This window comes from the organism of the source record quoted next, unplaced genomic scaffold (genome assembly GCF_019419815.1).
Source record: "Pyrus x bretschneideri cultivar Hongxiangsu unplaced genomic scaffold, Pyrus_bretschneideri_v1 Contig5, whole genome shotgun sequence".
Lineage (NCBI taxonomy): Eukaryota > Viridiplantae > Streptophyta > Magnoliopsida > Rosales > Rosaceae > Pyrus > Pyrus x bretschneideri.
In genome coordinates this window covers 9,336,205-9,406,054 of record NW_025999787.1, presented here as the reverse complement: position 1 = coordinate 9,406,054, position 69,850 = coordinate 9,336,205, and the positions used below count along the sequence as shown (strand labels likewise).

Below are 69,850 nucleotides of genomic sequence, written 5' to 3'. Positions count from 1 at the left end.
AAAAAAAGGACAAAGAATGCGAAATTAGGAAATAAATATTTCATATACTTACGGTATGAAATATGGACAAGGATCCCCAATGTCTGAAAAAAGCAGGCGGCACGAAACAACGTCGTTCGTCTGCATCAGCGCGGTGTTGTGGTGTCTGCCTGGCGTATGCATTGCTGCGGTCACTGTTCTGAAAATTTCCTTCTAGACCTATTTTGGTCGGTTGATCACTGTTTCGATTAATTTATGATAAAATTATATATATTTTAAGCATAAACATACATTTATTTACATGAAATACAGTAAATTTAATTAAATCCGTCTAGTTCTCTTAGACACCCGTTAGAATCCGACCAACCATTTAGACGCTAAACCCCAGCTCACTGCCGAACTAGCACCTAACATCTTTTAAAACGCAACATCATGTGCTTCCTCCTTGACAAGCTGATCGTTTCCGTGGCGGCCTTGCGCTTGCATGGCGTCGCGTCGCTTTCCGGCAGACCTGTGTTGTTGTGTACTCGTGTGGCCCACCAACTGAAAACTCCCAAAAAATCAATTTAACGTTAATTTTCACTATTAGTCCTCGTACTTTAGTTATATTTTTATCTGCTCCTATAGTTTTTCTTACATTTTCATCCTTACGATTTTATTATGAACAGTGACGTTGTTCGAATTCTTCAAACATGAATGTAGCTAAAGCTAGGCCTAAAGGGGACACCCGCTCTACAACGAAGTTCATTTTTCAATCATTTCATGCACGTGCGACATTTTTTTTCAATCCAACCTAAAAATATTTAGCTCCATCCTATCGCCTAATTGAATTTTTCAAGCGAGAAGTATCTATAATTTTTTGAGAGAATCGACAATAAATTGATAATGAAAAAGGATTACAACTGTAATAAAAAAATAAAAAATAAAAAACTTGATTCTGATTATAGAGAATTAGGCGAGCAAAAAATACACATCAAGATCCGACATGCAATTGCACAAACCACCTACCCCTTCTTCTTGCTCAAGAGTCAGAGCAATTGGATGGAGAGGTTCCCATAAGTAAATGGAAACAAAACGAAACTCTAGGGGTACAAATGTTAAGTACAGAAAATACATGAATGAAATTGAAAATATTACAAGGACCATTCGTGCAATTTAACTTAATAATAAAATAACAAAAAATAAAAATTTAAGAAAGAAACAAAAGGGGGGGGGAGAGAGAGAGAGAGAGAGAGAGAGAGAGAGAGAGAGAGAGAGAGAGAGAGGAGGATTTTTGCCGCTTTTGCGTTTGGGTTTTGTGGAGGTGGGGGGTTTAAAAAGGTTTTTCCTCACACCACCAAAAGAAATGAAACTGTTCGTTCCTCTCCAATTCTCCGACCACCACTCTGCTAATCCCTCCCTCAACGGCGCCGTTTGGGCGTTTCCTTCCTCTTCTCTCCATTATTTTCTTCTCCTCCCCCAATTTGGCCTCCATTGATCAATTTCATGGCCCGCCTCCTCTGTTCGGCGCGGCCGAACGACGGCGTTTTCCGCGAGGATCGACCCCGCCCTTCGCCGCCCTCGCCGTCATTGCCGACCTCCAACCCCGATCCCTCCTCCAGAGCCCCTGAGTCTTGGGCCGGAGCCGAGCAGGCGACCCAGGAGATAGTCTCAAAGATTCAGCCTACTCTGGCGGCCCACCAGACGAGGACGGAGGTCATTCAATTTGTGCAGAACCTCATCACATGTAACGTCAGGTGTCAGGTAATTACAATTCAGCCGAATTGCGTTTCTTTCGATTTCAGTTTTCCATCTGGGTTAGTGTTGGTTTTGTGTAATTCTTGTGCAATTTGGTGGTAATGGCGATATGGTTTAGCTGGTAATGTCCAAATTTGTCTAGACTTGCAGTGCCACTGCCCACCTGTAAGCAAATGTTACTTGTGATGTGATTGATCGTAGCTTTTCAACGTAATGACTTCAATAAATGGAATGGAATTTTTGTTTGGAGCTGAAAAAATGGATACTTTACGCGTTAATTGAGTTTTGTTTGGATCCTAATTACTTTTAGAGGCATATTTTCGTGTTCGATTTCTGTTTGGCAATGAAATGTTGGGACTTGGTGAAATTTGTGAAGCAATATTGTTTTCTAGTTCTTTTTTTTTTTTTTTTTTTTTTGAGAAACCGGTGATGTTACTAATGATGTTTCCGAGTTTCTTCATTTCATTGACTTGCTAATAAGTTACGTCTGCAATTTTTGTGTGTTGTTTATCTCACAGGTTTTTCCTTATGGGTCAGTTCCATTGAAAACGTATCTGCCTGATGGAGATATTGATATGACGGCATTTGGCAGTGCAAATATTGATAAAGTCTTTGCAACTGATGTCTATGCAATTATGAAGGGAGAGGAGAACAACGAAGCTTCTCCGTTTCATGTGAAAGATGTACATTACATTGATGCAGAGGTTCTTCTCACCATGATGCCTTTTTTTTTCCTGGGAACCTTCAGTTTTTTGAAAACCTTTCCAATTCCATATAGTATTAGAGTTGAAGTCTCTGGTATTTTTCTTTTGTTTGCATCAACTTACAATACTTTTTTGTTCCATACATTGTCTAGAACTGATTATGTTGGTTCAGAGTTCTATTGTGGTATATTGCCCCCCTTTATATATACAACACAGCTGTTTTTATAGCTCTTCTATTCGCTAGATTAAAGTCGTTGGACTTTACCTTATTAATAGGAAAGGTTTCTGATATTCATGCTTGGATATTATGGAACTCAACATTTGCATGGATTTTGTTGAGTGCTTTTACTTTCCTGTGTTTTAACATCAATGCTTCAGGCTCATTGATGACGCTCCTAGGTTGATGAAGATATCATAATTTTCTTCATTATACATTTTCAATTTCCATTTACGAGGATACATCATCTCAAATTTGGAGGTTTTCGTTGCAGGTTAAGCTTGTGAAGTGCATTATACAAAATATAGTTGTAGATATATCCTCCAATCAGTTAGGAGGATTTAGTACTCTGCACTTTCTTGAACAGGTATGATCACTTCAAATTTTGATTAGCTACGGTTGGTATTGCATAACTGAATCAGATTGCTCCATGCTATTTTAATTTACCTACTATATCACTGGCATGAAAGTTCACTCCTGAGTATTATTTCTCATGTCGCTTCGTGTGCAGGTTGATAATTATATTGGCAAAAATCACCTCTTCAAGCGGAGTATTATTCTGATTAAAGCCTGGTGCTACTATGAGAGTCGTATTCTTGGGGCCCATCATGGTTTGATTTCAACATATGCTTTGGAAATATTAATCCTATATGTTTTCCATTTTTTCCATTCATCACTGGATGGCCCTCTGGCAGTGAGTACTCCCAAGTCAATTTTGAGTCCTTATTTCAAAAATATATATATAAGTTTAAGAACTTAATTACTTTTCATTTCTATAGGTCCTTTATAGATTTTTGGATTACTTCAGCAAATTTGACTGGGAGAACTATTGTATAAGTTTAAACGGACCAGTATGCAAATCATCCTTGCCTGATATAGTGGGTAAGAGATATTATTGTGTGCTTTTGATGTTGGGTGGCTTATTTGTGTTATCGTGCTCTCTCTCTCTCTCTCTCTCTCTCTCTGTGACTCACTCACTTAAACTGCAGCTAAGGCACCCGAAAGCGGGAGAGTTGATCTACTGCTGAGTGAAGAATTTATTAGAAATTGTGTGGAAATGTTCTCTGTTCCAGCAAAGGGGTATGAGACAAACTTGCGAGCTTTTTCCCTGAAGCATCTTAATATAATAGATCCACTAAAGCAGGACAACAACCTTGGGCGAAGTGTCAGCAGAAGTATGCATTCTCTCTCTCTCTCTCTCTCTCTCTCTCTCTCTCTCTCTCGCTCTCATGCTGTTGTGGAGTTTTATCATAGTATGATTGATGGGTTTTCCACAGGTAACTTCTATCGAATATGCAGTGCTTTTAAACATGGAGCTCGCAAGCTTGGTTGGATTCTTTCATTACCAGGGGAATGCATAGCAGATGAGCTGCCCAAGTTTTTTGTAAATACTTTGGATAGACATGGAAGCAATGGTCAGACTAATGTGCACAATAATGCCTTGTCTGGAAGTTCTGAATCTTTGAACGTTTTGTTGGAGCTTGGTGGAGATTTCGACAGTCATGGAATGAACCTGCAATATGGCCCCTTTTTCCCTGGATCTGCTCCATTACCTCCTTTATTTCCCAGTCTTCCCTTGTCACCTCAGCTATGGAAAGAGAACCGATGGGGAGGTATGTCTGAAGCCCTTCATTTCCATCAGAATGCTAATTCTCAAACTAACGTACATGGTGTTGACTGGGGAGCACATGCGTACCATGCAAATGATTCCACTTTCTCCGTTGCTGCTTTCAGAGGAGAGAAAAGGAAACCCCGAGGGACTGGAACGTACATCCCAAATCCGGTAGTGGCAATTTTGTTTTCTATATAATCATTTTTTCAGACTGCATTCTGTAATTTTATATTCATGAGCTTTATATTTTTGGGTTTATTTTTCTATAGAGTCATTCTCAGCAGAGGACTAGTCCTGGTTTTCATAATCTCATGGTTATCTTATTACAGTCTTTTCAGAATTACCGTCCCTTAAAGGATAGGTTGCCTGGAAGGGGAAGGAAACAGGCACCAGGAACTTGTTTTCCATTTCAGAGACACGCCTTTGGTTATGGCTTCACTGTAGCTCCTCAACAGTCAGTCTCACCTAGAGAATGATGCTGAGAGCTCTCAGAAGCGGAGTACGTAGTTTTAAGTCATGGAAACTCCAACATTAGATTACCATTAACCTCACATGCCTTTTTGGGAGCCTTTTCATGACAACAGTTTCTCCAACTTGCAAGCGAAACTCGACTCTAGATCCTCATCCCTTCAGTTAAGGGAGGGAGGCACCCGTGCCAGAATTGAATCATCAAGCAGAGTTGTTTGGAGCCGATGAGGAGAGGTAGTTTGATTTGGTAATTTGAAGTAGTCCTGCACAATAGCTTTCTTCAAAAGCTAAAGTTCTCTTGTTGATGTCCACCACTCACCCCTCGAGTGCCATTGAAGGAAGGATTATGCATCGGAGAATGAAGACGCTTATGACGGTAGGTGCTAATACACTAGACCGAGCTTCCGGGAAGGCTTGTTGCTCTCAGCCTCGATATCCTTGGGGACCTCTGTTGTTGGTAGTTTCGATGTAGAATGCACATGTTGTACATGCTGGTTCCTTTTCTTTTCCGTTTCATATCTATGCGCACATTTGTGCGCCTTCATTGGGTTGGGTGGATGTTGTATATACGGGGCAAAGTTTGCCCCTCGGCTTGTCATTCCCTCCCAAATTTTCTGGTTCTAAACACACTACTGAGAAACCTTTGTCAGGTATTTCGGCTAGAACTGGTTAGCATACACATGATGAGATATATAAATGTAACCAGGAAAGTTTTGGTTATGTTTAGGATTTTTTTCGGTCGAATGTTACTATGAATTGATGAAAGTTTATTTTGGTCAAGTTCATTTGTTTTAAGTGAAGTCGTGACAGTTGTAGGTCTGAGTTTAATCAAGTTGCTTAGAACAATGTGTTTTTTTCCTCTCAGTAATCGAGTTTGAACACCCTCTAGAATTTAGGTTTTATATTAATTTAAAATATTTGTACTAAAAAAATGAATCAGCTACAAAGGTTTCTGTGTAGGAACCTTGTGCTTGACGCAAGATGAATAAAATGGTAGCATGTAAGGGCTCGTTTGGTGCCTCGATTCAATTGGATTATAAGGTTGAGGTGAATGTTTTTTCATTTTTAGGGAGGATTTGAAATGGTTAGACATGAAGGAAACTCTCTTCAAATCCTGCTGATTGTTTGCTCCTAAATCTACGTTTTTGTGAGAATTTAATAAATAATTCTTGTACTTTCATGTTGAACAAAGTTTATTCATTTCTTCCTTCAACACGTCTTGAGTATCCAATCCAATCTAATCCCACCAAATCAGCCCTAAAATGATAAATCCACCAACTTTATCCCTTGAGGTTCACCTGTTTCAGTTAGTACTTGAGGGTTAAGTAAGAACATGCAAACCGAACTCATCATCAAGGCACCAGTGGTCTAGTGGTAGAATAGTACCCTGCCACGGTACAGACCCGGGTTCGATTCCCGGCTGGTGCATCCCTTTTTTCCTTTTTTTGTCTTTTTCAGAAAGAGAACCTAATGAAAGGAAAGTTTTGTCCACTCCAGAATCCACATTTCCAACCACACAGTCTCCTGACGACGTGGCAATCGACTTTTGGGAAGAAACAAATTAAGTCGTACATGGTTGGCACAATCAAGTAGGAAGAAGAGGGAATATGATCTTCTTCGGATACTCAATCAAACATGGAATTAGAAATTATATTTAAAATTTTAATTTAAAATTAAATATAAATACGAAAATTAATTATACAATATATAATGAACGAACACGATTAATTAAATTTAGAAATTTCACAACGAGCATCCGAAGAATATCCTTGTCCGAAAAAGAGCATCTAAGTTGCTTTGTCTCTCACATTATTTATTCTTAATTATTATACAAAGACTATGAACTTGAACCGTATATTATTATTATTGTATTCTATATAAAATTGGCTGAATTCATTTGATCTGTCCATTTCATCCTTCCTCCTTCCTTCAACATCACAATAAACCTTTCAACGGCCTCCGCGGATATCATCCACCACTAAACAAAATGTGGGCGGCTTAACACCCTACATTTACACATTACAATTCAATAAGACAAACAATCACATTTCTGAATTGTGTGCGTACAAGCAGATTACTTAACTCACGAGGAGATCATAGTCAGGGCCGGCCTTGAGATTTCAGGGGCCCTATTTGAAAGTGAATCGGAGGTCCTAAAAAGTACTAAAGATTTTTTTTATTCTTCAAAAAAATATTTTAGTTTTCAATTGAGCTTCTATAAATTTCATGTTATTGTGTGAAATTTTTATATTATTTTGTGGAAGTTATGCATTTAATAAAAATAAACTGATAAAATGATGGAGATGAGTTTTGAACCATCCAATAATACCACTTGCATTAAGACTCAAGTTTATAATATTCTACACATACTAATATATATAGGTATATGAATGCAAAATTGGAAAATTAGGGGCCTTCCGATTTGAGAACCCTGTGCGGTGGCACCACTTGTACCTCTTCAAGACCGGCCCTGCATAGTACGGGAGAGGTAGATGAACTCTATCAAGAATTTGTTCGTATTGATCTCATATTAGTTATCACGTATGATAAATAATGAATTTCTTTGTCAAGTTTATTTACCTATTGTAAACATGATCGTTTTGCAGGTTGGTATGTGTGTGTGTGTTCTCGTGTAAGTGTAAAACTCGTACGAAAATCTATGCAGGCGACATTGACACCCAAGTCTTCCAACAGTATTAGAGCCACAGTTTGTCTTAGCAAATTACTCAAGTAACAGATAAACACCAAGGAAAAAGAACAATTCTGGATCTCTTTCTCCTAATTCATCAAATTAGAGGATCTGTGTTATTGAAATTTGATCCAACGGCTACAAACAGAAGCTCACTTTTAAAGTTATAATAACTTCAACCGTTTGATTAAATTTAAATGACATGGATTCTCTGATTTGATGGATTAGGAGGAAGGAATCCGGAGATGATCCTTTTCCAAACACCAAAGGCAAGCATAAAACTTGTCTTATTGTACCTGTTCATCTTCATCCTAATTTTTGTTAGGGGTGTGCTATCCATACACTTTTTTTTACTTCACACACACCCTTTATTAATTTATGTCCGTTGATCTTCTTCATTTCATCTAATTCGACGGCCCAAAATTAGAAGGATGTGTGAAAATTAAAAAGGAGTGTGTGGATATCACACCCCTTTTTGTTGTTGTTTACACATGTAAGAATTTAGAGTAATGTTATTCTTAGCATAATTTTATATCATATTTCTTTACCATTTTAGGTGGTAGATGAGTTGGAGAATCTATATCATTTAATTTCAATCTTTTTAAATGATGATTGTGATATACAAGAAGTCTCCTTCTTCCACCTAAGATTATTTAAGTGTTTTAATTAATAAAAAGATTGAAATTAAATAATATAGCTTGTTCAACTCATCTGACACCTATGATGATAAAGAAATGTGATAAAAATAGCATTACTCAATAATTTAAGCCAAATTAATCAACAGGCACAGTTGTCTAGTCATACTTTAACTATAATTACCTGCACTAGTGTGCATATATATGGGGTGCCATACATATTTTTAATAAAGTATTTCAATGATATGAGTCGTTTATTTTTCAAATATTTTCTTAAAGATCATGTGTATTAAAAATTACTCAAATATAGGTTTTTTTTCCTTAGGAATCATGTCTATTAAAAATCATTCAAATATGAAATTATATAACAGTTGGCTGAATGATTTGGATTGCTTTGTAGAACCGTATTTGTTCATTTTCTTCATTATTTAAAACAATCATTGAGTTTGACTATTTTCGTATTCGCTGTGCATGAACTTATAAATGTAATACTCCATTATCTATATAATAGAAAGCGATAGCTCCAATTTGGGGTCACGCATGCTGACAAAGTTTTTGGGGTCACGCAGTTGACAAAAAGATTAGGACAAAATTGTCCCTCAACCAAAAACATTCAAAAGCAGCCCAAAATAATATATCAAATAATATAGGGGTAATTTGGTCATCATAAAATATAATAGAAATATAAGTGAGAAGAGAGAAAAGAAAAAAAAAATGAAAAGAGCTTGAAAACTTTGAGTTTTAATGATAAGGACAAAATAAAGAGTAAAGTGAATAATACCAGGATTAACTTTTTAGTGTAAAAATATGGTTTTTCATTAAAACTCCCTAAAAAAATGAAAGGATAAGTGAAAGTTGATGGTGCCTACGTGAAGGGGAAAGAAAAATATAATAAAAATCTATATAATAGAAAGCGAGAGCCCTAATTTGGGGTCATGCAGTTGACAAAAAATATTAGGACAAAATTGCCCCTCAACCAAAAAAATCCAAAAGCAACCCAATATAATATATCACATAATGTAGGGGTAATTTGGTATTTTGGTCATCATAAAATACAATATAAATATAAGTGAAAAGAGAGACGAATATAAAAAAAAATGAAAGAATAAGTGAAAGTTGATGGTGCCCACGTGAGAGAGAAAGAAAAATATAATAAAAAATAAGGAAAATGATGAATATTGTGTTCAAAACATCTTAAGAGACGCATGGCGGCGATGATAAATTAGTAAAGTTTTTTTTTTTTTTTTAAATTAGTACCTCACAATAGGTTAATAATAATGTGATTCAATCAGTTGTTTATTAAATATGATTTTTTTTATTTATAAAAAATGTCTTTTGCACATGGATAATAATATGATTAAATTAATTGTCAAATGATTGTTTTTTTTTAAACAAACGATATTATCTACACCAAGGGGAAGGAGGTGAGCTTAGTCTCACAATGAGCTAGTAATAATGTGATTTAATCAATTGTTTATTAAATATTATTTTCTCTATTCTTAATGTAAATTCTATAGAAACCAATTTCATTACTTGAATTCAGCTGCTTTAATTGGTTTATAAGGGGTTTCTTTTAGCATGATTTAAAATTATTCATTTACTTCAAATATTTAACTTTCCTTTTGTCAATTTATGCATTCAAATACATTTAAAACTTGTAAGTTGCGCATAGCAAGCCGTGAATTTGGACTAACAACATTATACTTTGTGGTCATGATTTACCCTTATTCATGCGCGTGCATGAAGGCTAGTTAATATAATGCAACTCGTGAATTTGGACTAACAACATTATACTTTGTGGTCATTATTTACCCTTATTTTAATGTATAATTGGATTCGGCTGCACAGACAAAAGCAAATGGTTCCATAATTACATTTCACCATGTTTTATTAATGTTTTTTTCTTCAAATTTTACCCGACAAGACGTGACTTGCTTCATTAGAAATAGAATGAAAAAATGGTAATGGAAAGTTTTTCCATTTAATTATGATAATATTTGTTCTTTGTTAATTTGTACACTACAACCCACAAACAAAGTGTCTTCCCCTTCTCACGTGTCTGAATTAGTCCAAATTCATATTAGGGTTTTCAGATATTTATCCTGTAATTCTTATCAACAAGTTTTTTGTAAATTACTACAAATTACAGAAGATGAGTCGCAAGATGGCATGTGTGCATGCGTGGCCGAAATAGTCAGCCAAATAAGGGTATAAAAATGTTTTGGTGACAAATTTCACAGGTTTCATGCAGCATATATATATATATATATATATATATATATTGAGGTAACTGTGAAGTATGCTGTGAGGAGAAGAATGGGGCCAAATACAAAGAAGAAATATCATTGAGAAAGAGAGGATAAGAATAGAATAAGTGGGGAGTGGAGGGACCCCCATGAAAAATTGAAATGCATGAAAAGATAAGTGCGAGGTTGATAGATTTGTCAACCCAATACTAAATACTTGGAAGAATCATGAGGTGGGCGCCCTCAGTGGATTCCCACAGTTATTTAAGAAATTTATGGTGCATCGAAAATACGAAAATAGGGTTTGGAAAGTCGGATTACGAATTATAGCTCACAGTTTTTATGAAAAATAACATTGTAGTTGCAGATTGTGATCGACCGGTAAGAGAAAATTCCAGTGAGTAAGAAGCATCCTTACCATTTACCAACAACATCAAGTTTGTTTAGCAGTGCTTGGACAAGTGCCTAAACAAAACGTATTTGCCTTAAGGAAAATGCTGGAGAGGGTCGAAGACTTGAGGGGTTATGTTTTTAAATCATATTTTGTAAGTCACATGATGTATCAGTTTATAGTTGAGATCTTTATGATCTATAAAATATGATTCAAGTATACATCATCATTAACTTAACTTTAAGATGAAACAAGGGAAAGCGTTCATATTATTGAGCATATAATGGATGCTAGTCCAGATGTCTGTGGACTTGACTCAACTATCATATGTCACTGGCATATACTAGGACTGGGAGCATATCTTGAAAGAAATTTTAAGTTTAAATCTCACTTATTGCTTTTTTATTATAAGAACAAAAGAATCAAACCCATATCTTTGAATGCATAAAAGAAAGAAAAAAACTCTTAAAAGGGTTTGTGATACACGTCTCTTGCATAGCTCTTACTAGTTATAGGGATTAACTTGGCTCTTCCATGGTGAGGAGTTCTCCTCAAGATGCTTTGTAACAAATTCACAAAATTTCATGTTTATGATCAAAATTGTTCATATTATAAATAACTCAGTAAAGATCATTTCTTAAAAATCAATAAAATATAAGATTGTTTTGTCATCGAACTATATAAAAACAAATAATCATGTACAATAAAAGTATATTTGTCTATCTAATTATTACGGTTGGTTGATTAAATAACTTTATTTTTAATTAATATTTTTATAAATATAATTTTTATAAAATGATTTATAATAATGTTATCATGAGATTCCATGAATTAGTTTAGGAGCCAAACCGTTCCTCCTATTTATTATTGAAATTTTTTTTTTTTTTCTTTAAGTCAATGGGTTCACAGTCAACTATATAATGATGGTCACATTAAACATTACCAAACGGAAGTCCAACCTACAAAATGCAAAAAAAGGCAAATCATTTGATGCAATAAAACAAGAAATTTTTTTTCCTGTTCTATTTTGTTCACATAACACAGCTAGGTACACCAAATGTAAGAATACAAATGGTTGGAAGTTTAAAAAAAAATTTAATCACTTATATTATAATACTTTGTCAACTTAATTATATTTCCGACACACTAAAAAATCTCGCCAATAAAACAATAGTCCTAGGGAGTTGCTGCCGCCACCACCACCAACTCTCACATCTCGTCCTGTACAGTCTACTAATGGTGCAGTATTTGCCTCTCTCCTATATTTACAGCTTTTACCACTTCTCTCCATTCACTTGAAATCTCAATTGCTTTGTCCGCAACAACTACAAAATCCCGCAAAGTTGTACAATTTGATTTCTTCCCTTTCCTACAAATGGTACCAACAATGTGCAGCCGCAGATTCTTCAAGTTTCGTACCCCATCTTCCACTCCACCGCAATCTCTCTGATTCCTTAAAACTTTTGGAAACTTCCCAGACTGCCCCTTTCCAAAACCGCACCAACTATTCCTCCAAAATTCGCCACACAAACACAACTCTTCCTTTCAAAGTTTCAAACTTCCTCTCCATCTGCCCCTAAAATTTGACATCTTCTTAAAAACCCAAATCACGAATGGTTGCCAAAAAGTACGAGTGGGCGTCACGCGCCGTGGTAGTGAGCGTGGACTGTGTGGGTTGGATTATGCTGAGGATTGACTACTCGAGGCTCTTCTGGCTCTTGTTTGGTGTCTTCTCTTATGAAAACCACGAGGGAAAGCCTCGGATTTGATTTCCCAAATTTCCCAGTTTTTATTTTCCACACCCTTTAATTTTCCCACCACACCCTCTTAGATTACATTTAGCTACCCTTTTATTTGTTTCTAGTGATCAACTGCTCTGTCTCTGGTTTGTTCGTCAAACAAAAGAAACAACGTCTGAATTTGTAGTCTTGGGAACTGGGAAGTCATTAGTTGGGATCCTCGAACATGTCGAAGGCAGACAAGGCTGGCTATGTTGAAATGGATCCTACTGCGAGATATGGTCGGGTATGTAATTTGCATGTTACCATTAATTTGTTTTCTGAAACTTTTTTAATATTTTGAACGTTAACCAGTTGCCGGAATCGATTGTTTTGTGGTTCAAAGTGTACACCTTGCTTATATTTTTCATGAATTTAAGATGTTTTAGTTCCTTTTTTTTGTTAAAGTTGGTTACTTTTTGTTTCTTTAAGTTGTTTAATTAGATGGGTTTTGAGAACTATCTGAAAAACCATGGAAATGATCTTAAACTTCGGAATATCAGATTATCAGATATTTGAGTTTGATCAAATTGGTGAGCATGGTTTTCTTGCTCGCCATGAGTAGGTAATCAAAATTATATTGTATGTGTATGTATCTATGGATATATGTATGTATATCTGCGTGCATGTATGTATGTACGTACGTGTCTATGTACTTATAAGTCTTATACACAAGTTAAAAAGAAGAGTGACTCCAAGCCAACAAGCTACACCCTTTGTGAGGGTCGAAAGAACGTCTACCGTATACGCAGTCTTACCTTGCTTTGCAAATCTGTGATCTTTCAGTCACAAGTAGAATAACATTAAGTCTGTGGTTATAGAATTTAGATAGTTTTTAAAGATGGAATAGTTTATTTGGTCAATCTTGTTTATAGGGTGAGTCACTGTCTAATTCATTATTAAGTACTTTAGTTTAAGCAGGAGTAATAGCCATCCGGGTGATCCCGATGACCTTAAAGTCTAACCCATTGTCCATTAGTTTTGATGACAGTTGGTGTTAAGAAATATTGTTAATTTAATACAAGATGCTAATTCTTCTCTCAATAATATTGGTTTTATATTCTGTGAGTTCTTTGGACTTGGATTGATGGTGCTTGTTAGGAGTTGAGAGAATCGGGGATTAAATTTGATTGTTTAATTTGGTGCTTCATTAGTTGAGTAGTAAAACAAAAGCAAAAGGTTTCTGGGCCTATGCAAGCAAGCATCTAGCTGGAAGTTCTGTTTTAAATAAGGAGCCTTGAGGCGCGCCTATATGGCTTTGGAGGCGGGGCAGTGACAAAAACGCCTCTGTCCAGGGGGAATAGTCTTAAACTCGCCTAGACGTGATCGAGGCACGCCTAAGGCGTTCTACTGGGCATTTTCTTTATAAAAAAAAAACTGCCCAAGTTCAAGTTCAGTTGAACTATATGACATATACCCTCCAAGTTCAAGGTCAACTAGACTATATGACATACCCTCTAAGTGCAACTAGACTATACGACATACCCTCCAACTAGACTATATATTAATAATTTTAGGTCCCGTGAGGCGAAGGGCTTTTGCCTAGGCAGGGCTATCCATGCAACGCCTTAGCTTCGGCTACTTTGCCTTTTAAAACATTTGTGCTTGATGCTATATTATCTCTGAAGGGACAACCTTGTAATACTATTAGAATGAGAGCTTCAAATCCGATTATGCCCCGATGAGTACTCTTTAACTAAAAGTCAGTTCCTGACTCCTGAGCATTTGTTGTTACCTGATATTGGTGGACATTGGATTAAAATCAGCAGAAAAATGTAAGACCAGGATTATGCATTCAACAGCAATTAACCGTATGTTTATAATTTCGCGCGTTGAGTCAATTAATTTGTTCGGGTTTTATGTATGGAAATGATCTTTTCGATTGCTTTTTGAAGTGATGAGAGCATTTTCTTTGTGTTGAATAGTTTGAAGAAGTTCTTGGCAAAGGAGCAATGAAAACAGTGTACAAGGCAATTGATGAGCTGCTTGGGATGGAGGTGGCATGGAATCAGGTAAAGCTTAATGAAGTTCTTCGCTCACCAGAGGATTTGCAGCGGCTCTACTCAGAGGTTCACCTCCTTGGCACCCTCAACCATGACTCCATTATTCGGTTCTACACCTCTTGGATCGACATTGAGCACAAAACTTTTAACTTCATTACTGAAATGTTCACATCGGGGACGCTAAGACAGTAATCTCCTTTCCAACTTTAGTTGCTAACTCTAGTTCCTCAATTTGCATATCTTTTGAACTACCCAAATGGAGAAAATGCAACAACGGACCCTCATTGTAGCCTCTGCTCTTGAAAGTCGTCTCTTCATTAAATTTATGTTAATGAGAAGGACAACTGATCAAGAGATTTTGAACCGTTATCCTTGATACTAATTCTTAAGCATGAAACAGGATTCCTATTCAATGCATTTCGCTAAATGTATTGATAAACTACTCTATCCTTCATATTGCAGGTATAGGAAGAAATATAATCAGGTAGACATCCGAGCCATAAAGAACTGGGCCCGCCAGATCCTTCGGGGTCTTGTACATCTACATGGACATGATCCTCCAGTGATCCATAGAGATCTTAAGTGTGACAACATCTTTGTTAATGGGCACCTTGGGCAAGTCAAAATTGGTGATTTAGGGCTTGCAGCAATTCTCCGTGGTTCCCAATCTGCTCACAGTGTTATAGGTACTCGTTTATCTCCATTATTAGCTCAAAAATGCTGGCACTTATTTCCGCTAGAAGATAATTTGTCTCTCGATACTTTCAGGCACTCCGGAGTTCATGGCACCAGAACTATATGAGGAAGATTACAACGAACTAGTCGATGTCTACTCATTTGGCATGTGTGTTTTAGAGATGCTTACATCTGAATACCCATATAGTGAGTGTGTCAACCCTGCACAAATCTACAAGAAAGTGACAGCGGTAAGGTGAAGTTTCAAAGTCAAGATTAATAGGTGTTAGCGAACAGAACCTTACCTGTTTCTACTGTATTTCTTCAGGGGAAGCTTCCAGGAGCATTCTACCGGATTGAAGACTTGGAAGCACAGAGATTCGTAGGGAAATGCTTGGTAAATGCATCAAAGAGATCATCGGCTAAAGAATTAATGCTTGATCCATTTCTCGAGTGTGGCAAAGATGAATCATTGCCTTTGGGAAAGCTTGGACTCCCGAAGCCATTTTTAAATGACAAAGAAATGGAGAAGCTGCAATTGAGCGATTATCCTACCAGGACTGACATGACAATCACGGGGAAGCTAAATTCTGAAGATGATACCATTTTTCTTAAAGTTCAGATTGCTGATAAAGACGGTACTATTTAACAACCTCTGGCTCTTGTTGTAGTTAAAGTGAACTCAAGAGATTCAAATGGTGAACGTTTCTTCAACTTTTTCTCATGCAGGTTCTCTTAGGAACATATATTTTCCTTTTGATAGATTGAATGATACACCATTTGATGTTGCAACGGAAATGGTCAAGGAATTGGAGATCACTGATTGGGAACCATTTGAAATTGCTAATATGATTGAAGGGGAGATATCTGCTCTGGCACCAGATTGGAAACCTGAAGCCTACCACACATTTAATTATCAAGATGATGACGACGATGGACCTCACCACCCTTCTCACTCTTATTCCTCATCATCCCACTCATCATTATCAGGCTTGATCAGTTCTCATGGGATTAACAGAATGAAAAATGCCTGCGATTGGTTCCAAGGTATGGCTCATAGAACTAAGTTATTTTTGGCCCCTTACTGCTTGAACTAAAAGCCCAAGGTGAATATGGCCGTCTTTTCTATACGCTAGTCTTTCCTGGAAGGCCATTGCCTATGAATGCTCTTTTGTTTTTCCATTCCTTTTTTTATAGTCCATTAGGGATCAATGGGGCTAGTTGTACCCCTGTTCCATTTCTTATACCACATCCTTGGTGAAGAATGGACTCCATCCCAAGTCCCTATAGATATGTCAAGAAACTTTACGGACCTGACGAGAACATAAAATCACATGATAATATCTTGACTATCATCTCGGATTCCTAGGTAACGCCTTTAGGGATGCATTTACTGCTAAAATTACTGACATAGGGATTAAGCTAAGCCTCATCTTAAGATTTTGAGTCTTACATTTTAATTGCAAATGGTTGCCGTTGCAGATGATTTGCTTGATGAGACCAGCTCACAAAGCTCTTCGCACTCAGGAACATATTCCAACTTAAGTTTCATTTCTGGCAATGAGCACGGCACTAAGATGATCCCCACAGGAGGAGACAAACATCCCATATCAAAATGTCACAAATCAACAAGGTTTTGTCCCGAAGAAACCAGCAATGCTGGGCAGTCCATAGCGAAAAAATACGTTGGGAGATGCAAAGCTTTACTAGCATCTGGTTCGAAAGATGAAAGGATCATGGACAGCCGTAAATTGATGAGGAATAGGTCACTAGTAGACATAAGAAGCCAACTACTGCACCGGTCTGTGGTTGAAGAGGTGAATAGGAGGCGCTTGTTTAAGACGGTGGGAGATGTTAAAACTATTGGGTTTCAAGCGCCTTGTGATGTTTCAAAGAAGTTGTAGAAGCCATTAGCTGCTGTTTGTTTTGTTATACAAGAACCACAAGCAATGAGAAATTAAAGGAGGCACAAACTTGATAAAAAACTAAAAACTCACGTCACTAGATTAATTTCTAGTTTTCAACATCATTGCAAAAAGCAAGAAGCACTTATCTCAAATTGTATAAGAATAGTTTGCATATGGTATTTGTTTGTTTTTCTAGTGCTTCTAGTTTTCCTATCCAAGAAATTAGAATGTAAATTCAAAGGTAAGGCCAATCAAAGTTTGAACTTGTGTTATTTAAAAGGAATTTTGCCGGGTAAATTACACCAGTTACTTTGTACATTTCTTATCAGCAGTAAAAGTAAGAGAGGAGTTTATTTCGCAATCTGGAGATGCAAGAAATGACAGTTTACTGCCTTGATTTCCTCCCGATATGGTGGGGGAATAGTTGGGAAGCTACAAGCAAGGACTGCTTTGTACTAATGAAGTTGTCGACCACTTCAAGAACCAAGTGACATGTTGTAAAATTTCTGTGCAAACTGATTAGTATTGTAATTATGCTTCCATAATATTTTCTATAAATAAATGGCTAGTTTGTTAAGGTGTTGATGCCCTTTTCATTTAGTTCTTGCCATAAAATAAAATTTATTTAGTTTAGTCCAGACAATTGATAATCTTAATGAGAAACACTTACGATCAAACTACAGAAATATAAGTTCCTCACCTATAGTTGGATAACAGTTGGGTCTAGATCAGGTCTTCTTTCTTCCAAATGAACTTCTAGGTGCGGTACCTATGAAATGGAGTTTTGAGGGATTTATGTAATATGAATGCCATCATGATGGTGACACAAACCAATTATGTACTGGCACGTGAAAAAGTTAAAACCCATGTTATGCACTACGTTCACAATTAGTAATTCGATGTAAGTAAGTTCTCTCGTTTGGAAGGAATTCAGTCCTACCCTTTGCAGCTAGGAGGCAGCAAGTGCCAAATATGCAGGTGAAGTGAGAATCCCATGTCCATATGCATGAGGATGCTTGTCTTCACTTGTAGGTATGAGTAGTCCCTGCCTGGTTATCTAATTCATGGTAACACAGACTGATGTGTTTTAGGTATGGGTTGTTTCTTGTTTGGAAATTGCTTGTATCTATAATGTGGAATTATTGAAGATGGGTTAATAAGGTAGCTCCTTTAGGAAAGTTCCTTGATGGATGTGTTTTGCTGATTTTGTATATGTGAAGGCTGTAGACTTCTTGCTAAATGCGAAATCCAAACAGTCCTTTAGCCGGGAATCCTGGGTTTTGCACATTTTTTTTGTAGGTTATTATTATTATTAAAGGAGTGAAAATGTTCGAAACTATTATAATAATTTAGATAAATGAAAGTTTCAAAGTTGGGATGCATGAATAAAAATCCAACATCTCATTTATTAGGATATTAGACCACATATTTGTAGGTTTGGTGATGAATAAGAGTCTGATCATGTTAGTTCTAACTCCCGAGTCCTACTATACATCACTGCATAATATATACACGCACATTGTCTTTTAAGTGGTTTCCGTCGATCCATTAAATCCATTTGAATTCTTAAGCATATATCTATCCTTTGAATTCATCAACGTATGTCATACATTGTACTCTGAATTTTTTTTCTAATTAACTCCATGTCTTCACCAAATCGCACTTTAAAAAATTGTAATGATGGTCACATGTAAAAGAAAGCCATGCCCTTCTAATTAATTACATTCCAAAATTATTTGATTAAGATCTTCTTCATGAAACTATAATTAGGGACCCAATTTGGAGTTGATAATGAGTTGTGGTGATGAGAGGTATGGAAGAAAAATCACTGATGCTTAATAATTAGAGGTAGCATGCTGTAATTGTTTGTTAAATGGTCATGTACTTACTGCCCCATATCATGTTTTAAGTGAATCCTATAAAATGAACTCTTAAAATACGAGAAAGAAAATTTTAACCAAGGCTTTTTCTTCAACAAGTTATTAGGTGAGAGAAATTTGAACTTAGAACATCTTCTAGATTTCTAGCATTAAAAAAAGGTGATCCCAAGTTAATAAGATTTCTTGCTTTGCGAGAGTTTGGAGGAAGGGGGAACGTTTATTGTACGCAGCCTTATTTTTGTTTTGCAAAAAAATTGTTTTCACTACTCAAACCCATAACATTTTAGTTTATCTTTACCAGAACTTCTACTGGTATGATTTATTCCCGGAGAAGATTATGACTGACCTTTAATTAGATTTCTTTCCTGAATTTTCTATGTGGTCCTAATTGGATTTATTTTCCTCAAACTGGTACTTCTTTGTTTGTTGATCCTCTTGCATGTTATGATGTGTCCAAATTCGATATCTTGTCATGTAAGGTTTGCTTGTCATATTGCACCTTCGCAATTGGTAAAAATACCTACTCTCTCTCTCTCTCTCTCTCTCTCTCTCTCTCTCTCTCGGTACATACCACTGAGCAGTAAAAAATCCCAAAGTTAAATCTTGTATATAACTATTTAACAAATTTCTGCAACTGTACGTTAAATTTCACATTAAGCTCTTACAGTTTGACGTAGCATTGTAACCAGACTTGGAAGATAAAGAGAGAATTAATATTTGACCAAGTCATTTTCTCGCCCCTAGCAATTAGGGTCTTTCGTAGAGAAAGTTTTAACCTAATAACTTCATATGTGGGTCGACTAGTTTGCCTGAAATGGCTCTTTAGGTTATGCTAGGTTAATAATTTGATATCATTTCAATATAACCAGAGAAGTATCAAGTCGACATGTGGTACCATGCCAAGTATTTTCTATAGATAAAACCAAGTGTGAGTTTATCTTTTTTCCTATTTGGTTTGTACCTACTATGTAGTGTACATGCACAATGCATGCCTTCAAAGGAAATTCACTTTTATAAATATATAACTTTTTTCTCAAAAAAAAAAAAAAAAAAAATCAGTTAAAGCGAAAAACCTCCCAAATAACCAGTATCTTTACATTAGAACAAAGGAGCAGGTGTAGCCTGTGAAGAAAGGGTCTGATCCCGAATAAACATGTTAGGAAGGGATACTCCTATATTAGTTACAACATCAGTCACAAAGTTTGTTTTCCGATAAATATGCTTCCAAGTCACACAATGAAACGAAAATACCAACCAACAAAATATATATACTTTTACTTTTTATCTATGAAGCTCTTTATTTCCAAGAGACTGAATGGTGAAACATTGGTGGTCCTATATTACCAAAAACTGATGATACCCTATAAAATTAACCTATTATCTGCTATGAAACGATGGCAATTGTTATATTTTGGGCAGAGTCTATGGTCCTCGATCTCCTGTCATCAAGAAAACAGCACAGTAGCCCCAAATCTACGGAAATTAGGTTGAATTTATATCAACCCTACAATATATGTATATGCAGCTTAATTGTGTGTCAAAATGTACAAGTCAAATATACAAGCTCTTTTAAGTCTCGCTTTAACATTTATTCTTATGGAGAGGAGATGCTTCTAAACCCAGAAGACAGAAAAATTTCTTTGAGACTTCTCTATCACGTGACAAGTTAATTGAGTGATAGGTATTGTTCGGTTAATTGCTGTTATTTTTTAATTGTAATATATTAGGTTATCTACGTTATTTTTTTTATAATTACCTATTAGACATAAGAACTGTCAATATGTTCCTTATGTATTTTTATTCCTTGCTATGGCTCTAGGTTATTTTCTCTATATAAGCTATGTAATTTAAGGTTTAGGGGACTTTTCTTAATATTAATACTAAATATTGCTCTTCGAGCGGCAAGAGTTATTGCATTTTATCTGTTTTTCGGGTGTTTGTTCAATGTACGGTTGTTGATGTGTGCGCTTCCTGACCCGCATTAGATTTAAAATAATGATACATGTTACTCGTTACATGGCAAGAGAGTCCATGCAGAAGCTTTATTCACCATCAGCAAAATTACTAAATACAATTTCTTTAATGTTTCACAAATACAGTTTCATGGCAATCACATTGTTTAATGTTTCAGCAAAGTTTTCTCATCTGACTCCTGCACTTTTGTACAGTGTCGTTCCTTTGGATTACACTAATACAACTGATGATCTGATACCGGCTACTTGAGCTTGTTTCCAGAAACAAAACCTGGGGGAACAACAATCTTTTCTCAAAATTATCCAGACAAGAACCAAGCCAAAACTCTCAAACAGGAATATGTGCTTACCCTTCTGACATGGTAAGGCCCATTCTTTTGTACCCCCGTGCTATTTTTCATGACGTTCACATTCAGCTTTTACGATATGTAAAAAAACTGTACTTAAATTTAAACAATTAGTAGTCTAGTGTTGCAATATTCTGGTAAAAAAAGTCAAATACACACAAATCAAACTAGTAATAAATTTTTTATTTTTGGTCAAGCAACTAATTTCATTGAAGATAAAACATACTAATACAAATTGATACTAGTTCGAAGACAATCCACAACACAGTACAATTGCATCCCATTACAAAAATAAAGGAAACAAGCTCCAAAAATGAGCTCAAAATAAAGCCTAAACTGAAAACCTTAGATCTGAAAACAAAAATCAACCGCTTCCGCCAAAATAGCCGCACCACAATTGCCAAGCCGCCGCTGCCGCTGGTTGGAAGAACCAACGAATTAAACGAATGAATGGAAAATGAGGGTGGGCAAGCTACCTGTACAAAAAGTGCCCCCATATTCCTACAAAATAGTGCGAGATGCACTTTAGAAGCCATTGAAATCCAAAGCACGCCTCCAATTGAAGTCCATGAGGAAAAACTTGAGGAGCTAGATAGCCGAACCAAGGGTAGAAGCTTGCGGCTAGGAATACCAAATTGGAAAGGAAAAAACATGAAACTCATATCTACTACAAGATTGCCAAACTTGAGACAAAGCTCGAAGAAATTGAGACAAAGCTTAAGGAAAGTGAGAGAGAAGGTCAAAGAAAAACAACCAGAAAACAAGGGCCAAAGAAAAAGAAAAGAAGATGGGGTTTAGGGAAGAAAGAGAAGGGAAAAATAAGGAGGAGATGAGGTTGCTACGGACCCCACCCAAGAGGAAAGGCCGGCGGCTGAAGGTGGGGTTTGGGAGAGAGGAGCGGCGCATCAGGGTTTGAGAGAGAAGATTAATTAACAATTTTTTTAAATTTAAATCCACTTTATGGTGTTAAAAATTTGTTACTAGTTCATTTTTTGTTTTTTATTTTTTGCATATTAGTCTCTTTATTGTCTATTAGTGGACACTATACAAACGATAAAAGAAAACTAAATTGTGGTTTAGATAGAGCTTAAATCATGATTAGCTAGCTGCCGGTTCAAATTTTTTGTTAAATATTTCCTGGCTCAAAATCAGTGAATCCAGTTCCTTCAACAAACAATACATGCAGCTTTATTGTGGTATAAAGTTATATTCTTAGAAACCCAGAAGTCAGAAAGTAGTCATCTTAAGATTATATACATGCATTGGCATTTAACAATTAATCTAAGAAAGTTATAAATAAAATAAAATAAAATAAAGTTACATTTTGATGTGAGCCATGTCAAACCAGATTTGCTCAAAGGCCTTGACAATGAGATCATGATATTCATTTGAGTTGAGTGAGAGATAGCAAGCAAGAAGGTCTTCCAAATCCTTAGCTGCCCTGATGTTGTTCTCCACAATCATCTCCATCATTGACTCCCTGAAGTCTCTCTGTGGATCAACTGAGGTCTTGACAACTGCAAAACTCTCCGAAAGGCGCCTGTTCTTCGACTTCAAGCACGACGATGGTGATGATGACACACTCTTTCTACCACATGGCTGAATTTTCTTCTTGCTTCCAAGTCTTGGAGAGTTGCCTCTAAGTCTTATGCCTGTTGAACTGAGAGAAGCCTTTCGAACCGAATTTGGGGTAACCTTCCTTTGGTTACCCTTTTGAGTCCTAATGCTTTCCTCCTTGACAATTTTGACAGTGAGAGACCTTTGTCCTTGTATTTTCTTCGCTTTTGAGGAACATCTCTTGAATTTGGCTCCCTCATCAAATTTCACTGGCTTTGTCAAAATTGGAGGAAGCTCTAACTCTGAGATCATATCAAAATCAAACCCATCAAGCTTCTGATCATGGATTTTTCTCGTACAGCCTTCATTTTTCATGTTAGCAAATTTCGGGTCACATTCAAATTCTGATGGGATTAATTCATGATAGTCAGGCTCACTAGAACTCTCACTAGAAGAGCCAAAGTAATCTGGAGACTGAATAGTTCTGTGGCTTTCATCATCAGTCCAAACCGAATTAACCGCAGCATGACAGTTGCAATTTGATGAGGATTTTGAGACAGATTTGTTAGGAGAAGGCTTGTAAACTGCTTTTCTTTTGGATGTTCTGGTGGATAGTCTTCTGGGGTTTTCAGGAAAATGTGTGTCTGAGGCTTTGGGGTGGATTGGGGAATTATAATACCTGTTTTCTCTGTTGGGTTGCGTGGACAAGTAGTAGGAGTATCTTCTTGTTTGAGAAATGTGGGATTTTTGGGTTGGTGGAAATTTATTTGAGGTTGGTTTTTGTTGCTTGGTGGAGTGATGGTGGTGGTGAGAGGTGTTGTGGTTTTTGGTTCTGGTACTTCTCATGTCTTTGAGCTTGTAAAACCAGGCATTTGGGATCATGTCTGAAAATCTGAACTTGTAGTTCCCCATCAAAGAATGAAACAGGTAGCTCCTCACTCTCCTCTCTCTCACTGACTCACTTGGTTGTGTGAGTGTGTGTATGGCTCTCACTCTTATGAGTTGGGGGTTTTGAGTAAGGAGCACAAGTGAAGATGGAAAAATAGTTAAAAGAGCTGAACGTTTTGGTCTATAGAAGGTTGTAATTGGGGTCCAGTACTATAAAAAGTTTAGTAAGAAAGCTACAGGTAGCAAGTAATGAATATTAAAACAGGGTCCAGTACTATAAAAATTTTAGTAAGAAAGCAACAGGGGGCAAGTAATGAATATTAAAACAGGAAAAAAAAAACTTTCATGCAATGAGTTCTACGTCTTCCTGTTTTAATCACGAGATGGGAAATGAAAAAAGAGTATACAACAAGTTGAAGGTAAGTTTTAGCCCTAATTAACTAGGGTTAATTTGTTTGTTTGTATTACTTGGCATATCCAATTAGTTCACTGTTTGTGCATGGTGATTTCTTGCAAACACCAAGCGAACTATTCCAAATTTTTACCTCATCTTCTGCAGACTGAAGCATTGATCTCCATTAAATATACCAAATTACCCTTTTACTAAAAATTAAAAATTTCTCTCCATTTTCTTTTTTATTTAAAAAGAGACTAGCTGGTGGGTTCGTCACATAAATTCATCCTTTTAGGGGTTGAAAAGTTTCGATCCCCAAAGACATTTCAACCTCCTCTTAGCCACGATCGTGTAATTTACTAGAGCTAAAAATCGAACTCAAAGACGTGTTTACAAACCTATAATTCGATCTTTTTTTTTTCTTTTGCTTTTTTATTGGATGTTGTTTCTGTTCTCTTGTTTCCAACTTCATAAACCAAACACAAACTAACTGATATTAAAAAGATGATATTTTTAAATTTTAATAATTACAAGTGACCTTTTGAATAATAACGAAAACCAAGTAATTTTTTTTTGGTACATGTAAACCAAGTATTAAAAAGAACCAAAACTATGTATTAAAGTTGTTTTAAAGTAATAATATTTGTGATTATGTTGTACAAACTTAATGTGACATCCCACATCGCCCAGAGGACTGATCCTTAAATATATATTCCCATCTTTACCTAGCACGAGGCCTTTTGGAAGCTCACTGGCTTCGGGTTCCGTAGGAACTCCGAAGTTAAGCGAGAAGAGGGCTAGAGCAATCCCATGATGGGTGACCCACTGGGAAGTTGCTCGTGAGTTTCCAAAAACAAAACCGTGAGGGAATGGTAAGCCCAAAGCGGACAATATCGTGCTATGGTGGTGGAGTGGGCCCGGGAAGTGGTTCCGCCCCGGGCCGGGATGTGACAATTTGGTATCAGAGCCTAACCCTGGCCGCGTGTGTGCCGACGAGGACGTCGGGCCCCTAAGGGGGGTGGATTGTGACATCCCACATCGCCCAGAGGACTGATCCTTAAATATATATTCTCATCTCTACCTAGCACGAGGCCTTTTGGAAGCTCACTGGCTTCGGGTTCCGTAGGAACTCCGAAGTTAAGCGAGAAGAGGGCTAGAGCAATCCCATGATGGGTGACCCACTGGGAAGTTGCTCGTGAGTTTCCAAAAACAAAACCGTGAGGGAATGGTAAGCCCAAAGCGGACAATATCGTGCTATGGTGGTGGAGTGGGCCCGGGAAGTGGTTCCGCCCCGGGCCGGGACGTGACACTTAAGCTCGAAGGATTCCCAATTTCTATATTATTTATACATGGAATATATGGTACGATATTGTTTTACTCTTTATCATAAACAATGAAGAATATCAGAGCTTGATTTATTTGATGCTTTCTGGCTCCTGTATACATATATACCCCAAATGCGTTGTTGTCCCCTTCTTTTAAATTTTCTAATTTTTTTTTTTTCTAAAAGAAAATACCAACGGGTGGCTTTGCCACCGTAATTCATCTTTTTAGGAATTAGGAAGACTTACTAAGGCAAAAGTCATCCTTCCTCTACTTATCAATATATAATTTACCAGTGTCAGAAATCAAACTCAACATAACGTGTAAAATATGGATTAGGAATCAAATGAATTTTATCTTATCTGGATCTTACTTCTTTTGTTTGCATAAAGCAGCCAACACTAATGATGATTTCACTAACAGCGAAGACCCATTTGTCTACCAAGTGCTGCGTATCTCCCATAATTCCATGCTTTACAAATGATGATATTCCATGCCTTTTCCATGTGCTTAATCTCCACAAGGCCCACCTGCTCTTAAGGCCAAGGCTGGAAAACCTCTGTTTACTAGTTATGGCATAAATGTTTTCACTGTCAGAAAATTTTAAAAAAAAAAATTATATGATACTGAAATATCGTAACTAAGTTATGTACATAATGTAAAATAATAAAACATGTATAGATACGCTACGAGTTTATAGGCAATACCGTATTTTGTTAATTGTTATTGTATTAATTCTCTTTTAACTTGTTAGAGGCAATACAAATTTGGAGAGCGAAGCAACGAGAAATGGCTTGGAGGGTGACTTATATAATTAAAACCATACAATTAAAAACTTGATTGGGTGTATGTAAGAACTTGGAAGAATGTTATGTTCAATTGCTCATGTGCCATGAATTATTTTGTGACAATTTATTCAGGAGTTTACAATAGCCTAACAATACGAATTTGTGCACGCATACTGGCGGTTGACCAAGTTCAATGCATAGTTAAGTCATATGAGCGTTAAAATTTCTTCTGCGCGGTTTAAGCTAATGCTTCAACCCCTTCTTTACTACTACAACACACTAGGGACTGCAAGGTGATCAACTTGTAATTGAGGAAAGATCTAAAAAATAGACGGTTCGAATCGTTGAAATACATTATCAAGTGAGTCCCATAAAAAGGTATATGTCAAAAATTGTGTATAAAAATCGATGTCACAAATCTGAAATCGACTCCTATAGTTACGTTAAAGAAAAGGCCTGTAGTTCCATTAAAGAAAAGGCCTAAGAATTAAGACGATATCGACTCCTACGTGTGAAGAGTAAATGCGCTGAAAATGATATGTGCGTATTGGGCAATTGATGGTGACAAAGAAATAGGAACAAAGAGACTTTGTGACAAGTGACATTAACTAAAGACAGAGATAAGACACCAAGTGCCAACAGACAAATAAACATTATGAATTATAATCCCCAAAATGGGAAAAGTTAGTTTTCCTTCAAGTCAAGTCTTCTCATTCAAAAATTATTCAGAATTACTTTCTACATTGAATATGGTTACACCAAATGAGACTATAAGAAGAAGAAGTCATTCCTACTTGCTTAACATATGTACTAACGACTGATGTACATAAACAAGTTATCAAAAACACAAATATAAAGGTTCACACACTCTTATTGAACAGTACAATGAATTTATGAAGAGAAATTACTCCTTACATGTCAAACATCGAAGTAAATAGATCTGATGGTTGACGTCTAACCAGCACGAATACACATAAAATGAGTTCATTTCGGAGCTTTTTTTTTTTTTTTTAATTTTTCCACAGAGACCAAGAAAAAAAGAAAACAACGGGACCAGGATGACGAACCGTCCCAAATTTTGGAGAATGAGAATCCAGATCTCTTCATCGTAAATCTGCATTCATCATAAATCTGTGAAGATCTCGAGAATGAGAATCCAGATCTCTTCATTCCAAATTTTGTGAGGATCTCAAGGATCCGTTCATCGTAAATCTACATTCAGAAATCATTTTAAAATTTGACACAAACAATACCTGATGAAAACTGACCGTGCAATATACGATGAACGGATATGATTCACAGATTCCCAAAATCCTCACAAAGAAAATCCGAAGATAATCTTGTTGGGGAGAACGAGACACCTCCCAACAAACCTTTCTACTGTTTCTTTTCTTTTTCCATTATCTATTTGGTTTGTTACTGTTACATAGGCCTGTAAAATAGGTCAGATATAGCCCATCTCAATTAAATTAACAGTTCTGAAATGTCCAAATTTACCTGACCATTATTTCAGCCCATTGGGCTAGACTGGACCATGGTAACACTGGGCCTCTAGCACTGGCACCCCATTCTTGTTAGCCAGAATATTTTTTTGTGTGTGTTTAGTTTTTCAAAGTTTTGACATTTTACAAGAAATTCAATCATCTTATCTTTATATCTTGAACCCAGAATTCTATGAACTGAGATCCAAATGCATATCAGAGGATAGACGTTTTGATGTTCAACCAATTGGTCTCAAGTTATCGCCAAAGTAAACTTGTTTAGGTTAACTCTTTGTTCATGATATTTTGGTAGCAACTTTTTGTTATCCAAAATTTGCGCATGTATTATGCTGAAAATTTGTTGTCAATATTTGTATAGATAATGAATGATATTATTACTTTTACATTTCCTTTGGTTGAAACTTTGGTATGATTTTTGTGATTTAATTTCCACTTTGTGCAGTTGAATCATTGTAAATGGTCTCCAAGTTGTTTGCTCAAATTTTTGTGTGGATATTGATACGTAAATAAAATTTCAATTGTTTGATTCAAAATTTGAAAAATCATGCAAAATAAGATATTATAAAATTGAACTCAATAAGTTTGGCAAAAGCAAACCAAATTCATGTAAGCCCAAACTCATTCGAACTCAACTCAAATCCAAATTGTGAATATTAGGCTAGAATTGGATTGACTATCTAGCCTGTCAAACCTGCCCAAATTGCACCCTTACTTAAAATATCCATTCGAAAGCTTTCCAATCAATTAAAAAATATATATCTATGTTTCATATCCTCGTATACACCTCACTGGAGATGCTAAATTTTTCATGGCATCCCACTTACTTTGACTCCAATACATGAACCCCATTAATCCACCCATCTCTACGTAATACTCTCTCTCTCCCTCTCTCTCTCTCTCACCAACCGTTGTTGCAACATAAAAACTCTTAAAAGCAATAAGAAGTAGCAAAGTCACCATCCTGCACTATCCCTAGCTTCAATCACACTCTGTTTATCGCAATCATTAGATATGAAGTTGAAAGCATCAGTTGCCTTGAGATCCAAGCTAATCAAGCCATGCAAAAATTTCTTACAAGTCTTCAGATTCAAGCTCAAAAAACCCTTCTTTATAAGAGCTCTTCATCTCCGTCGATCACCTTACACCCAAGTTAAACCGGATAAAAAGGGTCCGGAGAAGAAGAGTCGGTTAACTTCGTTCCTATCGACTTTCTATTCACCCAGGAAGCCAAAAAGAATGGACAGACTAGCAGCGCTCAAGAGCTTCACAGAAAAAGGGGGTGACGGGAATGGAATAACGCATTGTCCGTCACCTGCCACACGGGCTTATTTGAAGGCTATGAGAGGAAGGGCGACGACTTCGGGTCACGATGAGGTGCAAGATGCGTGCAGGAGTTTTGAGAACTATTTGGTGGAGATGATCATTGAGGAAGGGCAAGTGTGGGACTCGATGGATGTGGAAGAGCTTCTGTATTGCTGGAAGAACCTCAAGTGCCCTGTTTTCGTTGATTTGGTTGGGAGATTTTATGGAGAGCTCTGCAAGGACTTGTTTTCCACTACAAGTGATGGAAGTTCATAGTGTGATTTTGCAAAATTAAAATTCTTTGATATAAATGCCAATTCATAAATCTATTTTTGTAACATGAGAGAAGGAAATGGAAATTGGATCTTGACATGCGTACTTTAAAACAATCGTCGCTAATGACATATTTATTTGGAACGAGAGAAATTATGAATCGAGGAACTAGGAAACACGGAAATGGGATCTTGATTTTCGGGTATTGGATTGCAGATTTCATGGTAGGAGCCACATGCTTTGTGATTCCGTATGAGATAGCAAACAAGTGGAAAGTCATGAATCGAAATAATTCCAGTATACGCGTTAGTAAAACACATGAGAAGTCAGGAACCGGAATAATTCTAAATCCCAATCCAAGCAAACATGCCATAAATGTACTGCAAAAGAATCAAGGAACAAGCACATATCAAAACTCGAAATTTGGAAATTTAAAACTCCATCTACGATTGGAAAACTCTGATAATTTCTGTCGACTAAATTAACTATTAACATTTTCATAACAGAAGTTAGGTTCAGCTGAATTACCCAAAATGGGAAAAGTTAGTTTTCCTTCAAGTCAAGTCTTCTCGATTGAAAAATTATTCAGAATTATAATATGGTTGCACCAAATGAGACTATAAGAAGAAGAAGTCATTCCTACTTGCTTAACATATGTACTAACGACTGATGTACATAAACAAGTTATCAGAAACACAAATATAAAGGTCCGCACACTCTTATTGAACAGTACAATGAATTTATTAAGAGAAATTACTCCTTACATGTCAAACAATAAAGTAAATAGATCTGATGGTTGACGTCTAACCAGCACGAATACACATAAAATGAGTTCATTTCGGAGTATTTTTTTTTAAATTTTTCCACAGAGACCAAGGAAAAAAAAAACATTTGGACCAAGATGACGAACGGTCCCAAATTTTGGAGAATGAGAATCCATATCTCTTCATCATAAATCTGCATTCATCATAAATCTGTGAGGATCTCGAGAATGAGAATCCAGATCTCTTCATCCCAAATTTTGTGAGGATCTCAAGGATCCATTCATCGTAGATCTACATTCAGAAATCATTTTAAATTTTTAATTTAAAATTTGACACAAACAATACCTGATGAAAACTGACCGTACAATATACGATAAACGGACATGATTCATAGATTCCCAAAATCCTCGCAAAAAAAAATCCAAAGATAATCTTGTTGGAGAGAACGAGACACATCCCAACAAACCTTTTTACTGTTTCTTTTCTATTTTTCATTATCAATTCCGTTTGTTACTGTTACATAGGCCTGTAAAATAGGTCAGATATAGCCCATCTCAATTAAATTAACAGTTCTGAAATGTCCAAATTTACCTGACCTTTATTTCAGCCCATTGGGCTAGACTGGACCATGGTAACACTGGGCCTCTAGCACCGGCACCCCATTCTTGTTAGCCAGAATATTTTTTTGTGTTTGTTTAGTTTTTCAAAGTTTTGACATTTTACAAGAAATTCAATCATCTTATCTTTATATCTTGAACCCAGAATTCTATGAACTGAGATCCAAATGCATATCAGAGGATAGACGTTTTGATGGTCAACCAATTGGTCTCAAGTTATCGCCAAAATAAACTTGTTTAGGTTAACACTTAGTTCATGATGTTTTGGTAGTAACTTTTTGTTATACCAAATTCGCGCATGTACTGTGCTGAAAATTTATTGTCAATATTCATATAGATAATGAATGATATTATTACTTTTACATTTCCTTTGGTTGAAACTTTGGTATGCTTCTTGTGATTTAAATTCCACTTTGCGTAGTTGAATCATTGTAAATGGTCTCCAAGTTGTTTGCTCAAATTTTTGTGTGTATATTGATGCATAAATAAAATTTTAACTAATATTGATGTTGTTTGATTCAAAATTTGAAAAAATCATGCAAAATAAGATGTTAAAATTGAACTCGATAAGTTTAGCAAACGCAAACCAAACCCGCATATGCCCGAACTCATTTAAAATTCGAACTCGACTAAACCCGCATGAACTCGAACTCAACTCAAATCCAAATTGTGAATATTAGGTTAGAATTGGAGTGACCATATAACCCGTTGAACCTGACCAAATTGCACCCTTACTTAAAATATCCATTCGAAAGCTTTCCAATCAATTAAGAAAATATATATTTATGTTTCACATCCTCGTATACACCTCACTGGAGTTGCTAATTTTTTCAAAAAACAAGAGGGTTTACTTCCTTTCATAATTTCATGGCATCCCACTTACTTTTGACTCCAAAACGTGAACCCCATTAATCCATCCATCTCTACGTAATACTCTCTCTCTCTCTCTCTCTCTCTCTCTCTCTCACCAACCGTTGTTGCAACGTAAAAACTCTTAAAAGCAATAGGAAGTAGCAAAGTCACCATCCTGCACTATCCCTGGCTTCAATCACACTCTGTTTATAGCAATCATTAGATATGAAGTTGAAAGCATCAGTTGCCTTGAGATCCAAGCTACTCAAACCATGCAGAAATTTCTTGCAAATCTTCAGATTCAAGCTCAAAAAACCCTTCTTTATAAGAGCTCTTCATCTCCGTCGATCTCCTTAAACCCAAGTTAAACCGGATAAAAAGGGTCCGAAGAAGAAGAGTCGGTTAACTTCGTTCCTATCGACTTTCTATTCACCCAGGAAGCCGAAAAGAATGGACAGACTAGCAGCGCTCAAGAGCTTCTCAGAAAAAGGAGGTGACGGGAATGGAATAACGCATTATCTGCCACCCGTCACACCGGCTTATTTGAAAGCTATGAGAGGAAGGGCGGCGACTTCGGGTCACGATGAGGTGCAAGATGCGTGCAGGAGTTTTGAGAACTATTTGGTGGAGATGATCATTGAGGAAGGGCAAGTGGGGGACTTGATGGATGTGGAAGAGCTTCTGTATTGCTGGAAGAACCTCAAGTGCCCCGTTTTCATTGATTTGGTTGGGAGATTTTATGGAGAGCTTTGCAAGGACTTGTTTTCCACTACAAGCGATGGAAGTTCATAGTGTGATTTTGTAAAATTAAAATTCTTTGACATGCGTACTTTAAAACAATCGTCGCTAATGACATGTTTACTTAGAACGAGAGAAATTATGAATCGAGGAACTAGGAAACACGGAAATGGGATCTTGATTTTCGGGTATTGGATTGCAGATTTCATGGTAGGAGCCACATGCTTTGTGATTCCGTATGTGATAGCAAACAAGTGGAAAGTCATGAATCGAAATAATTCCAGTATACGCGTTAGTAAAACACATGAGAAGTCAGGAACCGGAATAATTCTAAATCCCAATCCAAGCAAACATGCCATAAATGTACTGCAAAAGAATCAAGGAACAAGCACATATCAAAACTCGAATTTGGAAATTTAAAACTCCATCTACGATTGGAAAACTCTGATAATTTCTCTCGACTAAATTAACTATTAACATTTTCATAACAGAAGTTAGGTTCAGCTGAATTACCAGTTAGCCAGTGAACTGTAAACGTTACCAAACGACGGTTACATTTTTGGTTTTGAAACATACACCCGAGACCTCACAATTGTTTCCCCAATTCTAAATCCGGGCATGACCATAAACTCCACTTGCCGTTCACCCAACACAGCTGCACCTTCCCCGTCTTCCTCCACAGACTCCATATGGACATCAGAGAACTTACTTCCTCTTTTGACAGCGAACATTTTTGCTTCAGAATCTATCGAAGCTGCAATGCCACGTAACACCCAAACGCACCTTGCCATTCTAGCGAATATTTGGTAGAATGAAGTCCTCGGATGCTTTCCGCTCAATACAAGTGTCCTGTTATCCAGATGCCCAAAAAAACTAGCTTCCATCATTGGATGAACAACTAGCAGATACTTTTCTCCGCAGAATCTGGCAAAGTCGGAATCTGGTTTCTCTATCAGGGCATCGATAGGGTCATCATGTCTCATGATTCCATCCACATTGCAAGATTTCAATGACATTCCATAAAACATTCTCTTAGCAATGTAGGCTTCAAATGCATACTTTTTGTGGGCCCTTTTCGAATACCTAGCTTCCACTTCCACTGCCCTTGCCGCAACATCCAAATCCCAGCCTGAAGCTTTCATCAAGCTAATTAATGGCTTCGCAAAATCATGAATGGATTTCGAAGCAGCTCTGAAAGCATCCTGAAATGTTGCAATGTTCCACACCCTTACATTCTTCCTCTGCAAACTTACCTGCTTTACCTTTTCAGCTAGTGCCGCATTCGCCATAGCCAAATCCCCGAGCTCTTTCTGCACGCAGAGTATATCAGAGTTCTTAACTTCCATTTGAAACTTCAACTCGTCCAGTAGCTTCTCATTCAGTTCAACCTTCTTCTTCAGGATATCCAACCGAGAGGGATCAGACTTGAGCTTCATACATTGCTTCTCCTTATACGCGCTCCTCATCTTGCAGAGCGCTTCAAGCTCAGTCATAAAATGTTCGTCTGCAGCTACAATCTTCTTCGGGTTATAGGGCAAATGAGCTTGCTGAAGCTGAACATAAGCTAATTTCAAAGCCGAAACAATGTCAAACAACTTGGATAACTCCACATCCCCAAGCTTATCGCTTGTTCTTGTAACTTCCACGGGATGGGGATGGATTTTCACCCCATCACAATCCGTCTCCTCCGTCACATCGCTGCTATCCTCACCCAAGTGTGCATTTCTAACGTTGGGGTTGTTGGGTTGTTGGCTCTGATCTGAGTTTTCGGCCGAAAACACACCAATGGATCTCAACTTGCAAACTTTGGCAAACTTGGAGACAATATCAGATATGTTTGAGGAGGGTTTAAGGGGTTTGGCAGTAGCAAATTCCATTTCCTTCCTTAATGGTTCAAAAACCCTAATAAAAAACTAATACTGCAGATCCAAATAACAATCTCACTAAAAGCACTTTTGCTTCCACAAAATTTAAAAAAAAAAAAAAAAAAAAAACACCAATTTGATATAACTTGTCTCAAATTGGGCAGACCAAATCCAAGAAACCCGGCTTAGAAGAAACCCACCAACAAAATATTATACTCAACAAAAACCCCAGCAGCCAGCAGAAATGCAAAAGCACTTCTGAGGATCAAAACCCCAAAACAAACGGAACCCAGATACCAAAAATTTCAACAGGAACAAACCAAAAGCCCTTTTACAACACCCAAAAGCCAGAAATCAACAGAAGCGATTCTACAGCAGAAGCAGGGCACATGCACAATAAAAACAACAGCATTTGGGATTCACAAGAAACTTACAAGCCAGCAAGTGAGGCAGCTAAACGATGGCGTCTTGAGGAAGAGCTATCTCGTTGTTCTGCATTCTCCAATGTCCAGTCTCAGCGAAAAACGGGGTTTGGGTTGGTGGAGAAGCCAATGTAAGTCATATTTTAAGACTTCATACGAGAACAAAGTTTATTTAATTTTTCATAAACTGCTTGGAAAATGTGAGTGAGGGCTCAAAATTTGGTGACATTTTTAATAAATATTATTAATATTTATGGGAAAAAGTGCAAAAAACCCAGACCGGGAATCTCTACTGTTTCTCCTCCTCCTGCCACCACTTTGAAATTCCTGCATTTTTTTACCTTTTTCTGTTTTTTTTTTTTGGATTTTAATAATTTGGGATTTTTCAGAGAAAGAAGCTCCAAAAGAAGCGCACGTTGTTACCAAAAAGTTAATTGTAAAAAAAAAAAAAAGAGGACCGCACGCGAGTTTCTTTTAACTTCTGTGTCAGAGAGACTCGCAGCGTCAACGCGCATCCCAAGGTCCGCTCTGTTAAGTTTACTGCTGGTTTTGGATTCCCAGATTGAATCCTGACCGTTGAAAGCGCGGTGCGGAGTATATTATCACAATGAAATAAGAAGACACGATGTACATAACACGACACGGTGTCGTTTGGAGAATGGATCCGTGTGTGGAGACTGGAGAGAATTTTTTGCGTGCAGGAACACTAATCAGTAATGACTGATCAACGTAATGTCATACAATGTTTTAAAACGTGAAGAATTAACGTTAAAATATAAGATAATAGAGAGCCAGAAAGTTCATAGAGAAATCTCATTTTAAGAAAGTTGTTTTAGCATTTTTTTTATAATTTTTTTTATCAAATGGTAACACCACATTAAACATTTGAAGTGAAAAAAAAAACCCTAAAAAGCTACAATCAATACGATTTTCTTAATTCTCCCTTTCAAAAGGAAAAACGAGCAACAATCATACCAAATCAAGCTATTCACTCTTTAGTTTGGTTTAAAAAGAACTTATTTGTTCCTTAAAACAGATCTCACACAAAACAAATCGCTAAAAAAAACAATTGGTTGTGCGAGTTCTCTAGATCAAAAAATTGGTTAATTGAAGGATGAATTCATTTGACAAATTTAACATCTAATCTAACAAATCTATCATTTGACTAAAACAAAATAATGGGTTCATTTGACATCCTATCATCAAATCCTATATTTTTCTTAAATTAAATCTCTTTATCTTTCTTATGAACGCTAATTTCTTTTTACTACATATTTGCACACGGAAAACGAGGTTGGTTCCATGCACGCCAAAACGACATGGGCTCCATGGACGCAAAAATGACGGGCTTTTGGTATGCAAAACGAGTTGGGCTTCACGCACGCAAAATGAAACAAACTCCTAGGTGCTCAGAAAACGAGTCGGGCTCCACGCACAGAAAAATATATTTTGAAGAACATAAATATGATAGTTTGTTATAAAAATGATTCAAATTCTTGAGGGTGCCAGAAAGTCACACATCACTTTGTGGCACTCCAAGAATTTGAATCATTTTTGTACATTTTATTAATTTTCTTTTATTCGTCTCACTACTACAACAAACTATCATATTCATGCTCTTCAAAATATATTTTCCGAGAAAAACCTATTATAATTTGTATTTCAACACTTGTAATCAACGATTTAATTAGAATTTAGAAAATCACTAGCTAGTTTGCTGTCAGAAACTTTGGTACAAATATGAAAAAGTTGTACTGCAAACTTGTATAGTTAAGGAAAGTAACTAAATATAGGTGATTTGGCTTATTAATTTTTTTTTTTTTGTCAAACGATAGATTTTGTTAGATTAGATGTTAGATTAGTCACTGATAGGGTTCGAACCCACGCCTTCATGCAAAGGCACAACTCTAACGAATTGAACTAAACTGATACTAACAACTACCAAATTTGAATTACATTATTGTTAACTCATTGTGAGACTAAGTCCATCAATTCTCCTTTAGTGTAGATAATATCATTTGTTCCAAAAAAAAAAAAAGACAAAAATACAAAAACTACCAAGGTGAATCTGGATTTAGTGAATTAGGTTTTTAGGCATTGGTTTCGGTTTTAGTGAGTAAAAAAACGAGAAAAAAAAAACTATTTTTGGAGTTGCTGATTTACGTATGGTAACTTGGTATCAAAAGTGGGTTGTTATTGATATTATCTTAACTGATTTCGTGTTTATGTGCGAAGCATATGACCATCTGTGTCTCTTAACGATGTTAAGCGTGCACGAGATCAATAATTGAGGTGATAGAAATATTTTTGTTCACTAAGAAACATTAAATCCGAGTGTATGTCTAAATACTTCAAATTTTAAACAACAGTTCAATTACATATTCTCAAATTTAGATCGAACATTTCTTTTTAACCAATTTGTCATATTGAATGAAATTAATCCTTAGCCAAATTATATACTGGTTTTTAAAAAACAAACGCGATATTCTGAACTAAAAGGGAATTTGAACTCAAGTATAAAAGAACGAGTATGTTTGACAGATGGCGTAATCCACATCCACTTTCACCTACTGAAATGAGTGAAATTGTACTTTGAGTCAAGTTTTTTGTAAAATATTTCATTACACTCATCTCGCTTGATCCGATTTAACCTATATTGGTAGGCAACTTCCCTTCTAGTGAACTCTAAGGCAAGGCAATGAGGAAAATCAAAGTTAATAGAACGAGGGCCTTATTGTTTTAGAAACTGTAAAGTGTAGAATGTAACTAGAAGAGCAGTCAAAATGACATGCATGATCACGTGAAGAATCTATCTGAATAGTTGAGTTGGTAACATGTACGTGCTTAAAAGGGACAAGAAATGAGTACAATATTAGAAAGAAAAAGAGAGATGCAAGCAAACACAAAACCCTGAAATTTTAATATTAATTGGGGGAGTTTGCATGGAGCCAAGAACGTGAAAACGATATAAAAATTGAGTAAGAAGTGTAGGGGACCGTTTTTCATATGGCAAATGTATGATCCCACTTGTCCCCTCTTAGGATCCTCTGATCACCTTGTAATATGTATTGCCATACTACATGAAAATAGTGACAATACCATCATCAATATTAAATTCTATATGTTATGGTCCCCTTTGTTTGTTCTTGCTGTTTTCACATATGGCGCAAGTAATTAATAGTTCTCACGGCATTATATTAGGGGTGGTGCTATCCACACTCTTTGTTACTTCTCACACATTTTTTTTAATTTTCAACCGTCGATTTGAATGAACTAAAGAAGATCAAATGATAGAAATTAACAAGGAATGTGTGAGAAGTAAAAATAGATGCGTGGATAGCATCACCTTATGGTACTAGTACAAACTCATAAGATACGTAAGGGAGAGTAAAGTGCTTAAATTATTGGCACTTGTAATATAAAACCTAGTTCATTTGCGCTCATCGCTTGTATTCTTTCTCTCAACTAAATTAGTGTACTTTGATTTAAAAAAAAAAAAATTGAATTAGTGTTACTAAAGAACACAGTTGTAAGTGATTAATGAGTCTTTCTCACTCCTCACGTAGCAAATCATATGAGATGCGAGAAAGAAGCATTTAAGTAATAATATATGAAACCTAGTTCATTTGCTATAATCTTTACATGCACTCCTCCGAAAGAGTAAAAGAAGCTTATGAAAAGAGTGTAAATAGTTTAATTGTTGCCACATACACCTATAAGAATGGACAATAGCATGTTTGAATTCAAAGAACATGCTGGTCAAATGACAAGTGTTTGAGTTACTGTCTGTTTAGCTTGGTGGGTTCTTCTCTGTGACAATAAACAACTAGTAGTTATACGTTTTTTTTTGTTTTGTTTTTTATTTTTTATTTTTTTTTACAACACTAGTAGTTTCAAGTAGTTATATGTTTTGGCAGACCTTAGTGGTCCTATTTTCCAATACAAGATGGTACAGCCTTTTCTAACCAAATATCATTAACCGTTTGGACGCAACACAACACATAAAAGAAAATAAATATCGAACCCTCAACCCTGTAATTTTGTATGTAGTTGAGAGTACAAATAAATAATAGGAAAATTAATGAAAAATATTTGAAAATTTTGAGTTTTAATGATAAAGACAAAATAAAATATAAAATGAATAGTATTATAATTGACTTTTTAGTATAAAAATATGATTTTTCTTAAAGTAAACCATACTGAAAATATTTCGTTAAAATTCTCATAAATAATATTTGAAATGCAGAGACGTTAATGCACTTCTACACAGTACATTGGAGTGAATAGAGGGAGTCAGAATAGCTCCATATTGTTGACCAAAAATTAAAAAGAATAGCTCCGTAAATTTGAAATTCCAATTTGCTGTTGGGTTTTATCTAAAGAGAAATTTCATCCATGCACGAATTCATCATAATTCTTTGTTGTTAATGCAATAGAGGTTTTGCATGTATAAATGATTGACATTGTATCAACAGTTAAAAATCGTGCATTTGTTTATGAAAAGTTATCCCTAACACATTTTTTTATATTTAAATTGAGAGTCGATATCCTATGAATGATCATCGTGGGCACTAATTAACCATTTACTAGAGATGAATGTATGACACCGTATCTTAGAGTTGAACCATGACAAGTTTGATGAAATCTAGCTAGAGTATGTGTATGATATACACCACACAATAAGATCGAATCCTGACAAAATATCTAATGTAGCCGCTAAATTGTCCCTGATAGGAGAAAGTAGCCACAACGACTATCACAAGCAATTATTTATGATAATCAGATCAAAAGAGAGTCCCATCTGTCACAATCATAATACAGGGCTGCCAGCTTTGTTCAAAAGAGAGTCCATCTTCATTTAACCCAATGCGTTGCACACATCTCTTTCAAACCCTAAACCTAGCAGTGGTGGGACAACGGTCAAATTTAATTCAAGTTTGAAATATTCACGTATGGCTAAGTGGGTCTACATATATGGAGATATATAATACACACACACATACATATGTGCGAGACAACGACTCTCTGGACTTGGTTTCTACTAGCAAAGAGGAAGGCTAGGGGGAAAGCAAAGGGCATCAGAACCCTATCGAGCAGAAACAAAAGCATAGAAACAAGAACAGGTTTGCAATATTTGCAGAGACTTAAAATAAGTTAGTTTCCTTTTCTCCGCATCTGCATTTTTTCCCAAATGCCCACGCTTGGAAACAAATAATTTATTGCTAGGGTAAGATAATAAAATCGAACATGTGTTTCTGTATATGGTTTTTCCAGTGTCTTTACTTCATGGCGCAAGAATACATCCACTTTTATCGTTTCAAAACCCTAATGCACTTATAATTCCTGACCCATTTATCCTCTCGGCATTTTTTTCGTTTCACCTAGCTAAGTGAAATGTTTGAGAATTTGCAGAATGGAACGTTAGTATGCTACGAGTGGCTGGCTGCAGATTAGGTTATATGTCGAATAATTTGTTCATGGTTTATATCGTTGTCTGTTAGCAATTCATGTTAGGAAAAAGAAAAACACAGATGTCTGTCATTTCACTATCTCTTCCAAGAGTACATAAGCTTATTCTACCATTAATTTCCTCATTTATGTTTAATTTTTATTGTTATTTTTATATCCATGTTTTTTCAATTTCAAGTATTGTATTGAAAGGGGTTTACCTAGACCTGTAAAAGAATTGGGTTTAATTAGTTTACGTCGGGTTCAACCCGTTAAGCTAACGGGTTATTACAAAAATGGTCCTTGAGATTTGCATGATCAATAGAAATGATCCTTGAGATTGAAAATCAATAGAAATGGTCCCTGAGATTATCCATCATCCATGATTTTGGTCATTCCGTTAAAAACTCTTTAGGCAATTTTCCAAGCTTCATAACTTAATCAATTCTTAATCAAATTCGACCCATAATATATTAAAATGAAGATAAGAAAGTGTAGAACAAGATTATACCTATTTGGAAACCAATGATTGTCGGAGATGACCGGAAAATAACCTGAAAGGTGACTGGTACGCGGGAAAACTGGAAAACATGCTGGAAACTGGGCAAACATTTAACATTTATAACTTCTTCAATACTCAACGAAATTAAGTGATTCAAAAAAAAAAAATCATACTTCTCGACGAGACGAAGAGCATGGTATCTTTCTTTACCACTAACTCGCCGTGGTTTGGCTGGAAAACTGCTCGAAAGTGGCTAACTTGAAAATGGTTAGCCACGTTCGAGCTGTTGTTCGACCAAACCACAGCGAGTTAGTCTTCGAAAAAGGTACCATTCTCTTCGTCTCGTCAAGAAGTATTATTTTCGTTTTTGAATCACTTGATTTGGTTGAGTATTGAAGAAGTTATGAACTTTAAAGTTTACCTAGTTTCCGGCGAGTTTTCCAGTTTTCCCGCAGAGTCACCTTTCAGACTATTTTCCGGCCATCTCCATCAACCATTGGGCTTCCAAATGGTATAGTCTTATTATACACTTTCCTATCTTCATTTTGATGTATTATGAGTTGAATTTGGTTAAGAAACGATTGAATTACAAAGCTTTGAAAATTGCCCAAAATCGTTTTTAGCAGAATGACCAAAAATTGATTTTCAATCTCAATGACCATTTCTATTGATCATGCAAATCTCAGGGGTCATTTTGTATAATAACCCTACAAAAAAACATGAACGGAATATAAGAGAAGTAGAAAGTTATAAGCGATGTGAAAGAACAAGTAAACTGTCAATTATCCATTTCCTACCCGCATTTCAAAACCCATCACCAAACATTCACCATTTTCTTACTGATTTGTCTGGACAATTTGTCCACACCTGATTGCTTTTGGAATCTCAAAATTTTCATTGATTAGGAGGGTCCAGTTGAGTGGCCAGCCAATTTGATGGTCAGATTCAGTGGCATATTGCCATAATTTTGGGCCAGAAGTGTCACAGATTAACAGCTTGGGATTGTTTCACGGCACTTTGATTAGATGCTAACAGTTTGATCTCACCATAGACCAGAAGTAAAATGCTTTCCCTTCATCCCGAAGGTCCACTGCTGCATGTTACAGGCAGTGTGTACTTTTGGTTTTTCCCAAAATTCCAAAGCAAACAGGGGTGAAACGGAGTTGTGAATTGAACAAACGCATCTAAGCCTTGAAAGGTGGTTGGTGCATAATAATGCTTCACCCATTTTTACAAGTTGCCAATTTACCACACGACTCTTCACAAGTATGTTTGTCGATCAAAGCTAGATTTCATAGTCAAAGCACTTAAAACAATGCTTCAAAAAGAAAACAAATACTCGTAAACTCAACTATTATTTCACTTGACTATTGTTGCATGTATAAGATATTTAATCTTTGATAGGTTTGTTTCCAAGATGATTCTTAAAGTGGTTTTTACTAATATTCAGTAGTATATTTTGCAATATTCAACCGAAAGGAAAAGAAAAAAAAAAAGGGTCTTGACCAATCTTTCTTATTTAGCATAACATTACTCTAGACTAACATGGATAACACCTTTTTTTTTAACAAGGAAAGTAAACTTACATAAGGATCCCCGATAGATAAAAATAACCACTCCCCATAATCTGAACATCCTTACACTATCAATTGAGTTACATGATATTATTATCATGTTCAAAGTCTTCATTCATACTCTATTAATTGCATCGAATTTTAAATAAATTACTCCTTCAATTCACAGTCCGATAGAAACAAAAATGATAATATACTTAATTTAGGAGATATCTTATTTAATAATGTAATGTAAATAAAGTACTGTTAAGCCCACCCCAGTGTTTTATTTCCACACCCACTATAAAATGATACTCTTATTGACAAATTTATCCTAGTATAAAATGACCTTTAAAGACCTAAAGACCAACCAATCATATATTGCCACTTAATTATTAGTTATATTGATTCTTTTTAAGCAAATTATTAGTTATACACTTTCCAAAAAAAAAAAAAACAAAACAAATTATTAGTTATACTGATAAAATAAAATAACCTAAAATATCATAAATAAGAAAAAGAAAAAAATACCATGAACCCCACAAGCTTTCATGGGGAAGAAACTTTAGACATTAAACTTATCAGGAAGAGGGTGAATTCGGACTTGACAAAGCAAAGCCTCAAGGCTTGCAATAAAGTGCATGTTGTGGAAGGTGTGATCAAGCTTCACCAAAGAGTAGAGCAAGTTAATCTTCATGACTATTATAATGTTGAGATAGATGAGGAGAGAAGCTCATACTCCATATTACATTAGGGGACTCACAGATCATACACTCGTTGAACTCCGATTGTGTTTGGTGTTTTGGAACACTTTGGATACCTACCATATATTGAATTTGGAGGAATTTGATGTCAGGGAAAGCCAGTGCAACACCAAACTATGAGTGAAGCTCTTCCAATTTAATCACACTCTCTCTTGTGCGGTCTGAATTCAAATTGAAAACGACAGAAATTGGGTACTGGAGCGGTTTTCGAGTCGTGGTGGTGTTGCGATGGTTGGCGATAGAGGAGGGATGCTTGGTGTTGGGGATTTGGGGAGTCATTAGTGATAATTCTGCAAATTTTCTGGGGAGAGAGTTGCTGCTGGTGATATTTGGAGTTCTTAGGTATTTTCATTTAGTGATAATTGTTTTCTTTTTTAATTTGTACTAATTTTTTTAAAGCAAGAAAAAAATTGAAAAACAAATATGTAGGGTTATTTTGGAAATAATGGTGGGTGGGAAAAGAGTTGATGTATTTTTTCACTTTTTATGGTGCGTGTAAATATAAGATGGGTGGAGAAATAAGATATTGGGATGAACATATTACCACTCTATAAATGTTCTGGTAAGAATAATATTTTGGTCCTGATGAGTTTGGACAGCAATAATACACGTTAAGAGAGATTTTTTTTAGTATGCACACTGAGATTTTTTGTGTTAATTTTTTAACTGGTGTATTTGTACACATATTTAACTTTTCTTTCATTTCGTGAATGAGACACTAGGGGATAGTAAAACTTAGGTGCATTAAAAAAATTAGAGAACTGAAAAGGGACGAGGGCAGATAATAAAAACCAAAGAAGATATAGTCAAAGAAGGGTAGGGGAGTGAGAGAGGTGGCTGAGGAAAAACAAGGAAAAAGAAAGAGGGGGAAGAGTGGACTGTGGAAAAGAGGAGGGGTGCAGAAGGTAGCAGAGCAGTAGTTGTTTTAACATTTCTGGGTTTGGGAATTGTAGAAAGACAGTAGAGAAAAGCCTGCAAGAGAATCAAACAACCAAACATGGCAATGCTTAGGATGCGACGACCCTCATAGATTCACCCTTCTTTTTTCTGTCTCGCTCTTGCTCTCTCTCTCTCTCTCTCGCTCTCTCTCTCTCTCTCTCTCTCTCTAAAAACTTGCTTAAATATTCGATCCCTTTACTTTTTCAACCTCCACAACAACCACCCCCACTTAAGAGCTGAGATGACAGTTGCAACATGGGAACTTAGTTAATATGAAAAAGGGTTCCAGAGAGAAAAACAGCTAGAGAGAGAGAGCCCAGAAAATATCAGATAAAGTTGCTGTGTTCTTCTGTCATTGGTGGATTTTCTTTGAGCTTTCATCTTGCTGTTCATGGAGTTGAAGGCACTTCACAGACTAATAAGGTTCACCGCCATCAGCTTTTTCTCAATTTATGCACTTTTCACCACCATCAGCTCCACTACCAGTACATGCCCAGGTGAAGTTTTCAACAATCAAATTAATTTCCCATTTTATATTCTTCTTCTTTACAAAATTGAAGTTTTCACTGAATTAATGTTCATTTAAACAAATTTAATTTATCTACTTGTTTCTAAAATGCAGATATTACGTGTACCTTCACGGCTAAACTCGATTCATATTTTCAGGTAGGTTGTTCCACCATACCTATCATAATTTATGGTCCGTGATTTTAACACTCCTCCTTTAGCTTTCTCCTCTGCGCTTACAAAGTGTTTGGAGTGCAGATGGTTAAACGAAGAGTGCCGGAATCGCTACCTTATCTTATACTCCAACATTTAATTAGCATTAATGCGTATTTCTTATGTTATTTATTTTTCTCCATACGAATCACATCAATCATCGTGACCTTACAACAAGACTCTAGTAGCTTTGACTAACTTTGACGCAAGCTGGGTTTTTGATAAAGACTGCATATGCAACTATGCATGTTTGAAACTGAAAGGACAAAATAGAACCATATTATTGTTATTATTACTGATCAAGCCACCGTGGTGATCGATAAGTAGCCCACACTGACTGGGGGCAGGGTGGTCCTGCTGCTGTTTACCCTGGTCCATCGTTAGAAAAATGGTCTTGTAGTAGGCTCAGCCTGCCTAACTAAGAAGCACACAGAACCACAGGCGTAATTTAGCACACAGCTTTAGGCTTGGAGGGACACCATATTTTTCTTTGCCATTTCAGAAGCAAAAGAAAAAGCTTTTGTTGTTCATATTGTCGTCTTCTAAAAACTCCAATGCATCTTGGTAACTTGCGCCTGCTGTGCTCAGCGCCCAACCCGCTCCAACCATGTTCTATACATCTACACTCCCGTGAACAAAAAATTGTTATGGGGGCCGGCGCACATTAGCATTATGCGGGCGCACGTTAGCACTAAGGATATATGTGTGACAAGTCTCAGTAGACAATAGAAAACTGTGTGCGCAAAAGGGTTGGTGGCATAATTGTGTTATAGCTGCTAATTTTTGGGAGATTAACTAACTAATGTGGTGCAGGAATTTGGGAAGCACGGTGACAAAATGAGGGAGCAGAGGATGATGCCTTTGAGCTTGGCTAGGAGGTACCTGAGTGGACCTGGATCGTCGCCGCCTCGGTGCACATCCAAGTGCGGCAGGTGCACGCCGTGCAAGCCAGTTCACGTGTCTGTGCCACCCGGGACGCCCGTGATGGCGGAGTACTACCCGGAGGCTTGGAGGTGTAAATGTGGCAACAAATTGTACATGCCATGAAAATAAATGAATATGATCATCATATGCTTTGTGATATTTATTGTGTTTGTGTTGGTGTTACAAAGTCTCTCTAGCTAGCTACTTTTCTAGCTGATCATATGCTTATTTAGTAAAAAGAAAGGATATTTATAGGGCTTAAATTTGTGTAGGAAGATATTTATACATTAACCCTTATGAAATATATGTTACGATATGTATGGAGAATTCATACAACCGATTCCGTTTGGTGAAATAACGTTTGGTTGCTGCTGTATATTTATGGAGAATATGTATCAAGTTAAATACCATGTTCAGGTTCTTATTCTGCTAAATAATTGATGATGCATCATGCATGATCATTTCTGCCTCCCGAGGTTTGGAAATTTTTTGTCTTCATAGTAATTGAATGGTTGTTTCTTTCCTTGTAAACTTTCTTCTCAACGACTAGTAATATGAACTCCTTCCGCACACTCGGGGAACTAGAACTGGATAATCATGGAACTAGATAAGCTAGGAAATAGTAGCGCCTGAACATCAATGGAGGTTCTCCACACTTGGAGAGATTCTTAACTACAAATGGAGATGTAATCCGATAAGTCTACAACACTCCCCATTGGAAGAGAAACTTACATTTCATGGATTCACTATTCCGCCCTCCCCCACCCCCTCACTTGACTCTGCTCACACAATGAGTGTTGTAGAGATAATGAAAAATCCATTAAAAAAAAAAAATTGTAACACGCTGTATCTCACGTACAATTTGAACACTAGTTTTACTTCAAGTACTATAAAAATAAGAAAGAAAACGTGCAATCTGTTTTCTATAATTCAACAATTATCATCTATGATATTTGAATTCATGAACTCTTTCATAGAAGTAGAAATTATATGCCACTAGATCGATCAAACAGTTATTAGCATGCACATTTTCTAACATGAAACTTTTACCACTACATTCCTTTTCATAATAGTTGATCATGCCGATAGTACATAACTACTTTAATTATGAGTTGAACCACAATCTTATACCTTATATTTTAAAATTTATAATATCATACTTCATTTTACAAATTTGTTGCAATGTCAGATATTTGTCAATTTTTCTATTAAATACTGACATGGTTTGAGGCGGGCCCACTTCCTCAACCAACTAGATAAAAAAATTAATTAAATATTAAAAATTAAAAACAAAATTATTTAAATATTTTTTATTTTTAAAATGTGGGACCCACTGCATGCAACCCATCTGGGTTCTACATCTCTCCCAAAACCCTAACCCAGATCAACATCCAGTTCCTTGAGGTTCACCATCGAGAACTATGCCATGGAGAAAGGACCTAGATACAGAGCATACGCAGAACTCAGAGAATCGCAGCTAAGGAGGAAGTACATGATCCCTGGGAATTTGCATACATTCGTTTTCGTGTCGATGCGTTAATATCGAAGAGAATTGAACCATAAACTTAGGGGCAATTTGAGATACTTTAATAAATTTATAAATCCATGGATTTTTATAGAGTTTAATTGATTTATAGAGATTTCATATAAAATTTTGATTCAATTTCCTCGAAATCTCAAAGAGAGATGTGAGATTTGTACATGCTTAAAATAGATTACGAAATTTCTCTAATTTCCTCTAATTCCTCAACTTTTTAAAATTCTTTAAAATCAATTTATAATTGAATACAAATGTTATAAACTTTTTTTAAAAATCTTAATTGAATACTCCTGGATTTATAAGGATTTCAACAAACTATCATAAAATCCTGATTAAATACACCTTGAATCTCAGAAAATTATTTAAAATCCTAATTGAAAATCTCCTAAATTCATTAAAAAAAATAAAATTCCTCAAAATCCCAATTGAATATATCCTCCTTATTCTAATCATAACTCATTATCACCCTCCTAGTCACTTAGACTTCTTAACAAGGTTAACATTAAATCGTCTCACTTTATGGTGCAAGAAAAATGGGCACCTAATTTCAAGTAAGAAATTGTGGGCTTTTCTTGTCACAAGAGATCATTATGGGCCTTTTTCAATTTTATTTTGTGAGCCCAGTATATAAGAACAAGCTCTACGCAACTCTAAGCTTCTAATGACTTTGTTTTATTGAACAAGTTTGAATTATATATAGTGATGATAATTTGATGATATTGATGTCCAAGTTTAGGCATTGCGTCAATTGTTAAATTAGATTTGAGAAAGAAAATGTGTAAACTATATTTGTGAGTCTGCAACAACTTGCAAATGAACATCTTTCATTGGTGGACATTATTATTCTCGAAAATATTGTGTTTATACGCTTGGCACAATTTAATGCTATTGCATGCTTTGTGGTGCAACTTCATCTTTTGTGGTTCAGCCTATTTTGGATCCTAGTTCCGCCACTAAATAGAAACTTGTTAATCTATATATATGATAATCCATTTGGTTCATAAATCAAGCAACCTTTACTCGCCACTTGATTTGTCAAACGTCAAAGGTTCCTCTAAGTTGGAATATGTCAAATACATATGTACAGATGGTGTGTAATCGTCTGTTTAATAAGAAATAAAATCTTTGTAAATTACTTGGCATAGCTATTTATTTTTCTTTCGGAGTATTTACTTTTTTATTGTTTTTTTAAATAAAGTTAAAAATGTTTGTTTCTTTACGAACATATGATTCTTGTTCATGATTATTTGATGAAAAAGAGCCAAAACGCATAGGTTAACGTAGATAGTGGCGAGACATAAGGACCAGTACATGCAGTAAAGGAATGAAGAAAAAAAGAGTTACAACTTGAAAGCAATTTAGCAAATGGTAAGATTCTTGAGAGCGCATCAAGGAAGGAAAGAACAAATGAACCAGAAAGTATAGACACATAGCTTATAAGCCAAAAATATTGCAATATTGCCATCAATCGTCATTTAATGATGGATTATTTACATATAAGCCCTTGCAATTCATAATGACCAAGTACACTCAAGGCATCACGAAGAATCAATTCAATTCAAAACGTAAGATACATGAAAACATAACGCAAAGGATTGAATATGTCCTTCGCTTAAAGTATAAAACAAAGGATTGAATATGTCCTTCGCTTGACTAAGAAGCAAAGGATCGAATATGTCCTCCAATTATTATGAGAAAGTTGGATCACAAGTTGTGAAAGGAAAAATATTGTGCAAGTATTTAAAACCACATCTGGTGTATTGCAGTCGGCCATCGTCATTTTTTTCCTTCTATCCACTTGAGAGAAAATTGAGAGAACATTCAGTACTCGATCGGCATGGAAGGGAAGCTTGCAGAAACTGTGTTTACTTTTTCTGTTGAGGGAATACTATCGAAGGTGGCGTCACTTGCTGCTCAAGAACTCGGTCTCGCTTGGGGTTTCAAAGCTGAACTCAAACGGCTTCGCCAATCATTACTCACCATTCAGGATTTCTTGGGAGCTGTTTCCGACCAACCACAGGATCGGGTCAAGGCGGTGGAGGAGTGGGTGATGAAACTTAAAGATATAGCTCATGATGCTGACGATCTGATGGATGAGTTCGACTACGAAATGGTTCGCCGTAAAGTTGAACTCCAAAATCATATGAAGAAAAAGGTACTCAACTTCTTTTCACTCTCCAATCCACTTGCATTTCGTTTGAAAATGGCACATAAAATTCAGAAGATCAACCAATCCTTGGTAGTTCTCAAGGGTGAGGCAGCTTTCATTGGTCTAGTCTCCAAGAAAATAGATGCAAACCCTCAGGAAGCTAGATGGGACAGACAAACCAACTCACTCATTGGCAGAGATGAAATAACCGTTGGAAGGGGAGAGGTTGTGTCGAATATAGTCACAACCTTGACCGACTTCAAGTACAATCAAGAAAATCTTGTGGTTATGGCCATCGTGGGAATGGGAGGCCTCGGAAAAACAACATTGGCCAAGTCAGTTTACAAAGAGGATTTGATACACAAGCATTTCGAAACGAGAATATGGGTTTGTGTGTCGGACACTTTTGATGTTCATTTAATTCTACTCAAGATGTTAGAACAACTTAAACCAGCAAATGTCCCTTCTTCAAAAGATAACCAGGAAGCTCTGCTTAAGTTCCTTAATGAAGAGTTGAAAGACAAAAGATACTTACTCGTACTTGATGACGTTTGGAACGACGACTCTAGAAAATGGGAGAATTTGATGGAATGTTTATTTAAGCTTGATTCTGCTAAGGGGTCCAAAATTATTGTCACTACTCGCAGTGGCAAAGTTGCATCAGTATCTGAAAAACTACTTCCGCGACATGATTTGGGAAAACTTTCTGTGGATGAATGTTGGTTCATCATGAAACATAGAGCTTTCCCCAGTAACAGTGCTCATATAGCTCATGAATTCCAGACAATTGGAAAGGAGATTGCTAAAAATTGTGGTGGTGTTCCATTGGTGGCAAAGGTGCGTACTATTATGTATCATTTATTTGCACCTATTTTTTTTTTACATGTTTTCATTTATATGTTGGGATAATATTCGCCTTCAACCCATAGGGTGCACCACCTTATAAATTAGGACAATGCCTTGTGACGAACATACTTTGATCGTACAAATTTCATGATCAGAACTATTCATTTTCATAGTCATCATTTAAAGATGTTCATTACAAAATTTCACTTCAAATCATAGATATTAGCTATCCGATATCATGCATATTTCACTTGGTACCAACATCGTCAATTTGTTCAATACATATAGATGACTAAAAGAACTTCAATTTCATTGATAATTGATAGCAAACAAACTGATCCAATCCCTTCGAATTTTAGTCTTACTATTTGCAAGATGGTTGAATTGAGTTTGAATTTTGAAAGTACAATTTACGTAGATTGATGTTCTAGAGGGTGTAAAGACTTCACCAAAATCAATAATTGATATGACATGTACACATCACTTGTATTTTAGATGGTATATAAAAATGTGGTTTCATTAGCTTTTTCTTATTCAAGAACCAACTTTAGCAACTTATTGATCCGAACAAGACATAAGCTAGATAAAATAAATTCATTGTCCCAACAAATCAAGAATAAAACATGTTTTTAACTACTAATGGACACAAAAACAACAACAACCAAGCATTATCTCATTCCCACTAAGTGGAGTCGGCTGTATGAATCCTAGAACACCACTACGCTCGGTTTTGCATCAAGTCTTTTGTTAGCTTCAAGTACTCCATATCATTTCATATAGTCTCTTTCAAAGTCTTTCTAGGTCTTCCTCTACCCCTTTGCCTTGAGTCTCCTTCTCATAGTAACAACTACTAAATGGGTATTTTAGAAATTTTGTCAAACACCAAAAATAAGTAAACAACTACTAATATCATTTTGCACACTATTAAGAATTATACTTATTACATTAGATTTTTCCCTTTTAGGCAAGGGGATTCAAAATTAAGTAAACAAAAACTTCTTATCTTATATGAGTCCCTATTTTCTACATTGTTTTATGACACCTTTGAAACTCATTAATCCAATCAACAGGTTTTGGGAAGCATTTTGCACACTAAAAAAAGTATTGCAGAATGGTCGTTGTTTAAAGACAATAAAATATGGGACAACTTACCCAAAGGAGAAGATAGAATTATGCCAGTCTTGAAGTTGAGTTTTGACAATTTAGAATCACCATCACTAAAGCAATGTTTTGCATATTGCTCAATGTTCAAAAAAGATTCTGAAATTCAAAGAGACAACTTGATTCAACTTTGGATGGCTCAAGGACTACTCCACCCTTCACCTGACGAAAGTAAAGATATGGAAGACGTAGGCAATGAATATTTTGATATCCTATTGCAGAGCTCCTTATTTCAAGATGCTTCAATGAGTGACAATGGCATTGTTAACAAATGCAAGATGCATGATCTTGTGCACGATTTGGCAGAGCTTATATCCAAATTTGAAATCTTGACGGAAGACTTACATGACACTGGTAATGCAGTTGAGATTCGACATGTTGCTCGGGTTTCTACTTTTATACTAGAAAACATTCTAGAAAGAGGTGCTAGGAAATTGCGATCGTTGTTTTTTGATGATGGTGAAGTTCCCAGTAACATTCTTCCACGATTCAAAGCTTTACGTGTCTTAAATTTGTGTAAAGCTAATCTTGAAGAATTTCCAGTTTCAGTTGGAAGGCTGAAACACTTGAGGTATCTTGACATTTCCAAAACAAGATTCACAACACTCCCCAACTCTATAGGCAAGCTCTATAACCTACAGACGTTAAGAGCAACAAATTGTGCCCTTAAAGAGTTTCCAAAAGAACTGCAAAGTTTGATCAACCTGAGGCATATTTATTTTGATCAGAGTACGAAATTTCCCCAAGGGATAAGGCGGTTGACTTGCCTTCGAACAGTACCTTACTTTTCGGTGGGTAATGAGATTGGTCGTCAAATTGAAGAGTTGGCTGACTTGAAACAATTGAGAGGTGAATTAATTGTTTGTAATCTGGAGCACGTGAAGAATGGAGAAGAAGCAAAGAAAGCTAAGTTGGAGGATAAGACGAAAGTATGCCATTTAAGCTTCAAATGGACAAGAAATAGGTCAATAACCAACAACAATGAGGATGAGGATGTACTGGAAGGCCTTCGACCGCATTCTGGGTTGGAGAGCTTAAGTATTAAAAATTTCGTGGGCGATCAGTTTCCATCGTGGATGATGAGTAGGTCATTACTGCTCAACAACTTGAAGAAGATTCAATTACTTGGATGCGACAAATGTGAAGAAGTCCCACCGCTTGGTCATCTACCTAATCTTACGGAGCTTAAGATTAGCGGAATGGCTAACTTGAAATGTGTTGGAGCTGAGTTCTACGGTTATGATCATGTCCACAATGTAGCCACGACAAGTAAGGAGATAATTACTTTATTTCCTGCACTAAAAGTATTATATATATCTAGGTGTGGTGATCTAATTGAATGGAAGGAAGCACCAACAATGTCAACACAGAAAGTAGTGGTTTTTCCTTGCCTCGAGAAGTTGACCATCGATAGTTGTTCCAAGTTGAGAAATGCTCCAAGTCATTTTCCATTTCTCCAAAATTTGGAGATAATTTCATGTGATAGCAGAACGCCAATAGAAGAAATAAGCAGTGGATTGACAACTCTCACTTCCCTCAAAATAAAAGGTATTAAGGAGCTTACTTGTTTTCCACAAGGGATGTTGAAGAACAACAATAATCTCTCATCTTTAGAGATAAGTGCTTGCGATGATTTAACTTGTATTGCCTCAGATGTATTTGGTTCTTGCGTCTCTCTTGTGATATTGAAAATTTGGAATTGTAAAACGTTAAGGCATTTGGCGGATGGGCTAGACACACTCCCTCATCTTGAAAACCTAACAGTTCACTGGTGTCCTAGTCTAGAGTTGATTCCAATTACACAGGGCATGACATCTCTTCGGGTCTTAGACATTACGCATTGTGAACGATTGTCAAGCCTACCGAGTGGGTTAGAGTACTGCACCTCTCTCCAAACATTGCATTTAGAAGGTTGCAATGGTGTAACATCGTTTCCATTTTACACCCTTGCACGTCTTCGCCGTTTGTATATTTGGGAATGTAATGGACTATCAGGCCCACTGAGTGTATGGGCCTCTCTCGTGGAATTGATTATACTTGGTCTTAATAATCTGACATCAATTGAAATTAAAGGCGGCTTGTCCTCTCTTCAGCGTTTGAGAATTATTAATTGCAAAGAATTATCAAGCTTACCTGCTCTTCCACAACAATGTGCGTCTCTTCAGAATTTGGAGATAAGTGCATGCCCAAAGGTAGCATCATCATCGTTTGGTGTCCAAAGTAGCAGCATTATTCTACAATCTTTTTCAGATTTGCGCACCTTCACCTCCCTTCGAGAACTGACGATTAAAGAATGTGAAGGATTGGAAAGTGGGGTGAGCGGGCTGCAATTTCCACTCTCTCTTGAGACGCTGGTATTAAAAGGTTTCCCTAATTTAGAGATTCTTCCAAGTTTAGACAACCTCAATTCTCTCCGTGAATTGGGGATTGTAAATTGGAAAAAGCTAAAATATCTGCCGATGGGGTTACAACGGCTCCCGCACTTGAAGAAATTGGAAGTCGGTGGGTTCTCGGAGGAGCTCGATTGCTTCCCTGATTTTCAAGTTGGATCATTAATGCACCTTACAGGCTTAGAGTTGACGGGTTGGCCTAAGCTCAAGTCTCTGCCTCAACAAATTCAACACCTCACTTCTCTAACATCATTGTCTGTACGTAACTTTGACGGAGTGGAGACTTTGCCAGAATGGTTGGGTAGCCTTACATCCCTCACACAGCTGAGCATTAAGTATTGCAATAATCTGACCAACTTACCTAGTGTCCAAGCTATGCAACGCCTCACCAAATTACAAACCCTATATATTTATAGATGTCATCCCCTTCTAAAGCAAAGATGCAGCAGCTCCCGCCCTTGAAGATATTGGAAGTCGGTGGGTTCTGGGAGGAGCTCGATTCCTTCCCTGATTTTCAAGTTGGATCATTAATGCACCTTACAAGCTTATCCTTGTATGGTTGGTCTAATCTCAAGTCTCTGCCTCAACAAATTCAACACCTCACTTCTCCAACATCATTGTCGGTAGGTAACATTGACGGAGTGGAGACTTTGCCAGAATGGTTGGGTAGCCTTACATCCCTTACACAGCTGAGGATTTGGAATTGCGAGAATCTGACCAACTTACCAAGTGTCCAAGCTATGCAACGCCTCACCAAATTACATACCCTGTTTATTTCTAGATGTCATCCCGATCTAAAGCAAAGATGCAGCAGGGACAGCGGCACAGATTGGCCCAAGATTTCTCACATTCCAAAAATCACAAGTACGATTTAAAATTCTTGAAATCCTCATGTTACATGTTTATCTCTTTTCTTCTTTTATTCGTCTCAACTACTACATACAAATTTAAACTAGCATAACAAAAGTTATTTATTCTTCTCCCTCTTCTTTTAAATCAGTTAACTAGAAATCATACAATGGTTGAGTTGAAGGTAGGCAGCACCTTATTAAACTACAGCAAATGTGTATCGGAAAAACCAAATTTCACGGTGTGCAAGGCCACAAGATGACAGACTGTAGTTGGATGGAAGGTAGGCAGCACTCTCTCTCTTCAGTTACTCTCTAAAAGACTCGTGCTCATTTTGAAATGTAATTATAGTAAAAACCTGAGAAACTGCTAAACATGGACGTAGCCCAGCTTGCATGTATGGAAGGTTCGTACAATGTCCTATGGACTTAGTACTGTCTTTGATGAATGAAAGAAATTCTGGACGCTTTATTGAGGACGAGAGCCTGTAAAATCAGCTCCAGTATACAAGGTGTGCTTTTCTCCTTTTCTTTTACATTGAACAATCTAAGCACGCATGTTTTCCCTTCTTCAGGTTTTCTCCATTTCATATTCACCATGAACTTATTAGCGATTATGCCATTGATGATAACGGTGTTGTAAGAGTAATTTGTTTTCTGAAACAAAGTTTGCTCAGTGCAGGTCCATATTGGGTACTTTGGGTCACTCTTTATTATGGTGTTGCTCACCATTGTCTCAACACCTTAGTATTTTACTGAGAGTTCTTTGGGCTGGGAAGGTAACACTATATCCGTTGAGCCACTTTTTTATGCAATTATGAAGGATTAACATTTTTATTTGAGAGTTAATTGTGTTTATAATAAACTGTGCATTGCAGATATGAAGGAAGTAGTCTCTGTTATTTTAAGCAGAAAATTCAAGCTGCCAACAAGGAGTTACTCCTACAAACATGTGCATTCCCTACCCCAACTGTCTAGGATAAAATATAACATCTTTCCTTTTTCTACAGCCGTGGTGGAGGACATTGGCATGGGCCTTGCAGCGGCCGAAGTTGCTGGAATGAAGTGTATCGTAACCAAAAGTAGGTAACTTTTAATACATGAACAAAAAGAGTGCTTCCATATTTCCCACCTTCTTGCTATTCTCAGATAATACTTCTAATTTGATAGAAAGTTCATGAGCATGCTTTGTGTGTAATCCTTGCTAGTCAAATGAGAAACATGTTCACTACATCTCCTTAAACTCCAATTTCATGTACACAGCTGAAGAAAACTTTCAAAATGCGTATGCAAACTTTGACTTCTGTGGAGATTCACCGGAGGAGCGATTTCACTTGGGAACCTGCAGAAGCCTTTTGTCAAACATGATTGCTGAAGAAAACTTTCAAAATGCGTATACTTGTTTGGTTGGCCTAAGCTCAAGTCTCTGCCTCAACAAATTCAACACCTCACTTCTCTAACATCATTGTGTGTACGTAACTTTGACGGAGTGGAGACTTTGCCAGAATGGTTGGGTAGCCTTACATCCCTTATAGAGCTGCAGATTTGGAATTGCAAGAATCTGATGAATTTGCCTCGTGTCCAAGCTATGCAATGCCTCACCAAATTATATACCCTGTTGATTTTTGGATGCCATCCCCTTCTAAAGCAAAGATGCACCAAGAACAGCGGCATAGATTGGCCTAAAATTTCTCACATTCCAGATATCACAAGTAAGTTTTTAACTTCTCGAAATCATATTATAGAGTTCATGTTAATTATATTTTATATCTCTTTTGTTCGTTTATTCGTCTCAACTACTGCATCAAACTTTAAACTAGTATACCAAATTTTTTTTATCCTTCTCCCTCTTCTTTTAAATCAGTTCTCTGAGTCTCACAACAGTTGGAGGGAAGGTAGGCAGCACCTTGTATTCGAAAAACCAAATTTCATGGTGCGCAAGGCCACACTTGTCCGAATGGCTCCAACTTCCACTTTGAAATTAATCCATGTAAGCTTTTCTAATCCGCACCTCCTCTTCTCTTCTAACTGAATTCTACTCCTGACTTTTCACTTACTTGTATGTTATGTTTTCCAGTGCCATCTATATTTCTTTTGTCATGCTCAACAACTGCAAATTGAGTACAGGTACTGATGCACAAGATATCAAATTTCTCGCTCAACCTTCGTTTCTCAATAATATACCTCAAGTTATAATACTTATCATGGTAGCAAACCTCTTAATTATCCGTTCATGGTATTGAATCTTTTTTAATCAAATATTTCCAGAACCCAAGTAAAATCATGTTCATATAGTATATAGAACTGCTGAAATTTCTTTCTGTTTGTTATCATCCTTATATACGAAGATATTGCACAGATATTTTTATGGTTACTTGTGAAATCTGAACTGATTTTTTAATCGTATGAACAGTAATTACATTGTAAAATACCCTCATTATCGCAGAGATTAGATAAAAGAATCTTCAGTTGCAATGCTAGATGATATTTTCAAGCTCTGTGTACTATCAGTTGAAAAGTTAAAATTTGTTCTGTACTATATATTTCCTAAGTTGTTTTGTTGTTATATTTGACCAGGCAGAATTGGTAGTCTGGTAGAAACTCTTGACCGAACATTTCTAATTTAGACAAACAGGGAAGCACTCATCCCTTTAATTACACTGGATCGACATTCTTTGTTCGATACTTATCAGTTTGAAGGCTCGGCTTTCCATCCTATTCCCAATAAGTGGTGAGTTGTGGGCTACAAATTAATGCAAGTCTCTACTTGAGGGAGTGGAGCCTTTGCCAGATCTGTTGGGTAACCTTACATCCTTGTAGAGTTGGGAATTAGATGAATTATAAGAATTTGATGAATCTACCCTCTGCCAAAGCTATGCAACGTGTCGCCAATTTACTGTCACAGTGAATTAAGCAATGTAAGTTTTTTAAACTCCACCCCCTTTTCTCTTCTAGTAATTAAGTTGACTTATTATATATGTTGTGTTTCCAATTGGTATGTATAACTCTATTAGCATCCTTTGGCATTTTCATGACACTCTTGCTCAACTGGAACGATGTAATGCAGTAGGTGCAAACAAAGTCCAGGTGCTGATGCAAACAGGTCCTTCTTTCATCCATTGTATGCTGGCATATAACTTCTGAATTGGCTCATAACTTTGTTGTTGAGAAATACATTGAAATCGAAGCGGACTTGGTTGTTCAACCATCAGTCGATCACTTTTAGTTCTACATGGCCAGACTAGTTCTCATTATCATTCACATTGTTTTGTTCCAAAACGTTTTAAAGTGGAATTTTTCTTCTGGCCAGATTGTTACGAGAGTGATACTATTGTTAATTTTTGTCTCTTTCCTAGCAGAACATTAAAGATCTCAGGACTTTATGGGATTCAGTGAGAAAGTTGGTGTGTTCGAATATAAACCTGATTAATGCTTTAGATGGTATGACATAAACGTACGAATCACTTGTACAAATATGTGTAAACCAATTTAACACTTTCAATTGCTATTCATTCTTATTAAAACAAACAATAACTAAACCATAAACAAGAATGTTCTGCATATGCTTATACATGTTCCATGCGTAACACAATTTTTATAGTTGTGTTGCCATTCGTAGTTGGTAATACTTTGTAAACCATATGACATGTTCATTTTACAGCAAGCCCGTTAGACCTTGATTTTACTCATGAGAGTCTTTGAGGAAATTTTTTTTTTCGGTCATGGAACTCACTCTGTATCAGCAGTGGCAGGGGATATAAACTTTCATGGCCTAGGAAACGAAAATGCTAGAGGCAAGGTGTTCCTGCTGTGAAAAGTGCAACATATAAAGTATGCAAGCTTTTATGTTACGGTCATGTCAGGCTATCTGTTTTAATTAGCAGAACTAGTTTGAAAATTAAAACTCATTGTAATAGTTCCAAGCTTATTATTATCAGTTGAAATTTGTTCTTTATGTTTTCTTAAGTTGTTTTGGTTTTATCTTTGTACAGGGAGAATTGGGATACTATTCACAACTCATGCGTGGATCAATATCATTCTTCAACTTCAATCATCTTTCCTTATCATCAAATCCTAATTTGGACACAAATTGGTAATCTTTTATCTTTTCGATTCTAACTGGTCAATATTCTTTGTTGATACTCATCACCAAATCGAAATGTATCCTTAAGAGTTTGCAGATATTTGAATTCAGTTGATTTTTTGTGTTGTATGGGTCTTTAGAAGCTTGGGCTTCCTGGCGTCCTTTGTGCCTTGCATTGCTGTGAAAGGAGAGTACAAGAAGCAGCCAACTGTTGAATAGAGGGAGAGCTTGAGCTTTGAAGCCGAAAAAACTTTTGTACTACCCTAATTGTAACTCTCTTTCTTCACTTGCTTTCTAAAAGACTCTCTCATGCTCCTTTTGAAATGTAACCTACATTATTATAGTAAAAACCGGAGAAACTACTAAAGATTGACGTAGCCCATCTTGCACGTATGGAAGGTTCGTACAATGTCCTATGGACTTAGTACTGTCTTTAAAGAAAGAAAGAAAATTTGGATGCTTTATTGGGGATGAGAGTCTGTAAAATCAACTCCAGTATATACGGTGTGCTTTTCTCCTTTTATTACATTGAACAATCTAAGCACACATTTTTTCCCATTTTCAGGTTTTCTCCATTCATATTCACCATGAACTTTTAGTCCTTATGCCATGATGATAACAATGTCGTAAGAGTCATTTGTGTTGCAAAACAAAGTTTCTCAGTTGCTTGTAAAATAGTAAATTCTTTTACATGGATGGAATGCCATGATGATAACGATGTCAGTGCAGTTTCTCAGTACATTGGGTCATTCTTCCTGATGGTGTTCTGTCTCTGTTGTCTCCACACCTTAGCATTTTGCAGAGATTTCTTCGGGCCTTGAAGGTAAGACTGTCTCCTTTGAGCCACTTTCTTATAAAGAAATAAAAAATTTATCTTTGAGAATTAATCGTGTTTATATAAACCGTGCGTTGCAGATATGAAGGGAGCAGCCTGAAGCAGAAAATTCAAGTTGCAAACAAGTTACTCCTACAAACATGTGCATTCTCTACCCCAACTGTCTAGGATAAAATATAACATCTTTCCTTTTTCTACAGCTGTGGTGGTGGACGTCGGCATGGGCCTTGCAGCAGCCAAAATTGCTGGAATGCTTTGTGCGTAATCCTTGCTAGTCATGTATGTCAAATTTTGAGGGCAATCAAATGAGAAACACGTTCACTTCATCTCTTAAAACTCCAATTTCAGGTACACAGCTGAAGAAGACTTTCAAAATGCATATGCAAACTTTGACTTCTTTGGAGATTCGTCGGAGGAGCGATTTTACTTGGGAACGTGCAGAAGCCTTTTGTCAAACAGTAACAGTTTATGAATTAAATTAATTCATTCAAAGCCGGTCCTCCATCTACAAAATGTTGGTGAGGAGTCTCATGATTATGAAATTATTGAAGATGATTTCTTGAAGGTTGAAATTTCATGGAGTTTTGCTTAGTGGTTGTATATAATTCTACTTTTGATTGTCGGGGTTTACACTCTGCCCCACCCATTGTATGTTTTCTCAAGTAATATAATTTGGGCGTGAGGGCCTAGCCTCCCAGCTTCGACTGGGTTCCAGCCCTCTTTAAATATATATTTTTTAAATATATGTTTGTGTATTAAAAAAAGGCACGTTATGAGTCTTTGCAGTGTGCACTAAAAAAACTTAGGACCGGCCTTGACAACACCTTGGAGGGATGGAGCCACCGTAGGCTTACTGGGGGTGGATGCCATTTAAGATTATTTGCCTTTTTATGGCATCTAATACTCCTAATTTGTCCGTGTAAGTTCTTGCAGCAGATAGAAAAGTGTGACCTTTAAATTGTCAAGAGGCCACTAAAGAAATTAAACTCATCCAAATGATGCATGTTGAAATAAATAAAATTCGTAAAATAAAATAAAATAAATAAGTGAACCCGTTCAAATGTGAAGGAATCGGCATTGTGACATTATTTTGTGTACAAAGTAAATCTGAGACCAATATGATCCCTTCTGGATTCTTTTAGTGAGGATCTTGGGAATCCGTAAATTGTATTCGTTCATTGCATATCGTGTGGTCAGTTTTTGTCTAGTACTGTTTGTGTTTAATTTTTTAAATAAAAATATTTAAAATAATTTATAACCGCACAGTGTATGATGAACAGACATGATAGACGAACGCAGTATGAAATGCGATAGTAATCCTGATGTAGATATTCATGTTGAAGTACAAATTAGCTCTTCAAGGGCAGTCGTTGGTGAACCTCTGGATGTTGAATTAATACAAGGGCTTTTTATTGCCAAGGCAAAGTAATTGGGAATCATAACCTACGAATTTCTTCCTCGGTGGATTATGTACCTTATTTCAGGTGTTGTTTTAATAGATTTTCCATCTTCCAGATTTGAGCTTTATTGTTAATTTGAGCCGGCGGTCATCATTTTTCATTCATTTTCATGTTGTTTCTAATGGTTTTGCGACACTTTGTTTACGGTCATCATTTCTCGCTCGTGAACTTTTATTTTTTGTTTCTAATAACTTCATGTTCCTTCCAACTTATTGTACCTTTAATTTTTGTTTATCAATATATTCACAATAATGTCTTCCTATGATAGTAACAACGAAATGAATATGATAGTAATGACGGAATGAATATGATAGTAACGACAGAATGAATTTTAAATTGTTGTACAATAAAAAATAATTTATGTACATTCTTATGGTATCGTATACTCTTAGTACATAAGTTCTAGTAGCAAGATAAAAGTGTGGCCTTTAAATTGTGAAGAGGCGACATAAGAAAGAATTTCCCGCTAAAACAAATGGGGTATCATTAAAACAAATAGGATAAAGTACAAAAAACTACCTTAACTATTGGTGTCAAGACACTTTCATACCTCATCTTTTTAAAATGTCAATGTCATACCTCATCTTACGAATTTGTGTCAATGTCATACCTCCATCAGTTTTTCTGTTAATTTTTCTATTAAGTGCTGACGTGGCTAGATACGGGGACCACTCACTAATCCAACTGGATTAAAATATAATTAAATATATATTTTAATAATTAAATTTTTAAAAATTAAAAAAAAAAACTTATATTAAATCTCTCTCTCCCCCATCTCTCTCGCCTCTCTCTCTGCTCTCCATCCCCAAAACCCCTTCCCACCTGACCCCTTCCCCCGACCCTTTCCCACCGATCCCCCCCAACCTTCCTCCACCACCCTCTCTCTCTCGCCTCTCTCTTCTCTCTCTCTCTGGACACCCACCTACATCCCTCAAATCCTTCGCACTCGTCCCCCCTCAACCTTCCTCCCCCTCACCCTTTCTTCCCCTCGCTCCCCCTCTTCCCCAAACTCAAAACCAGAACCACCCAACCCAGATCCCACCCCACTCCAAACTCAAAACTAGAACCACCCAACCCAGATCCCACCCCGCTCTTGTCTTCTCCTTCTTCCTCGAACGGTTTGGACCACACCCAGATCCGACAATCCGTCACCCCGGTGTACAAGGTCCCGTCGTTCGACACTGCCAACGCATTCACGGCGTCCTCATGTGCCTTGACTAACTCGACGCAGCGGAGATCCAAGTCCCGCCAAATCTTCAGGCTCGACGCAGCGGAGATCCAAAGGCATTTCTCGTGGCCCAATGCGGCATAGAAAAAGTTGTGGTTGACGACGAGGCAGGTGATTGAGAGGGAGGGGCAGCGAGGCGGGAGAGTGGCAAAGCAGAGGTGGGAGACGGAGAGGTCGATGGGCTCTAGATGGGAGAGTTTTTGGAGGAAGAGGTTGCGCAAAGAAGATGGGAGCGGGGGGAAGAAAGGGTGAGGGGGAGGAAGGTTGGGGGGGATGGGTGGGAAGGTTTTGGGGATGCAGGCGCCAGGCGGGTGTCCAAGAGAGAGATAAGAGAGGCGAGAGAGAGAGGGTGGATCCACAATTTTATATAATAAAAAAAATTATTTTTATTTTTTTAATTTTTAATTATTAAAAAATATATTTAATTATATTTTAATCCAGTTGGATTAGTGAGTGGCCCCAGTATCTAGCCACGTCAGCACTTAACAGAAAAATTAACAGAAAAACTGACAGAGGTATGACATTGGCACAAATTCGTAAGGTGAGGTATGACATTGTCATTTTAAAAAGATGAGGTATGAAAGTGTCGTGATACCAATAGTTGAGGTAGTTTTTTGTACTTTACCCAAACAAATATTATAAAATCTATAGACAAATGATAAGGGTAGAAAATATTTTTTTAAATATTCGTCCCTTGACCCGAACTGTATATATTTTACTACAACATTTAAAGATCATCTTTACAAAAAAAATTAGGACAATTCAAAACTACTAATAGTAAAGAAAATGGACGGATATACAAGAAACATTAAATTTAATCAACGGTCATATGATCTCGAATTCTGATGATTTTTTGAAGACATGATCTTTGAGATAAGACATGAAAGATAGATGATTGGAATCCTTGAACTACATTACTGAGAGGACTCCACATAAACATGTGTCAAAATATAGTGTGTCACCGAATCTTAACTCTTACATGTAGATATATAAGAGTAGAAGACATTTGGATAAGGCAACTGGGTGTAATGGTGGGTGTTGTGTTGTACATAATCATTTGAACAAGAATTAAACACGAGATCTCAAATGCATAAATGAATACGATTTAACTATTTTGAGCTACAAGCACTGCTCTAACAATTCATTCTTTTCCAAAATTTTCCCATCAAAAGAAATGAACAAAAAGGAAAATTAATGAAATAATGACTGGCTCTAGACAGTCCCAAAGATTATCCTTTCAATCCGTGTGACACAAGATAAGCCATTTTTCCCATCATCCAATCCAAACAGACCTCATCTTCCTCAAGAACTCAAACAAATGAAACTGATCACTCTTCCTCTTCCACTCCCATCCACCACCACCCTCCTCTCCCCCAAACCCCAACTCCTCCGCTTCAAATTCAAACCCCAATCATCTCTCCAGACAACTATCAACCCCCCAAAATCCCCATTTCCGCGAAACCCCAAGTCCCCTGTTATTATCATCGGCGGAGGACTCGCCGGCCTCGCCGCCGCCACCCACCTCAACTCCCAGAACACCCCTTTCCTCCTCCTCGAAGCCTCCGACGCCGTCGGCGGCCGCGTCCGAACTGACGTCGTCGACGGGTTCCTTCTCGACCGCGGCTTCCAAATCTTCATCACCGCTTACCCCGAAGCCCAGAAACTTCTCGACTACCAATCCCTCGACCTCCAGAAATTCTACTCCGGCGCCCGTATTTACTACGGCGGTAGTTTCCACACCGTCGCCGACCCCCTCCGGGATTTCTGGAACTCTGTCAAGTCCCTCGCCAACCCTATCGGATCCATTCCCGATAAATTGCTCATCGGATTGACGAGATTTCGTGTTCTGACGAAATCCGACGAAGAGATATTCTCCTCCGGCGATGAGGTCTCCACCATGGAGCTGCTGAGGGGAATCGGGTTCTCCGATTCGATCATCGCTCGATTCTTTCAGCCATTTTTCGGCGGCGTTTTCTTCGACAAAGAGCTCGAAACGACTTCCAGATTGTTCAATTTCATCTTCAAGTGTCTCGCCCTCGGCGACAACACTCTCCCATCCAACGGCATTGGTGCCATCCCACAGCAATTGGCCGCGAAATTGCCCTCTGATTCGATCGTTCTCAACTCCCGAGTCGCTTCGATTGATTTCAGCGGCGACGAATCTTCGTCGCCAAGGGTGAGATTGGAGAGCGGAGAGGTTTTGAGAAGCGAGCTTGGAGTGATAGTGGCAGTTGAGCAACCGGAAGCGGATAAGCTTTTGGCGGGAAGGATAAATGGACTGGTCCGGACCAAACCGGCTCGAAGTACTGTTTGTTTGTATTTCACTGCAGACCGGGCCAACATTCCGGTTTCTGATCCGGTTTTGTTTCTTAACGGGTCGGGCAAGGGCATTGTGAATAACATGTTTTTCGCAACCAATGTAGCTCCATCTTACGGCCCACCCGATAAAGCTTTGGTATCGGTATCACTTGTCGGAGGTTTTGAGGATGTGACGAATGATGATCTGACGACTGAAGTTGTTCGTGAGCTCTCTGGCTGGTTTGGGGGATCAATGGTGGGATCTTGGAGACACTTGAGAACGTATCGAATTAAATTTGCACAACCAAACCAATGTCCGCCGCTCGATTCGAAGAGAAACCCTCGGGTCGGGTCGGGTGTGTATGTGTGCGGTGACCATTGGACGACTGCCACATTTGATGGGGCGTTGGTGTCGGGAAAGAGAGCGGCAGAAGCTTTGCTTAGAGATACTGCCTTGACTAGGGTTGTTTAGGTTTCATGTTTTTTTTGTATTTCTTATCATACAATGGCTTGTGTTTGTAAAGGGTTCGTTGAAGCGTTTTTGGTGAAAATATTTTATGAATTAATCCTTAATAAAAATGTAAATAAATTTTGAAAAAGTAAGTGTTTTATACAAGAAGAATTAGTTACATGTTTCTTGCATGAAGCACTTAAAGTGTATTTAGAATCCGAAAACATTTTCGCTAAAAATACTTTCAGTCATTTTAAAAGTATTTCCAAACGAGCCCTAGTTTTTACATAGAGTAAACCATTAATATTGTTGTCTTTTGGGTTACAACATTCAATTGAGGGTACATGTAAAGTTGGAATGTATATCTGGACCCAAAATTTGTATATTCTATTTTTCATAAAATATGGAATTTAAGATTAAATTTTACAAGAAGTCATATATCTTTCTTTTAGTTTGTAGTTTGAATTAGTTTTTCTTGTTGGAAGGAATTGGCTTGAACAACATACATGCATAATACACTCATGTTATTGGAGAAATGTGATCATGTAATTTTAAACGTAAATGTGCAATATGTTTATCATATAAATAGACAATAAGGTTTATAATCCTACCATTATTTTGAAGAGAAATAGAATGGCATTTCTTTAAAGTAATTTATCTTATTCCTTCAAGTTGGATGTAATTTTTTTTGTTTCATTCTTCAACATAACTTTGAATATATTTAATCATCCATTTCAACCAGTTGTAGAGACCAAACAAGATAAATAGATATATGTGGTATCAGTGATGAATCCAAAATTTAAACTTTGGAGTTTAAGTTTTCTAGATAGAAACAAAGTGCAAAGCGAGCAAAAATAATTCAATTTATTTACTGAAGCGTTTCATTGAACACTTGGTAGGGTTTGTTATCGTCTACCGAACCAAGTTTCACACATGTCAAAAGATATTCACATATGCTGAAGCAATCTGATGAGTGCTATTGAGAGAATTTGTCGAGAGTTGTAAATGCAACTTGCAAGAGGCATTTCGTCAAATACCTGGTGAACACCAAAATGACACGTACCAAATATTTAGAAAGTTCTTGAAATACCTTCACATATATATTTCTCGGACTCTAAGTAATTCTGGAACCAACTTGGTCCCAATATGCACCCTCCATCACTGTGTGGTCTAATATAACTTCATTGAGTGACGCTATATAGCGGTGTGAACTATCTGACCTTCATGGATTGAGACAGAAATCGGACATGAATTTTCTTTAAAGAAAGGGATTGTAGTGCCTATGCCACGCTCTCTAATCTCTGTCAGACTATTATCCACCGGCTCTTGTAGCTTTGGAGTATAAGCTAAGTTTGCTTCCTGACCAGTCGTTAGTTTGGTTTTTGCCAGATCAATGGCAGCCATGCATTTCAAAATAAATTAAAGCTCTCGTTTAATTCTTAACCGTTCAATTTTTCCGTTGGTCCCAATTAATTGACCCTTGACATTACATCTGGTCACGGTGCTTTAGCCATTCAATATTTCTGCTAATTAGTCGTATTATATTTAAATCAAATATTTATTAACTTAGTAAACCCTGTCGTTATTGTCACTTAGTATTACAGTATAATGTTATTCTTCTTTACACGAGAGGTGTTATGAGCCAAAGGTAAATTGAATCATATTATTGCTAGTCTATTTTGAAACAAACTCACTCTTTTTCTTTTAATGTATATAATAACAGTTGTTAAATAAAAGAAGAAAAAACTTGTCATTGTTGCCTTTGACGTGAAGAAGGTTTTGTTTCTAATCGTGGCAACTCGTTATTGACATTGGAATATAATATAATATACAAAAATTGTTATTGATCCTTTTAACTTTTTATTTTTTATTTTGAATTTTTATATTTAAAAAAAATATATATATATGCTTTTAAAAAGTGCAAAATGAATTTTTAGAGTGTTAGCAACTTAATAATATATGAAATATAATATAATGGTTAATTGTTGGATAAGCTTGTATTTGAAGTACTAATCGAAGTTAAGCAACCAAAGTGGGTGACATGTCATGATTATCTACTTGGTAAAATCTAGCTAGAAAAAAAAAAAAACTAATGAAAATGGTTTGAAAATTTTGAGTTTTAACGATAAAGACAAAATAAAGGGTAAAGTGAATAATACCATGATTAATTTTTTTATGTAAAAATATAAGCTTTCGTTAAAATAAACAATATCAGGAGTTTTTCGTTAAAATTTAAAAAATGTAAACACTTTCTTAGTGATAGAGGCAGTGACGAAGCCATCGTGGGGCAGGCCTGCTGCTCCAATAACATCTAAAATCCATTCTTTGAAATTTTGTTTGACCCTCCTCTCCTTTTGGTTGCCTTTTATGGCTTTTGACAGTATCTCCTTTTCTATCTGGGTTTCTTGTATTCCCTGTATGCTAAGGTTGTACTTTTCATCTCCCGGCTGGAAGTGGAGCTTTTGCATTTGTAGCTCCTCTGTTTTACTCCTTCTTGTTAACGAAGTCCTGCTTTACCCAAAAAAAAAAAAAAAAGAAAGAAATTTTGTTTGACCCTTATGCTAGTTAAGGCAAATGACATGAGGAGACATTTAATTATTATTTTTGAATTGACACAAATCATAACTGTGTTGTTTGTGTCATGTTTCTCTTAAAAAAAAGTTAAGCACGTTAATTATCAAAAGTTGAAGATTTATTAAACACTCAAATGCCTTTCCATCCGTACTTCATATCTCCTAATTCAAAACTTATTCGGCATTCAAGCTCGGTTAGGCACCTTAAATCGCATTTGGTTGTATCACGAAATCCCAATTGTATGAATATTTTCTTCGTTTTGGGTTTATTGAAATTTTAAGGATTTGTATTGATTGATTGATTTGGAATAAATTGATAATCATAAGTAAAGTATTTTTCTCAACGACTTCTATTTATGACACATACATTGTTTTCATAAACGAAGTCAAAAATCTGTATAGATAGGGCATTCTTAAACAACAAAGTAACAAATTAAAAACAACTTAAGAATTCACTAAACAAAATAGTTACGTATTAATCCATAAGATTTTTCATACAATACATCCACTATCCCTCGACACGTTTTTATGTTTTGAAAGCGTTGCATAACAACTTCATTACCAACCTCCACACTTAATCATCATTTGATAGATTATCCAACCCCGAGGTACGTAAAAGAAGCTCGATCCAGGGCTTTGCCCGAGTCTTCCCTTTTGCAATCCAACATATGCTTTAATCCTTCTTTTTTATATTTATGGTCTTTCTCGAAGCGCTGCCTACCTAAACGTATGCGGTGGCTCCTAAACTAACTTCTCTCCTACATCTAATTGCAACCAGGTACATCTGGTCCATTGTATACTTCCCTAGCGCTCGAGGCAAGGTAGAAATGTTGGGGCTGAGCAAAGACTTCAAAGTAAACCAATACCATAAAATATATCTTTCTATCAAATATCTATTTTATCATTTATTCATTGATTTTTTATTCAAATTTTTAATCAATTCCGTTAAAATTCCATGATTGAAACTGTTCTTTTAACATTAACATTAGCAAGAAGTAAAAAATAGAGAAGAATTCTCTATTCTCCTATTCTCATCCCCTCATCTCATACATTGCTTTTTGTCTTATTATCTTTATAAAAAAAAATCAATATATGATGTTGACGTAGTTTAATCGTGATCATTTAAATAAAAAGGTATAAAAGAGTAGAGAGATTAGGAGGGTTAAGGACATCCATCCACAGGCCAGGACCGTCCTAGATTGTATCACGGGATATTAATGCATCATGCCACGTAGGGGGACACATATTGTTGTCCTTTACAGATCGATATTCAAAATATGTTGCATCATTTCAAATGGTCTTGTACAGTGGGAAACATGCAACCCAGACGGCCAACACCTAAACCTTCATCCAAGAAGGTTCTCATGCTTTCTACGGTAGAAATTCTACCACATACCGGATAAGATTGTCCTTAAAGTCTGCCTACATGGTCCAGAAAAATTCTAGTGTGTTCCACTCTAACATTATATAATTCAATATTTGACTTGAACCCGTAAATGTATGGTTTTAAAATTTTGGATATTTTTAAAAGCGTATTCGAAAATTTTCGCAATTTTCATCATTAATTTTGAACCCATAAACGTATGGTTTGAAAATTTTGGATAAAATTAAAATTTTAATGGTTTTCAGCTTTTAATCAACTATTTATGTCTTAGGAGAAAGGTGAATGAAAAAGGGTGATGAAGAGAAGGAAGAAATAAAAAGGCTAAATTGTAGCAAAGGTTATTTATACCACGAGTTTAACTTTCGTCTTCAGTCTTCGAATTATGTCATGTGTTGTACTAGTAGTTTTTTCATTAACTCTGTCAACTTTTCTGTTAAGTTGATGGATAAAGTAGAAATTTTATCCACAATATAAAAATAAAAAATAATTTTTTAAAGAGAAAGATGTGGCTCCTCAAAGATTGAGGAAGAACTCCTCTATAAAATACCTCGTTACTTTTTTACAGAATTTTGTGCTTATGATTGGAACTCCTTAAGAATTGACTAAAAGATCTAAGTTTTAATTGATTTTTGTAGAGATGATCTTACATAGTGATTTTTAATATAAATAGTCCTGATTATAAGCACAAGCTTTTCGCTTTTTAAAATAAATTAAATTTTTTTTATGTATAAAAAGACCACTACACTCTTAAATTTGACGGAATGACCACTCATGCAACACAAAGTTAAGTTAGAGAACGGAAGAAATTAATATGAAAGTTTAGGAACAAAAACTAAATATGAGGCAGAGTTCAAAAACCTTTGTTGTCACGCAGTCAAATAAAAATTAAGGAATGAAAATAAAATCGTAAAAAGTATTTGGTGTTTGGCTATCATTTTGTGTGTCTTTCTTTGTATTTTCTTCTAAATTTCTCCCACCATCTTTCATCTAACTTCTTGATCCAACTAACAAAAAAAGTTATCAAACGAGTTGTACAAGTTAATAAAAATACTAACCTAATAGTTTTTCTAATCACATTCATACCCTTTGTTTGCCTGGTTCCCATCACACGAGGACCACAAAAGAAAAACTCGAACCTGGCCCTTCCCTAGTAAGCAACTCGATCGAAACCCTAAAATAATAAAAAAGAAAACTAATGAAAACGATTTGAAAAGTTTGAGTTCTAAC

General features: G+C 36.5%; 8 protein-coding genes, 1 non-coding gene and 1 pseudogene across 46 annotated transcripts; 8 read left to right on the top strand and 2 right to left on the bottom strand.

Annotated features, from left to right (window-relative positions):
• Positions 1-1,414: 1,414 nt before the first annotated feature.
• LOC103945896 lies at positions 1,415-5,497 on the top strand. 2 transcript variants are annotated; one of them, XM_048568935.1, is made up of 9 exons: positions 1,415-1,722; positions 2,235-2,420; positions 2,912-3,004; positions 3,149-3,331; positions 3,417-3,519; positions 3,627-3,812; positions 3,915-4,250; positions 4,372-4,420; positions 4,579-5,497. In XM_048568935.1, the coding sequence occupies exons 1-9, from the start codon at positions 1,465-1,467 to the stop codon at positions 4,601-4,603; spliced, it is 1,419 nt and encodes a 472-aa protein (XP_048424892.1). In that variant the 5' UTR covers positions 1,415-1,464; the 3' UTR covers positions 4,604-5,497. The 2 variants fall into 2 exon arrangements, with proteins under 2 accessions (XP_048424892.1, XP_009354768.2); XM_009356493.3 differs by having other exon boundaries at positions 3,915-4,420.
• A 577-nt stretch (positions 5,498-6,074) lies between these two features.
• On the top strand, positions 6,075-6,145 carry TRNAG-GCC. Its single transcript has one exon. It is a non-coding gene; the product is annotated as a tRNA-Gly (tRNA).
• Positions 6,146-11,884: 5,739 nt separating this feature from the next.
• Positions 11,885-17,618, top strand: LOC103945882 (probable serine/threonine-protein kinase WNK4). Of its 2 annotated transcripts, none has more exons than XM_048568934.1 (7): positions 11,885-12,703; positions 14,382-14,525; positions 14,922-15,145; positions 15,228-15,385; positions 15,463-15,772; positions 15,864-16,181; positions 16,617-17,618. In XM_048568934.1, exons 2-7 carry the CDS (start codon positions 14,479-14,481, stop codon positions 17,036-17,038), a joined length of 1,479 nt encoding a protein of 492 aa, XP_048424891.1. In that variant the 5' UTR covers positions 11,885-12,703; positions 14,382-14,478; the 3' UTR covers positions 17,039-17,618. The 2 variants fall into 2 exon arrangements, with proteins under 2 accessions (XP_048424891.1, XP_048424890.1); XM_048568933.1 differs by having other exon boundaries at positions 11,886-12,703; positions 14,382-14,647.
• Positions 17,619-22,470: 4,852 nt separating this feature from the next.
• LOC103949059 (transcription repressor OFP2-like) lies at positions 22,471-23,846 on the bottom strand. The gene has a single exon (XM_009360157.2). The coding sequence runs from the start codon at positions 23,708-23,710 to the stop codon at positions 22,559-22,561; it is 1,152 nt and encodes a 383-aa protein (XP_009358432.2). The 5' UTR covers positions 23,711-23,846; the 3' UTR covers positions 22,471-22,558.
• A 4,636-nt stretch (positions 23,847-28,482) lies between these two features.
• LOC125470491 (transcription repressor OFP17-like) lies at positions 28,483-29,402 on the top strand. The gene has a single exon (XM_048569648.1). The coding sequence runs from the start codon at positions 28,705-28,707 to the stop codon at positions 29,269-29,271; it is 567 nt and encodes a 188-aa protein (XP_048425605.1). The 5' UTR covers positions 28,483-28,704; the 3' UTR covers positions 29,272-29,402.
• A 2,194-nt stretch (positions 29,403-31,596) lies between these two features.
• On the top strand, positions 31,597-32,293 carry LOC103949048 (annotated as a pseudogene).
• A 380-nt stretch (positions 32,294-32,673) lies between these two features.
• LOC103945872 (protein GRAVITROPIC IN THE LIGHT 1-like) lies at positions 32,674-34,844 on the bottom strand. Its single transcript, XM_009356464.3, has one exon. The coding sequence runs from the start codon at positions 34,114-34,116 to the stop codon at positions 32,791-32,793; it is 1,326 nt and encodes a 441-aa protein (XP_009354739.2). The 5' UTR covers positions 34,117-34,844; the 3' UTR covers positions 32,674-32,790.
• Positions 34,845-43,647: 8,803 nt separating this feature from the next.
• Positions 43,648-45,752, top strand: LOC103945809 (EPIDERMAL PATTERNING FACTOR-like protein 6). The gene is made up of 3 exons (XM_009356392.3): positions 43,648-44,229; positions 44,355-44,398; positions 45,266-45,752. The coding sequence occupies exons 1-3, from the start codon at positions 44,124-44,126 to the stop codon at positions 45,497-45,499; spliced, it is 384 nt and encodes a 127-aa protein (XP_009354667.1). The 5' UTR covers positions 43,648-44,123; the 3' UTR covers positions 45,500-45,752.
• Positions 45,753-48,692: 2,940 nt separating this feature from the next.
• LOC103945847 (putative disease resistance protein RGA4) lies at positions 48,693-59,970 on the top strand. Of its 36 annotated transcripts, none has more exons than XM_048569489.1 (15): positions 48,693-49,902; positions 50,982-53,902; positions 54,268-54,326; positions 54,463-54,594; positions 54,663-55,089; positions 55,189-55,392; positions 55,574-56,022; positions 56,175-56,300; positions 56,388-56,437; positions 56,888-57,228; positions 57,378-57,413; positions 58,057-58,141; positions 58,303-58,403; positions 58,535-59,217; positions 59,310-59,970. In XM_048569489.1, the coding sequence occupies exons 1-4, from the start codon at positions 48,754-48,756 to the stop codon at positions 54,468-54,470; spliced, it is 4,137 nt and encodes a 1,378-aa protein (XP_048425446.1). In that variant the 5' UTR covers positions 48,693-48,753; the 3' UTR covers positions 54,471-54,594; positions 54,663-55,089; positions 55,189-55,392; positions 55,574-56,022; positions 56,175-56,300; positions 56,388-56,437; positions 56,888-57,228; positions 57,378-57,413; positions 58,057-58,141; positions 58,303-58,403; positions 58,535-59,217; positions 59,310-59,970. The 36 variants fall into 36 exon arrangements, with proteins under 36 accessions (XP_048425446.1, XP_048425463.1, XP_048425454.1 ...); XM_048569506.1 differs by having other exon boundaries at positions 58,054-58,141; XM_048569497.1 differs by having other exon boundaries at positions 57,670-58,141.
• Positions 59,971-63,043: 3,073 nt separating this feature from the next.
• Positions 63,044-64,826, top strand: LOC103945865 (15-cis-phytoene desaturase, chloroplastic/chromoplastic). The gene has a single exon (XM_018647108.2). The coding sequence runs from the start codon at positions 63,236-63,238 to the stop codon at positions 64,685-64,687; it is 1,452 nt and encodes a 483-aa protein (XP_018502624.2). The 5' UTR covers positions 63,044-63,235; the 3' UTR covers positions 64,688-64,826.
• The last annotated feature ends 5,024 nt before the right edge of the window (positions 64,827-69,850 follow it).

Excerpts from the sequence above, each read along its gene's own strand:
- LOC103945896 (XM_009356493.3), top strand. The coding sequence starts at position 1,465 with ATGGCCCGCCTCCTCTGTTCGGCGCGGCCGAACGACGGCGTTTTCCGC. Across the intron at positions 3,005-3,148 it reads CTCTGCACTTTCTTGAACAG|GTTGATAATTATATTGGCAA; the intron begins GTATGATCACTT and ends CTTCGTGTGCAG. Across the intron at positions 3,813-3,914 it reads TGGGCGAAGTGTCAGCAGAA|GTAACTTCTATCGAATATGC; the intron begins GTATGCATTCTC and ends GGTTTTCCACAG.
- LOC103945882 (XM_048568933.1), top strand. The coding sequence starts at position 12,644 with ATGTCGAAGGCAGACAAGGCTGGCTATGTTGAAATGGATCCTACTGCG. Across the intron at positions 14,648-14,921 it reads ACATCGGGGACGCTAAGACA|GTATAGGAAGAAATATAATC; the intron begins GTAATCTCCTTT and ends TTCATATTGCAG. Across the intron at positions 15,146-15,227 it reads ATCTGCTCACAGTGTTATAG|GCACTCCGGAGTTCATGGCA; the intron begins GTACTCGTTTAT and ends CGATACTTTCAG.
- LOC103949059 (XM_009360157.2), bottom strand. The coding sequence starts at position 23,710 with ATGGGGAACTACAAGTTCAGATTTTCAGACATGATCCCAAATGCCTGG.
- LOC125470491 (XM_048569648.1), top strand. The coding sequence starts at position 28,705 with ATGAAGTTGAAAGCATCAGTTGCCTTGAGATCCAAGCTAATCAAGCCA.
- LOC103945872 (XM_009356464.3), bottom strand. The coding sequence starts at position 34,116 with ATGGAATTTGCTACTGCCAAACCCCTTAAACCCTCCTCAAACATATCT.
- LOC103945809 (XM_009356392.3), top strand. The coding sequence starts at position 44,124 with ATGGAGTTGAAGGCACTTCACAGACTAATAAGGTTCACCGCCATCAGC. Across the intron at positions 44,230-44,354 it reads CACTACCAGTACATGCCCAG|ATATTACGTGTACCTTCACG; the intron begins GTGAAGTTTTCA and ends TCTAAAATGCAG. Across the intron at positions 44,399-45,265 it reads AACTCGATTCATATTTTCAG|GAATTTGGGAAGCACGGTGA; the intron begins GTAGGTTGTTCC and ends AATGTGGTGCAG.
- LOC103945847 (XM_048569516.1), top strand. The coding sequence starts at position 48,754 with ATGGAAGGGAAGCTTGCAGAAACTGTGTTTACTTTTTCTGTTGAGGGA. Across the intron at positions 49,903-50,981 it reads GTGTTCCATTGGTGGCAAAG|GTTTTGGGAAGCATTTTGCA; the intron begins GTGCGTACTATT and ends TCCAATCAACAG. Across the intron at positions 53,903-54,267 it reads CATCCCCTTCTAAAGCAAAG|ATGCAGCAGGGACAGCGGCA; the intron begins ATGCAGCAGCTC and ends TCTAAAGCAAAG.
- LOC103945865 (XM_018647108.2), top strand. The coding sequence starts at position 63,236 with ATGAAACTGATCACTCTTCCTCTTCCACTCCCATCCACCACCACCCTC.